Source organism: Homo sapiens, chromosome 9 (assembly GCF_000001405.40).
Source record: "Homo sapiens chromosome 9, GRCh38.p14 Primary Assembly".
NCBI classification, from domain to species: Eukaryota; Metazoa; Chordata; class Mammalia; order Primates; family Hominidae; genus Homo; species Homo sapiens.
Window position 1 is genome coordinate 41,818,549 of NC_000009.12, and position 69,931 is coordinate 41,888,479.

A 69,931-nucleotide genomic window follows, 5' to 3' on the forward strand; every position below is an offset into this window, starting at 1 on the left:
GAACATACCAGCGGGCCAAAAAATAGACCCACATGTACGTAGTGAACTGATCTCTGACACAGAAGCAAGGGCAATTCAAAAGAAAAGGTAGTCTTCTCAACAAATGGTGGTAGAATAACTGGTCATCCAACATGCAAAAATATAAATCTATACACAGACTTTACACCTGTCACAAAAATTAAGTCAAAATGGATCATAGACCTAAATGTAAAGTGCAAAACTATAAAACTTCTAGAAGACAACATAGGAAAATGTCTAGTTGACCTTGATTTTGGTTATGACCTTAGGTACAACATCAAAATGCATGATTCATCAAGAAAAATGGATAAGCAGGACTTCATTAAAATTAAAACTTCCATTCTGTGTAAGACACTGTTAAGACAATAAAAAGACAAACCAAAGATTGGGAGAAAATCTTTGTATAACACATATCCAATAGAAGACTAGTATCCAGAATACGTAAAGAATCCTCAAAATTCAACAAGAAGAAAACAAACAACAAAATGAGTAAAAAATCTGAACAAACATCTCACCCCAGAAGATATGCAGAATGATAAGCATATGAGAAGATGCTCCACATCATATGTCATTGGAGAAATGCAAATTGAGATAACAATGAGATACTACTACACACCAATTAGAATGGCGACATTCAAAATACTGACAACACCAAATGCTGGGGAGGATATGAGTCAACAGGAACTCCCATCCATTGTCGACAGGAATGCAATATAGTATAGCCACTTTAGATGACAGTTTGACAGTATCTTTCTTTCTTTTTTCAGACGGAGTCTTGCTCTATTGCCAGGTTGGAGTGCAGTGGCGCGATCTCAGCTCACTGCAACCTCCGCCTCCTGGATTCAAGCAATTCTCCTGCTTCAGCCTCCCGAGTAGCTGAGACTACAGGTGCGTGCCACCATGCCCAGCTAATTTTTGTATTTTTAGTAGAGATGGGATTTCACCATGGTGGCCAGGATGGTCTCGACATCTTGACCTCGTGATCCACCTGCCTGGGCCTCCCAGAGTGCTGGGATTACAGGCGTGAGCCACCACGCCAGGCCGACAGTACCTTACAAAACTAAACATACTCTTACCACATGTTTCAGCAATTGCAGTCCTTGGTACTTACCCAAAGAGATTGAAAACAAAGATATGTTCAACAAAAACTTGCACACAGATGGTTATAGCAGCTTTGTCCATAATTGCCAAGACTTGGAAGATGACTTTTAATAGCTAAATGGATAAATAACCTGTGGTACATTCAGACAACCAAATATTATGCAGTGATAAATAGAAATGAGCTAGCAGAGACATGTAAAGACATTGAGGAAACTTAGATATAAGTTGTTAAGTGAAAGAAGTCAATCCAAAAAGGCTACATACTTTAGGACCTCTGGGGGAAGGGAGGGATGAATAGGTGGAGCAGAGAGGATTTTTTTGGGTGGTGAAAGTATTCTGTATGATACTGTAATGATGGATATGTGTCATTGTGTGTTTCTCATAACCTATAGAATGTAAAATACAAAGAGTGATCCCTAATGTAAACTACGGTCTTAATAATAGTGTATTAGTATTGGCTCATCAATTGTAACAAATGTACCAGGAGATGTTAATAGTAGGGGAAATTCCTGCAAGAATTGCCCACTCCCACCCTCTCATTTCACAGATGAAGTCCCGTGACCCAGAAGTGCAAAGCCATCTGTTGCCGCTCCCATCCTATTGGAGACATAGCCCTGACTCTTCCTCTGAGTTGGGGTCCAGGGCTCTTTCTCTTCCTCTAAATAGCCACCTCAGCAGAGCCTCCTGGCAAGTAGGATTTAGTCTACACCAGGCTTCCTGCATGCCACTATTTACTTTCCTAATGAAGACAGAAAACGAGGTGTGAAGGCAGCAGCATGTTAGATTTTTCAGTTCTAATGGGAAGAATAAAAAACTCACTATGATGCACTAAAGAGCCATTAGTGAAAACAGTTTTAAGTCTCTACCTCAATTCCCAAGAAAGCTGATGGAGAAAAACGGCAGCTTCAACATTTGCACTTTGACTTGCCTCTCTCCATGGGAACTTCAGATTTCCTTCCTACAGCTAACACAATCCTAAATTTCTAGTGTGGCTTTCAGGGATTACCAAAGACAGAATGTTGAATGCATTGTATGGTTTCTGTCTTCAGTCATAGGAACCATTCTTTGCTCTAGGAGTAGCAATGAGATCCAAATCCAGGAAATATGGCAATATCTTCGATTTACATCATTAGCCCTCAGTATTATTTTTTTTTTTTGAGACTAGAAGCAGAAGGCTGCTTCATGCCTGGCTGCCTATCAAAAGAAGCAATTTTCATAAATCTATAGCTCTGAACAATGAAAACGGTTCCTTTTACCTCTGCTGAATCAGTGTCTGGAGCATCAGGGACAGGGGAAAAGTTCTAACATTAGCTTTTTTCTTCTACCTGCTGCTAATCAGAGTGCAAGCATGAAGTTGTATTCTTCTCAGGGCCAGTAAAGCAGGGAAAGAAATCACTAGTGCTCCTCTCCAGTCTGAAGATCAAATAAACAGCCTTTTTTATCATCCAGCTGCTAGGGGTATGGCTTGAGCTACAGACAGCTCATTAGAAAGAACCACAAAGTTAGAAATTTGGCCTTTGGGGGGAAAATGTCATTCTTCAAATTCCCTGTCTTGTATTCTTTAACTAAGTACATATCCTTTTTAGGGGCCAGATGGGATGGGGAGACCTGTTTTGAACCTTAAGACAATAATAAGAGCTTAGATATTTACTGAAGGAATGAAATGGTTTGTCTGAAAGTTGCCCAGTTTCACAACTGTTGTTCCATAAAACCAAAGAGAACGATGCTTGCCACGTGGGTAAAAGCTGACTTTAGTTGACGTCTCTTCCTTCATTCTTTTTCAGCTCACACATCCTCCCCATTCTCTGAGTTCCCACAAAGACTGTTATTGCTGGGGCTCATAAAATTATACTCCAAAGTATGATGCTTTGGCATCCAGAGTGCTTTGAACTATAGGAGATTGAAGGCCCCAGAAGCCAAGTTTCCCTCTGACCTCCTGCCTCCCTGTCTCCCACCCCCTACTTTTCCCCTGAAGTGAGTCCTGGAAACCAGAATTCTTCTTGCCCAAAGCAAGCCGTGACACCCTGGAAATATCACTCTAACCTTCCTTGCCTTTCCGTGTGGCAGCTGGCCATGAAGAAATTCTCTGACCTACCTTGTTTGATAGCAGATCACAAGACCCTGGTTCCAGAGCGGTCCTGCTTTACACCGAAGGAAAGGAATGTCATACAGAAAGGCCAAGAAGAATCTGAAGAGATGTCCAATCACCTTTTCACGTGGCTGCCCATTCTTCATTGAACCTAAGCATTAAAATAGACAGTTTCCCCTGGGTCTTTGGGTCTTCATTTCTGAAGACTCCATGTCATGTAAAACTTTGATTAAATAAATGTATCATGCATTACTTTTGCTAACCTGTCTTTTGTTATAGGAGTGTCGCCTGTGACCTTTATGATGGGTAAGGAAAGATTTCACATCTTTTCTACCCCTACATTATCATACTGTGAAATTTTATTATATGCTGTCTTGCCCTCATAGAAAGAGAATTTTGGAGTTTGAAAGAATCCTGCTAATCATGAAATCTGGTCCTTTATTTAACAGAAAAATTCCCAGAGACATGAAATGATTAGTACTGTTTCACAGAGAAGCAGAGGGAGAGCCAGACCCTCAGTCAGTCCAGGCTCTGCTGTCTTTGGAGGTGGGGTTTCAGGTCTCCCCAGCAGGGTTGTGAGGTCCCAAAGAACGGGAGGCAGGCCTTGGGCCATAGTGTCCTGCATCCCTCCAGAGCCTGCAGCAGGAGCTGGGCCCAAGGATGCTGCGGAGTGAGTCCACATGACTGACATACACTGCTCTGGAAGCACCATTCCGGCAGACTAGCCCTCTTCTTCCCATATAATCTGGGAAGGTTGTTATAGATAGTCCAGATTTTTCTAGATAATCTTGTAACATATTCACATTCAACATACATACAAAAATTCACACTTGGTATGGGTAGGAGAACTGTGCAGACTTCAGTAGAATTTATTTATTAAAGCTTTCTGTAGACGGTCATTTAAGGCCAGCAAAATGTTTTCGATCTCAGGGGTTAAATGGATTCAAAACAGAAATCAGTAAAGCTGTCATTGCAGATTTCTGTAATAGAGAGGCAAGTATAACAATTGATTAAGAATTCTATCCCTTTATATCTATAGAATATATAAGGCCCCTGGATACCCCTGGACCTCAACGCTCCACATTCCCCATTTCAGAAATCCAGGAGGACGTGTGGCACCGTGAGGGGACCACAGAGACCCTGTCTCTCCTGTCTAGTCTATGCATCTTCACTCGCCCGGCCCTCACTTCACAGAACAGGCATTCTTGCTCCAAAATCCCTCGCTCATTAGCTGCCCCTATCCTGCTGCTTACCCAGATTTTAACCCGTGAGTCACCCCACACCCTCCTGACATCTGCTTTTCTCAGGACATGGAAAATACGGACTTGGAATTTGAGCATTTTCTATGCACAGGAAAACTGAAATTGAGATTCAGGAAAGCTACTTACTGAATTTGATAATTTAGGTGTGGATTAAGATTGTAGGTGTTATCTTGAGAAGGCCCCAAGCAAGTTTCAGATGTACATCTTTTTTGAGAAAATGTGTGAGAGGCTATTTTGCTCTCAGTTCTCTGCTATTGTTAGGACCCCTAGTATTTACCTGCCCGCTTGCACTGTAACTCCAAAGGAAGCTTTCACCTAAAGCTTGGGAGAAATGATCTGCTAATAATCCATCACTGTGGTTCTTATCATGTTTCCCATTGTTTTCTCTTTTATGAGCAGTTCTTCTAATATTAGCATTTTCTTCTTCAAGCGTAACTACCATAACAATATTATCAGACACTTTGGGAACATTTGTGGTGCATGTTTTTGTTGTTGTTTTTTGTTTTTGTTTTTTGTTTTTTGAGACGGAGTCTGGCGTCTCCTCTGTTACCCAGGCTTGAGTGCAGTGGCGCGATCTCGATTCACTGCAAGCTCCGCCTCCTGGGTTCATGCCATTCTCCTGCCTCAGCCTCCCGAGTAGCTGGGACTACAGACGCCCGCCACCCCACCCGACTAATTGTTTGTATTTTTAGTAGAGACGGGGTTTCACTGTGTTAGCCAGGATGGTCTCGATCTCCTGACCTCGTAATCTGCCCGCCTCAGCCTCCCAAAGTGCTGGGATTAGTGAGCAACCGCACCTGGCCTTGTGGTGTGTTTTTATTCAACCCAGAAAGAATTTTGTTGCCAGCATTATTTGTATGTATTAATACTTTACTGAGAAACTGTGTCAGATATAGGGATATGCAAAGTTCCTAATGACAGTAGAAAACTAGAAATATGGGAAAAGTTTGAGCTTGAAATATGAAAATTAGAATGATGTACTTAATTAAATAAAAGAAATATTTGCAGATACGCTTGGACCAAGACTGATAATTAAAACACAGTACAATTTATTTCAACATTAAAATGTTGATTATGTATTTTCTTAGGGGGCAGGTATACATGTTCTTAAATAGTCAGAAACTAAATACACTCTTCAAATGTTGAGAAATAAGTAGTAAAATTTTTTATAAAAAGAAATAGCATGCCCACCTAGATTACTATTAATGAACACTCTTTTAGTTTTTGAATGAAACATTATCTTAGCATGGAAGTTTAAGAAAACAAAGATTTTTTAAAGTCACTATACTATGACATGTCCACAAAAATGTTTAGTAGATAGTTCCTCAGAAGTAATTTTCATAGATGAATAAAATGATGACCGTGCATATTCTTTTCGGTGGTCTTTGTAGATGTGTTAATTCACATGCGGTAAAAGGGAAAAGTTAACAAGTGCAAAGCATGAGAATCCCACATTTTAGTTTATACTGATTCTCATTAATTTATCCAGTGGTAATTCATTCTTCTTTTCCTTTTTATTTTTTTTAGACGGAGTCTCGCTTTGTCGCCCGGGCTGGAGTGCAGTGGCGCGATCTTGGCTCACTGCAAGCACCGCCTCCCGGGTTCATGCCATTCTCCTGCCTCAGTCTCTTGAGTAGCTGAGACTACAGGCGCCCACCATCATGCCCGGCTAATTTTTTGTATTTTTAATAGAGATGGGGTTTCACCGTGTTAGCCAGGATAGTCTCTATCTCCTGTCCTCGTGATTCACCCACCTCGGCCTCCCCAAGTTCTGGGATTACAGGCGTGAGCCACTGCACCCAGCCGGTAATTCATTTTTCATAATTGTTGCTTAGAGATTCTAACCCCAGTTCCCATTACCCATCCTGTCTCACACACAATAAAGTGTCATGTCTGCGTCACTAAATGTCTGCGTTGGAGTGAGTTTGAATTGTCTTTAATGTCAGACTCACTTCAGAGGAGGTGTGGTTTTCTTGCTTTTTTGTTTTTTTTGTTTTTTCACCTCTGTAGGACTTTTCCAAGTGGCTCCGGGTCAGTGAAAAGTTATTAAGAGCAGCTTCTACTTCTGTCCTAATTAAAAATTGTGCAAAACAAAAAAATACATCTTTTTGACACATTTTTTCTGAAGTAACCTCGTATTTTTTTCCTTCAAAAATTGAAATCAAAAGGTAAAATAAGTATACAATTTTAATTTCTGATACTGGCATAGTGTTTGTATCTGACTATCTTCATGGAGCAAAAGTCATGGAGATAAAAGATAAAAACTTCACAATTATTCAGTTATTTTGTTTATTGTTAAGTTTAAATCCTATTTGATTTAGCATTTTATTTTCTATAAATGTTTAAATAAACATTTTATAGAAAAGCCCAATCACTACCACCTCCTCAAATCACTGAGGTTGCCTCTAACCTGAGTGTAAATGGAAAGCAATTATATTATTTATCTGCTTTTACTTACTCATATTTAAGTGCTGGTATTTGTGCTTTAGGTCAAATAATATAAGATTTTCCCATAGAAATGATGGCAACTTAATAATTAAAATTTTAAAGCATCTTACAGGGAAGTATTTTTAGACAATATATCACTTGTTCATACCATGACTTAATCTCTTGGTGATAATTTTTTTTTGAGACGAATTCTCTCTGTCGCCCAGGCTGGAGTGCAGTGGTGCAATCTCAGCTCACTGCAACCTCCACCTCCCAGATTCAAGCGATTCTCCTGTCTCAGCCTCCCGAGTAGCTGGGACTACAGACGCCTGCCACCACGCCTAGCTAATTTTTGTATTTTTTTAGTAGAGACAGGGTTTCACCATATTGGCCAGGCTGGTCTCGAACTCCTGACCTCGTGATCTGCCCATCTCGGTCTCCCAAAGTGCTGAGATTACAGGCGTGAGCCACCGAGCCCGGCCTGATAATTTTATTTAACTTTTAACTTCAGTGTGACATGTACAGGTTTATCACATAGGGAAACTTGTGTCATGGGTGTTTGTTGTACAGACTATTTCATCAGCCAGGTATTAAGCCTAGTACCCATTAGTTATTTTTCCTGAATCTCTCCCTCCTCCCACTCTCCACCCTCTGAGAGGCCCCAGTGTGTGTTGCTCCCCTCTATGTGTCCATGTGTTATCATCATTTAGCTCCCACTTATAAGTGACAACAAGCGGTATTTGGTTTTCGGTTTCTGGGTTAGTTTGCTAAGGATAATGGCCTCCAACTCCATCGATGTTGCTGAAGAGGACATGATCCTCCTCTTTGTTCTGGCTGCATAGTATTCCATGGTGTATATGTACCACATTTTCTTTATTCAGCCTGTATGATAAATATTATTTTTTTTAAAATCTTGAGTTCTAAATTCTCCCAGTCAGTCATAAAGACAAGTATGAATAAATTACTATTTGGTAGTATAATGAAGGTTATAAGGAACATTTTAAAGTAATTCTTCAGAACTGTTTTAGACTATGCTGTTAGGAAATTGTAGTCTCTCTCAAATTTAACAGGCATTTTACCAAGCACATTTTTATAATTTGGAGATGAAGATTTTGTCCAGGAGCAGTAACGTAGACTCTAATAACATGAGAGCAAGCATGAGAACAGTATGTAAAGCCAAAGTCACCATCTCTCCTCCTACCCCCTCTTGGTGATTATTCTTAATTTCAGAGTCAAAAATGACTGCCATCTTTGCAGTTGAGAAGCCTAAAAGACATTCCTGACTCTTCTGTCTTCCTCACATTCATGTCTTCTTAATCAAGTCAATTTTATCTCTAGAATTTATCTGTATTAACCACCATCAACTCCCTGGGCACAGTGACACCATCATGTGGCCAGCTGATCTCGCCCAGCTACTCTTGATGCTGGTATTAGTCTGTTCTCACACTGCTATAAAGAACTACCTGAGACTGGGTAATTTATGAAGAAAAGAGGTTTAATTGACTCACAGTTCCACAGGCTGTACAGAAAGCATAGTTGGAGAGGCCTCAGAAAATTTACAATCATGGCTGAAGGCCAAAGGGAAGCAACCACATCTTCACATGGCTGGCAGAAGGGAGAGAGAGAGCCAAGGGGGAGGTGCTACCCACTTTCACACAACCAGATCTCGTGAGAACTCACTCACTATCATGAAAACAGCAAGGAGAGATCTGCCTCCATAGTCCAATAACCTCCCACCAGGTTCCTCCTCCAATATTGGGGACTACAATTCAACATGAGATTTGGGTGGGAACACAGAGCCAAACCATATCAGACCCCTTCCTGTCTATTATCCCCAATGTATCCACAGTTATCTTTGAGATGGAAGCCTGATCATGTCATCCACAGGTCAAAATGGTGTTAATGGATTCCCATTATCTCAGTGGTGTCAAGGACTTCTGGTTATTCCAATGCCCAGGAGATAAAGTCCAAAGACTCAGCTAGGCCTCTAAAATCCTGTACGGTCTTTCTGTGTCCCCCCAAGTCACCATGCACAGGGCTTCCCACTCTGCTCACTGTGCCACACCAGCCTTCACTCAGGCCCCCAACACTCCTTGCTCTCCTGCCACAGCGATTTCACATAAGCCAGTTCTACTTTCTGAATTGCTCTTCTCACTACAAAAACTCTCACATTAATTTTTTTCATCCTGCAGATCTCAGCTCAAATGTCATTCCTCAGAGAAGCAATCCTGACTCCCTAGAGTAAGTCAGGTTCTGCTATTTTATGCTTCCAATGAATCATATTTCTTTTTAAAATCACTAATCACAGCTTTAATTTTGCCAATATTTGTGCATTTGATTAAAGTAGCTCTCCCTGAATAGACTATATGTTCCTTGAGGTCAAATTTATGTCTAATTTGCTCACCTCTTTACCCCCAACTCCACACCCAGTCCAAAACATTTGTTGGGAGAATAAATAAATAATTGTTGAACACTTTTGTGAGTTGAGACCTTCTTGGTAAAGGGAACATAGGCGTGAGCTGAAGTCAGTGCTCCCAAGGGGCTCTATTCCAATATAGGGAGACTATTTCAAACAAAAACACAAATGTGTTATAGGTCAATTGAGAAGAAAAGGCAGGTCCACAGGTAAGAGAGTAACCCATGGGTAGAAGAAATTCAGCTTTACCTTGACTGGTCATAGAAGGTGTTCCTGAGAAGCTATCTGAGAATTTTACCAGCCAGGTATTAGATATATCCTTTGTAATAAAAGCCATGGTGAGAGAATTTACACAATAGAAATCAGCAAATGCTACAAATCAGGGGTTTCATTCCTTTTGTTTTAGAGAGCCCATTTAGCTTCACACTACAAGCCTCATTCTTTAAAAATCAGTCCTTTATTTTCAGTTACGATTTACATATGTTGGGAGTAAGATGCCAGCACATATCCAAATAGATATGTCCACTATAACTATTTTAGTAATGGTGACAAGAAAATGTATCTTGGTCAACCATGGTTACAGGTAGAACAATTTCTCCCCTTAATATTTATCTAAAAAAAACCTTTTATTAACAGGCTTGATGAGGTTAAAATTTATGTAAAATTAACTGCACACGTATAAAGTATACAATTTAACAAGCATAGGCACATACATACATCCATGAAACCAACACCACTCTCAAGGAGGGCAACTCATCCACCACACTCTCAAGTTTCCTTTGTCCTTTGGCAATGTTTGTTTTTGTAATCACTTTGTACCCACTCCTTCTTAGGCAACTATTTATTTCTTTTCTGTCACTGTAGATTGGTTTGAATTTTCTAGAATTTCATAGAAATACAATTTTTACAGTATGTACTCTTTTTGCCTGCCTTTTTTCACTCACCGTATTTATTTATTTTATTTATTTTTTTGAGATGGAGTCTCGCTCTGTCGCCCAGGCTGGAGTGCAGTGGCATGATCTCGGCTCACTGCAAGCTCTGCCTCCCAGGTTCATGCCATTCTCCTGCCTCAGCCTCCTGAGTAGCTGGACTACAGGTGCCTGCCACCACGCCCGACTAATTTTTTGTATTTTTAGTAAAGACAGGGTTTCACCATGTGTAAGCCAGGATGGTCTCAATCTCCTGACCACGTGGTCTGCCCGCCTTGGCCTCCCAAAGTGATGGGATTACAGGCATAAGCCACCACACCTGGCCACCATATTTATTTTGAAATTAACTCATTTGCATTAATAGTTCATTCCTTTTAAATATTGGATTACTATTCCATTGGACGGTTATACTACAATCATTTATCTATTCAACAGTTGATGAACATCTAGGCTCATTTCTTACTATTAAAAATAAAGCTGCCATAAACATTTGTGTACAAATAGTTCTGTGGACATTTGTATTTATTAGGCTTTTTTATTCTGTAGTATTAATGCTTTGACATCTTGTTGCCTTACTGACTCACTGATATACTTTTTCTTCAATAGGAATGTAACCAAGTGAGTAATTAAGACAAAATGTGAAAACAGTTTAATATTTGTCTAGTCTTACACAAGAATTTTTGTCTCATTTTTCAACTATAAGAAAAAGTACTAAAGATTAATTTATTCAAAAGTTGGAACTTTCTTCCTTATTTTTGCCAAAATATCACACCTGAAGGATTTTGTTGTTGTTATAAATGTTGAGAGGTATGCATTTTTGTATTCCTATGAAATGTCATAGATATGAAATACTACATTCTAGGGAATATTTTAAAACAAAATATGACAGCTTTTCTAGCATTAACTATTAATGGCTATAAAAATTAGCATTATCTTTGTGCTTGGCTGCTCAGCTTTGTGTTGAGATAAACTACATGTTAGGTAGGAATGACAGCCAACTTACAATTAACATTTTTCATATCATATATTTGCTCAAGGGTATATTTTACCAAAAATTATAATGCTTTTAATGTAGGTTTCAATTTTCTTCCAAAATGAACTAAAAGGATTTTTTTTCCTGGTAATCAGAAAAAGAGAATGTGATAAGTTTCATTTATATTGAGTAATAAATTATAGTAGGCAGGTGTTTGCTTGCTATCTGTCCTTCATTGACACATTAGTCAATTGATTCATGCATAGTAAATTATCAGTTAATGTATTCTGGCCCACAACATACTCAAAATGCTTTAGACTGTGAAGATTCTTTCTATATAACCCTAAAAAGCCCTAGTTTAGGAGAAAAGGTACATGCCTTTGGCATGGCACTATATTCATAAAGAGATGTGATTTTTTAAAAAACTCCCTTTTTATGAAATTATTTTCTCTACTAAACTGCTATGAAAATGCTACCATTTTAACTAGAGAAAGAAAATCCACATTTGAGAGAATGGACTATTTTTTATTCAGTTTACTTAAAATCTGCCTAAGATTTCTGAAACTTAGTCAGCTCAAATGACAAATTAAACCTAATACAAAAGGGCAGATTCAAGGGCATGAAGGATGAAGTACATGGGCCTTGAAGTCAGGAAAACCAAGCGTCTAACAGGCTTTTGCCAACAAATTGGGTAACATTAGAATGAGACATGTAGTGTAGTGGTGTGACCATGGTTCTCTGCAGCCTTGACCACCTGGACTCAAGCGATCCTTCTGCCTCAGCCTCTCTAGTAGTTGGAACTATAGGCATGCACCACCATGCCTGGCTAACTTTCTAAAAAATTTTTTGTAGAGACAGGGTCTCGCTTTATTGCCCAGGTTGGTCTTGAACTCCTGGGCTCACACAATCCTTCCACCTCGTCCTCGCAAAGTGTTGGGATTACAGGCGTGAGCCACTGCACCTGGCCTGAGGTAGGTTTTTGTTTGTTTGTTTGTTTTGAGACGGAGTCTCGCTCTGTCGCCCAGGCTGGAGTGCAGTGGCACGATCTCGGCTCACTGCAAGCTCCGCCTCCTGGGTTCATGCCATTCTCCTGCCTCAGCCTCCGGAGTAGCTGGGACTACAGGCTCCCGCCACCACGCCCGGCTAATTTTTTGTATTTTTGGTAGAGACGGGGTTTCACCGTGTTAACCAGGATAGTCTCGATCTCCTGACCTCGTGATCCGCCCGCCTCGGCCTCCCAAAGTGCTGGGATTACAGGCGTGAGCCACTGCGTCCAGCCTGGCCTGAGGTATATTTTTAAAAATAATTGATCACCATAATGTAGAGCCTAATTAACGTGCTGTCTGCTATAATCCATATGGATTGCAGGCATTTCTCTGCTAAAATGTACTAAAGTGAGCCAGAGCAAGCAGCGGCTCCTGCCTGCTGGAGGATCAGTCCCTGCCCTCTGTCTCTATGCCAGGCCTGAGCTAGCTCCTGCTGCTCTCACAGCCAGGTGACAACCCCATTTGCTGGAACCAACATGCAAATAAGTCGCTTTATTCAATCTACCAACTCTGCCACAGAAAATAAAAAGTGTATACTGCGTTCTTTCAGAATATGATTTTCTAAATTAATTCAACAGGAAATAAATAACAGAAACAGTTTACCACAACAAGTAATACCCTATAGTGACATTTGTTGTTGTACAGTCTCTATTATCTCTTAGAACCAAAAATACCCAGATATTGTGACCTAAAATCTAATCTTTCAAGATGCTTCAATAAAAGAATTAGCAATGGTCAAGTAAATGTAGTAACTGCTGCATTTCTACATTATTTTTGGAGATTTTAAATGTTTACCAGGTTAAGGGTTCAAAGAAGACTTTTGTTTCAAATTAGCGTTTACCAGATGTAATTGACTGTGGACACGTTTTTACATAAAATTTATTAGCACACACATGGTAGAATTAGTTCAGAAGAAAAGCACATCTGTCAGTAAATGTTCAGTACAAGCAGGCCAAATATGAAATATCTCATTTTATATCCAAACCTCTAGAATCAGTTAAAATCTGGAACTTGCTCATTTAGTCGCTTTAATAACCTTTCTAAAGAATTGCATCTATCACCTGGTGACTTTTGAAATCATTTTATACATTTTATATTTTAAAAATATGAGACCATTTATTGTTTTTACCTACAGACCATGACATTCAAGGTTGCCTATGGCTGATCACCCACCCACTCCATCCCCACCATTAACTGTCCTGGCCTCTTTGTCACTCTGTATTCTATATATTGGAGATCTATATCCATTATTTCAGTTTCCTGAACCCACTGAGTTCTTCCATCCATTGCCATTTCCTCTGCTTGGAATGTGTTAATTCCCTCTCTCTTTACAGGACGGGTTTCTATAAAGCCATCCATAAACCAGCATCATAAGACAGAATTTGAATTTTCAGTGTGACATCAGCAAGATGGTGAAATAGGCATTTTCAGCACTCATCTCCTCACAGAAAAATCAATTTGAACAACCATCCATGAATGAAAATACCTTTGCAAGAGCTAAGGAATCCAGGTCAGAGATTATAGCACCTGGACAGAGTACAGAAATAAGAAAAGGCACATTGAATAAGGTAAGGAGGACAGTATTGCATTACCAGTGTGACGTCTACCCCAAGCTTACACATCACAGTAGAGAGAGAGATACCTTTTGCATGGGGAAAGGAAAGTGAAGTGAGTGCCTGACTCTCACATGGATTTTGGCACCAGACTCCTACCAGTGAATCTTGGCACAAAGCAGGTCCCATTGTTCCAGGCTACAGATCCACCTTCATGGTCTCAGGCACCAGACCTGTTCCCATGAAATCAGGTACCAGTGTGCCCTAATACCAGTGTGCCTAATGCCAGACTGATCCCTGTGGTCTCAATATGTGGCTCATTTTCATAGACTTAGCTTCCAGGCTCACCCCAACACCAATTCAGCTTCCAGGTTCGCCCCAGCACCAGGTCAACCTTTGCATCCCCAAGCTGCAGGCCAATACCTGCACCAGGTTAGCCTCTGTGGCCCCAAGATCTAGACCAGCCCTTGTGGCCTCCAGGCCCCAGGCCAGCTCACATGACCTCAGGCAACAGGCCCATCCAGAGCCATGCTGGCACCCACACCTTCAAGCTCCAGGATGGCCCCTGCAGCTCCAGGCTCCAACATAAGGCCAACCCCTATGGACCCAATTCCAGGCCTGTTTTCATGGTCTTAGGTACTAGGCTTTTCCCAATGGAATCAGATATGAGGCCTGTCTCAGTTGACCCTAGGGCCAGGCTGCTGCCATAGATTCTATGCTGAACCCAGCCTCATAAACTCAGGTTCTGGGCCCGCCCGGTACCAGAATATCCCCTATGAACTCAGGCTCAAGGCCCTTCCCGGTGCCAGATTGGCCTTATGGACTCAGGCTCCAGGCCTATCCCTGAAGACCAAGTCTACTCTCGTGGGCTCTGGTACCAGGCCAGTCACCTCAGACCCAGGAGCCAGTCCACACCCACAGACCCAGAATCCAGACCCACCCATGTAGACCCATGCTCATAGTCCACTGAGTGGACTGGGGCTATAGGCCTGCCCCCACAGGCCAAGGCACCAGGCCAACCCTTGCAGACTCAAGAGCCAGGCCCACATGCCCACTGACCCAGGCACCAGGCCAGCCCCCTAAAATAATCCCACCCATGGACCATTCCAGTTGGCCTTCCCAGAATCTCTGGACAAGCTGACTGGTAAAAGGATTTCCCACTGAAGTGTCTGTAAAGACTGTAAGAGGTGCCTACTTCTTCAAATATGAATACACCAAGGCAAAGCCACAAGGAACATAAATAATCAGGGAAACATGACATCACAAAAATAATGTAATACCCATAACCAATCTAAAGAAATGGAGATCTATGAACTTCCTGAAGAAGAATTCAAACTAATTGGCTTGAAGAAGCTCAATGAACTACACAAGAAGACACAGCCAACCAAACAAAATCAGGAAAACAATGTGTGAATAAAATGAAAAGTGTGACAGAGAGAAAACATAAAAAATAACCAAACAGAAATTCTGAAGCTGAAGAACATAATGACTGAACTGAAAAATTTCAGAGATCTTCAACAGCAAACTTGATAAAGCAGCAGAAAGAGGCAGTGACCTCAAACACTGCTTATTTGAAATTAACCAGTCAGAGGAACAAAAGAAAAAAAGAATGAAAAGAGTGAAGAAGACCGACAGGATTTATGGGCCACCATCAAGCAAACCTAATATGCATTAAGAAAGTCCTAGAAGGAACAGAGAAAGAGAAAGAGGAAAAAGCCTTCTTTAAGAAAATAACAGAAAATTTCCCAAATCTGGAGAAGTAAATGAAAATCCAGGCCAATGAGTTCAAAGAATTTCAAATAGATTAAACATAAAGAGATCATCACCAAGACACTGTATAATCAAGTTGAAAACTTTTCCTCTAACATCAGGAACAAGACAAGGATGCCCACTCTTACCACTTTTATTCAACATACAAATGGGTATCCTAGTCAACAAGAAAAAGAAATAAAAGGTATCCAGTTTGGAAAGAAAGAAGTTAAATTGTCTCTCTTTGCAGATGACATGATCGAATATATAAAAATCCCTAACACATACTTAGAAATAAATTTAATAGATAACTTTAAAAATTAAAAAAATAAATTTAATCAATAAGGTAAAAGGTATATACACTGAAAACTATAAAATATTGATGGAAGAAATAAGACACAAATAAATGAAAATACCCTGTGATAATGGATTGAAAGAATTAATATTGTCAAAATGTTCATACTACTCACCATGATCTACAGATTCAATGAAATATTTATCTAACTTCCAATGGCATTTTTCACAGAAATAGAAATAACAATGTTAAAACTTATATGGAGGCCAGGCGCAGTGGCTCACGCCTGTAATCCCAGCACTTTGGGAGGCCGAGGCAGGTGGGTCACCTGAGGTCGGGAGTTCGAGACCATCCTGCCCAACATGAAGAAACCCTGTCTCTACTAACAAAAAAATACAAAATCAGCCGGGCATAGTGGCGCATGCCTGTAATCCCAGCTACTCAGGAGACTGAGGCAGGAGAATTGCTTGAACCTAGGAGGCTGAGGTTGTGGTGAGCAGAGGTTGCGCCATTGCACTCCAGCCTGGGCAACAAGAGCGAAACTCCATCTCAAAAAAAAACCCAAAAACCTATACGGAACCACAAAAGATCCCAAATAAAGCAATTTTAAGCAAGAAGAACAAAACTGAATGAATTATATTACCTAATTTTATAATATATTACAGAGTTATAGCAATCAAACATGATGGTATTGGCATTCATCAGAGGTATAGACCATTTAACAGAACAGAGAGCTCAGAAATAAATCCATACAATTACAGTAAATTGATCTTTAACAAAGGTGCTAAGAACCCAGAATGGAAAACATAGTCTCTTTAGCAAAAGGTGTAGGAAAAACTGGATATCTACAGGCAGAAGAATGAGATTGGACCCTTGTCTCACACCACATGCAAAAATCAACTCAAAATGGATTAAAAACTTAAACACCTAACAATGTAAAAATACTGGGGGAAAACCTTCTTAACATTATTCTGTGGAATAAATTTTTGGATACGACTCCAAAAGCAAAGGCAACAAAAGCAAAAATAGACAAATGGGATTACATCAAACCAAAAAACTTCTTCATAGCAAAGGCAATAATCAACAAAGTGAAGAAACAATTTATAGAATGGGAGAAAATATTGTGAGCCATACATTTGGTGAGGGGTCAGTATCCAACATATATACTAAAATCAAACAACTCAATTTCAAGAAAACAAATAACCCAGTTTTAAAAATGGGCAAGGGACTTAAGTAGACATTTCTCCAAAGGATATATCTATTTGGCCAACAAATGTATGAAAAAATTTTATAATATATTTGTATTATATCAATATCAATATATTGATATATCAAAATCACTAGTCATCAGAAAAAAATGTAAATCAAACCACAGCGAGGTGTAATTTCATAATCTAGAATGGGTATTATAAAAAAGATTAAAGATAAGTGTTGATGAAGGTGTGGAGAAATGGGAACCCTTGTACACTGTTGGTGAGAATGTAACTTAGTACCCCCATTATGGAAAACAGTGTAGGTTTCTGTGATGACTGGTTCTTCCAAAACAGGTTTCTCAAAAAATTAAAAATAAGCTACCATATCATTAAGCAATACCACTAGTGGTTATATATCCAATGGAAAAGAAATCACTATCTCGAAGAGATATCTGCACTCCCATATTCAATACAACATTATTCATAATAGTTAAAATATGGAAACAACCTGAGTGTCTGTCGACAAGTCACTGGATAAATAAAATGTAGTATATGTGTACCATGGAATATGATTCAGTCTTGGAAAAGAAGGAAATCCTCTCATTTGTGACAATGGATGAATCTGGAGGACATTATAGTGAGTGAACTAAACCAGGCACAGAAACGCAAATACTGAATGATCTTACTTATAGATGCAATCTAAAAAGGAAAAAAAAAAAGTGAAACCTACAGATGTAGACAGTAGGATGATAGTTACCAGGGGACAGAAGATGGGAAAAACGGGGAGATGTTGGCTAAAGGGTACAAAGTTTCTGTTATACAGGATAAATAATTTCTGGAGATTTTATTTACAGCATGGTGACTATAGTTAATACTGTATTATATACTTGGAATCTGCTGAAAGCAGCTCTCAGATGTTCTCACCACACACACACACACACGCACACCACACACACAAATGGTGACTATTTGAGGTGATGCATATGTTCATTAGCTTGGTAGTGGTATCATTTCACAATGTATATGTGTATCAAAACATCAGATTGTATACCTTTTTTGATGTTTGTTTTGTTTTGAAACAGAGTCTCACTTTTGTTGCCCAGGCTGGAGTGCAGTGGTGAGATCTCGGCTCACTGCAACCTCCCCCTCCTGGGTTCAAGCAATTCTGCCTCAGCCTCCTGAGTAGCTGGGATTACAGACACCCACCACCACGACCAGCTAATTTTTGTATTTTTAGTAGAGATGGGGTTTCACCATGCTGGCCAGGCTGGTCTCGAACTCCTGACCTGGGGTGATTCGCCAGCCTTGGCCCCCCAAAGTGCTGGGATTACAGGCATGAGCCACTGCGCCAGGCCTGTATACCTTAAATAAACACAATTTTGTTTACATGCCCCCGGCTCTGCTTTCTTGGACACAAGCTGCCTGACTCTAGGAAGATGCCAACACCCTGTCCATAGTCTCACTACAACCATTTCCTTACAGCACTGAAAATCATTTACACTTGCTTGTTTACCAGGTTGTTTCCTTGTTATTGTCTCTCCTTCACTGGATAAATAACTTTTTTTTTTTTTTGAGATGGACTCTTGCTTTTGTCACCCAGGCTGGAGTGCAATGGCACAATCTTGGCTCACTGCAACTTCTGCCTCCCGGGTTCAAGAGGTTCTCATGTCTCAGCCTCCCAAATAGCTGGGATTACAGGCGCCTGCTACCACATCCGGCCAATTTTTTGTATTTTTAGTAGAGACAGGGTTTCATCATGTTGGCCAGGCTGGTCTTGAACTCCTGACCTGAAGTGATCTGCCCACCTTGGCCTCCCAAAGTGCTAGGGACTGTAGGTGTGAGCCATCGTGCCTGGCCAGATAGCAGATATAATAGCCCCATGTCTGTTTCTTCACTGCTCCATCAAAGTACCCAGCATAGTGTCTGGCACACAGTTGGACACTGGGTGAAGATTTATTGAATGGGGAGTGAATTCTGTAGGGGAATTAGGAATTGAACCAGGAGTGCCTTTTGGAGATACTTAACCTCCAGTGTTTGAGGCTAAGAATGATCTGAGAAAACTGAAGCATGGACTAAAAAGCAGTGCTGAATGAAGCTAAGAAAAAACATAATGTGGTTGTCAATCTCCTGAATCTTCTGTTTATTAGGCCAAGCATCCTGTGGGTAGAAGTTCAGCCTTTCAGAACCCAAAAGTCACTCACTGGACTCAGGCATGACTAAAGATTCCATCATATGAAAAGCAAGGGAAGATAACCCAACTCTTCTGTAGACTCAGTCCCTTCATCCACAGCATGAAGCGATTGAATGAGGAGACCTATGATGTCATCTGGCCTCGACAGGCTATGATGAAATAACTTTAAATTGGGAAATTCTCTGATTTGAAAAGGGGATTTTCTGCTCTGACATAAGCCTGCCAGACACTTTTGTTTAAGTTGGGACACTTTCCTCATGCCAAATGCCTGCCATGTAGGTATTACACCATTGTAATAGACAGAGCTGCATGCCGACATCCTAGAGAAACAGGTCATGCTGAAGCTGGCCTACCTCAAGAGGTTCTACTGTGACTGTCACAGTAGATATGGGCATGGGACCTGGACAGGGAAAAAGAGCAGCTGAATAATGTTAACAGTGGTGGTAACTAGGGTAGGATGCAATAGTCCACACTAGTTATTTGTATAAATTTTATATTACAATTTTAAATCAATACCTTTCCTCCTCTGCACCTACAACTTGACAATGACTGATTTTTTAATGTTTCTAGAATTTGGCCTTTTCCAGAATCCCTTATCATTAAAATCATACAGTATATCATCTTTTCAGACTGGCTTCTTTCACTGAGCAGTGTGCATTTAAGGTTTTGCCATGTATTTTCATGGCTTGATGATTAACTTTTTTATTGCTGACTAATATTTCAGTGTGTACATACCAAATTTGTTTACCCTTACACAATTTGAATGATGATTGGTTCCTTCCAATTTTTGGCAATTATGAATCAAGCTGCAATAAGCATTTATATGCAGCTTTTGTGTGGACATGTATTTTCAACCCATTTAGGTAAATACCTAGGAGTGAAATCGTTGAATCATTTGGCAAGACTCAAACTGTGTTCCAAAGTGGTTGCATCATTTTGCATTCCCACCAGGAATGAATGACAGCTTCTGGTGCTCCATATCCTTGTCAGAAATTGGTATTGTCAGGTTTTTTTTATTATACCCATTCTAATAGGTGTATAGCTTCTCAATACTGTTTTAATTTGTAATTAACTAATGACATTTGATGTTGAGCAACTTATAAATGTTTATTTGCCACATGTATAACATCTTTGGTGAGATATCTATTCAGATCTTCTGTTTCCTTTTTTTAATGAACATATGGTTCATTTTCTTCAGGCTGTTGATATGATGGGTTGCATTAAATGATTTTCAAATGTTGAGTCAAACTTGTAAAGCAGTATATTTCCCTGACCCTTTCATGGGTAGGAACTGGAGTGCATGAGTGCCTGCAGGGGCGAACTCCATTCACTTGCTGCTCCACCCCTCGCCGGAGGGGGAGTGCAGGTGTAGGTGTAGGAGCTGGGGCAAGTGCTTTTGGGCACCAGCAAGAGTAAACTCTGTACTGACTCTGTGGCAGCATCTAGGGGAGGGTCCCCGTGACCCCTGAACCCCCAGAGAAAGTGTTACAGTGCCCTTTTAGCTTTGCCATTCATGGAGGGCTAAAGTGTTAACAGCTCAGTGCAGGGTCAGTGTGACACCCTTTTGCACCCACACTCAGGGCACCTGAGTTCTTGTCTGACATCCAGGAGGAATGAGGTTGCACAGAGAAATTGAAGATGGTAAATGTGGGGGATTTTATTGCCATTGAAAGTGGCTCTCAATAGGAAGGGGAGCTGAAAAGGGGTCAGAGCAGGAAGGTAATCTTCCCCTGGAGTCTGGCTGTCCCCAGCCGACTCTTCTCCAAAGCTACACCATCAAGCTGCTTCTCTCTAATGTCCCTCTGAAGTCAAGCTGCTTCTCTCCGATGTCTAGCCGTAGTCTCCAATGTCCAGCTGCATCTCCTCTTTCTGCCGGCTGAGCTCTGGGGTTTTTATAGGCACAGGATGGGAGGTGGAGCCATGGGTGGTTTAGGAAAAGGCAACATTCGAGGGGGAAAACAGGGATGTAAGTTTTCACTTTGGGCCGTGGTCCAGAGGCTTTTTGGCTTGAGGGTGGGGCCCTCATGGGGGTCCCCCATGAGGGCCCCACCCTCTTCTGCCCAGAATTTCCCTGCATCCTGTCCCTATCACTTGTATACTCAGAATAAATCTCCCTTAGTCATGGTGTATAATTCTTTTCACACAGTGTTGGATTCAGTTTGCTATTTTTTTTCCAGCTTTATTGAAGTGTAACAGACAAATACGAATTTACATATACTCAAGGTACATAGTGATTTGGTATATGTACACATGGTAAAATAATTACCATAGTCAACATAATTAACATAACCATCATTTCATATAGTTACCATTGTGTGTGTGTGTGCTGTTTCCTAAATTTTTGTGTGTGTGTTTTAGTTTTTAGACTTCTTAAAATCTTATTTTTAATGTATAAATAACAGTTGCATATATGTGTGGGATACAATGTGATGTTCTGATATATGTTTACATTGTGAAATGAATAAGTCATGTTTAATTAACAAATTCATCAAGGCAATAGAATATTGCAGGAGAGGAGACAGACTGAGCTTAACCCTGAATACAGCATGGGCAGGTGGGAATTTGTAGCTATGGAGCAGTGTGGGAGTCAGTGGATAAAAAGTTACTAAGAGGAAGGAAATATTAGGGGTGAGGGGGATTCTGGTTAAATCTGCCGAAGCCAGATGGGGGTGATCAGACCTCACCTGGGGGACAGTGGAAGATGCAGACCCTGATTTCATATGGAGGATGATCAGATATCCAGCATGGGGGTGCTTGCTAAATTGACTTAGCGGGGATTTTTGCTCAAACTGGATTTTACAAAGACATACATAGATGGGCCTAGGAGAAGGTTCAGGATGCTGACTCACTAAGGTTTCACCAAGCAATCTTTGTCAATACCAACAAACAAACCCCAAACCCAAGAGGCTTAAAACTTAAAGTTTATTTACCGTTTTGATTATTACACATTCTGCAATCATCAGCATAGAATATTAAGTTAGGGATCGCTAAGGGCTTTATGACTTGTTTCTAAACTGTGACCATCAAGTCCCTCCAAATCTCCAATAAATCTGATAAATTCATGAATCAAAGCTATTCTTTGCTGAGAAAAAAATGGTACAGTAAAATGTACAAGTTTGATAGAAAAAGCAGATTTTGATTTAAATTAGAGAAGAAACTTTTAAAAAATTAAATATGCTTTCAGTTTTACCCAAGGAAACCACACAGGTTACTGCTGCATGCAGAGTGCCAGGCACATGATCCAAAGCTACTGAGATAGCAACCACGTTGTTTCATTTATTTTAAAATATGTATAATCTGAAAGAGGGGTAGATGCTTCCAGAAAAAGAAAGGCTTGTCTTGTTCCAGTGAAAATAATAGAGATTTTATTAAAATAAATATTTTACCTGAATGACTTGGACAATTTGCAAAATTTGTGTTCGAGGGTGATTAAGTGGGTTGCTTTTCTGACCAACTTTCTTTATTTAATGCCGACTGTAAGATCAATTATTTGCTATTCATGAACGACCAAAAATAAAACACTCTTATTGAAAATATTGGAATGTAAAATGCTTCCTCTTGGTTCGATAATGGAGGATGGGGAGGCTTTCATTTTGCTACTTAAATGAAGCTTGATTCATTTATCTTTATTTTCAGCCTTCATGACTCAATTATAATTACAATCATGTATAATTTTGAATATTCATACAATGAATTTTTTTTTTTTTTGAGGCAGAGTATCGCTCTGCCACCAGGCTAGGGTGCAGTGGTGCAATCTCGGCTCACCACAACCTCCACTGCCTGGGTTCAAGATATTCTCCTGCCTCAGCCTCCCGAGTATGACTACAGGCGCATGCCACCATGCCCAGCTAATTTTTGTATTTTTAGTAGAGACAGGTTTCACCATGTTGGCCAGGATGGTCTCCATCTCTTGACCTCGTGATCTGCCCACCTTGGCCTCTCAAAGTGCTGGGATTAGAGGCGTGAGCCACCGCGCCTGGCCCTACAATACAAATTTTTAATTGCTGACTTTATTGGCTGTTGCCAGAACATCACTGAATCGATGTGTCAGAGTTTCTCACCCTCAGCACTAGTGACATTTTAGGCTGGATAATTCTGTGTTGTGGGGGCCTGTCCTGTGCATTATAGGATGTTTAACAGCATCTCTGGTCTCTCTCCATGAGATGCCAGCAGCATCCACCCAGCCCCACTTATAATAACTGAAAATGCCTCCAGATATTGCAAAATGTCCTCTGAGGGGCAAAATCATACCCTGATTGAGAACCATGGGCCCGATGTTATCATTGAGAAACTAACAAAGCCTTAATCAGCTTATTAAAAATACATATTTATTAGCTAATATTGAGAAAGAGTGTTCCTCCACTACATATTGTCTGTTTAGTAACAATACATATTCTAATCCTCTTTATAAAATATTTACCAAGGGTGCTGTATGAAAGAACATTAGACATTTAAAAACGAAAATGGAATGCTCATTTGACCTAGTCTGTGCCCCGTGAGCCTAAGGTAAAATGGGGTTTTTTTTTTTTTTTTTTTTGAGACGGAGTCTCGCTCTGTCGCCCAGGCTGGAGTGCAGTGGCGTGATCTCAGCTCACTGCAAACTCCGCCTCCCGGGTTCACGCCATTCTCCTGCCTCAGCCTCCCGAGTAGCTGGGAATACAGGCGCCTGCCAGGAAGCCCGGCTAATTTTTTGTATTTTAGTAGAGACGGGGTTTCACCGTGTTAGCCAGGATGGTCTCGATCTCCTGACCTCGTGATCCGCCCACCTCGGCCTCCCAAAGTGCTGGGATTACAGACGTGAGTCACCGCGGTCGGCGTAAAATGCGGTTTCTAACCATGCAAGTGACTGAAGCAAAGCAGAGGCGGGGGAGTGCGCTCAGAGTGGGGGCAGGGATGCTCTGGCCACAGATGGGAGTGAGAGGAATCCTCTTCCTACAGGTTCCCCTCTCACCCTCCTGTCTCTACATCCTCCACTCACACTAACTGATCCAATCACATCACTCTTTTTTTTTTTTTTTTTTGAGACAAAGTCTCACACTGTCGCCCAGGCTGGAGTGCAGTGACGCGATCTCGACTCACTCCTGCCTCAGCCTCCCAAGTAGCTGGGACTACAGGCGCCCGCCACAAAGCCCGGCTAACTTCTTTTATATTTTTAATAGAGACAGGGTTTCACCATGTTAGCCAGGATGGTCTCGATCTCCTGACCTTGTGATCCGCCCTCCTCAGCCTCCCAAAGTGCTGGGATTACAGGCGTGAGCCACCGTGCCCAGCCCATCTCCCCAGAATTTTTCACCTGTGCCTTACTTTAAAAAAATGTTTCCCCTAAATGCATTGCAAATAAAACTAGAGCAGGAATTTTTAATCTATCTTACTCACTTTTATAAAACTTCTTGCTAGAATATTGTGTGCCTGGGCGCATACAAGACGCTGGATATGTGTTAAAAGAATGAATGAATGAATGAATGACTCAAATATTATCTCAAACTTCACTGGGTACTTTGAGTTTTTACAATAAAGTTCTCATTCACTCTTCCCAGTCATGGTAGGCAGTTCCTCTCCTCAGTGGATGGCTGCCATTATCTAGAAAATGGGCAGGTGCTATCAATCTGGGTACAATTTAATTTAGGTTAACCAGGATTACCTACTACATGATTTTTGAAGGTTCATTGCAAATAATGCAGTTATCCAAGGCAAAACACTAAATATTTCTAGGCCCATTTGATTCCTTAAATATTTTTGCCTCTCGGTAGCTAATGTTCATTTCTGGGATTGGATTTAAATACTGGTCTGAATTCAAGTTTCTTATTTTAATTAAAATCACTTATTTTTAAAATATGCTTTATGGGCCTGGCACGGTGGCTCCTGCCTGTAATCCCAGCACTTTGGGAGGCCGAGGCAGGCGGATCACGAGGTCAGGAGATCGAGACCATCTTGGCTAACATGGTGAAACCCCGTCTCTACCAAAAATAGAAAAATTAGCTGGGTGTGGTGGCGGGTACCTGTAATCCCAGCTACTCTGGAGGCTGAGGCAGGAGAATGGCGTGAACCCGGGAAGCAGAGCGCACAGTGAGCCGAGATCGCGCCACTGCACTCCAGCCTGGACGACAGAGCGAGACTCTGTCTCAAAAAAAAAAAAAAAAAAAAAAAAAAAAAAAAATATATATATATATATATATATATATATATATATATATATATATATACTTTATGAAATTTGACACATAGGAGATAAAAATCTATGCAAATTTTATTAAATATCAATTTGTAAGAAAAATTTACTATATATTTCTGGTATAAATTTATATTTCTCCCAAATCTCATGCTTTTGGCTTGAAAATATTTTATTTTCTTTACCAGCACAAAGATTAGTACTCTCATTGAAGAAATAGTGAGTGAGTATATTAGTTCATTCTCTCATTGCTATCAAGAAATACCTGAGACTGGGTAATTTATTTTATAAATTTATTTATTTATTTATTTATTTATTTGAGACTTGCTCTGTTGCCCAGGCTGGAGTGCAGTGGCATGATCTTGGCTCACTGCAACCTCTGCCTCCCAGGTTCAAGCAATTCTTCTGCCTCAGCCTCCTGAGTAGCTGGGATTACAGGTGCACACCTGGGATTACAGGTGGCACCTTCATGCCAGGCTAATTCTTGTATTTTTAGTAGAGGTGGGGTTTCACCATGTTGGCCAGGCTGGTCTTGGACTCCTGACCTCAAGTGAGGAATGCCACTGCCTCCCAAAATGTTGGAATTACAGCTGTGAGCCAGTGCACCCTGCTGAGACTGGGTAATTTGTAAAGAAAAGAGGTTTGATTGGCTCATGGTTCCACAGACTGTACAGGAAGCATGATGCTGGCATCTGCTCAGTTTCTGCAGAGGCTTCAGGAAATTTACAATCATGGCAGAAGGCAAAGCAGTAGCCAGATGTCTCTCATGGCAGGAGCAGGACCAATGTGGAGGGAGGTGCCACACACTTTTCAACAATCAGATCTCCTTAGAACTCACTATCACTAGAAGATTACCAAGGGGATGGTTCTAAACCATTCATGAGAAACCGCCCCTATGATCCAGTCACCTCCCACCAGGCCCCACCTCCAGTACTGGGGATTACAATTTGACATGAGATTTGGGCAGAGGCACAGATTCAAACCATATCAGTGAGCATTGGTATAATGCCTTCTTCAAATTCAGATCTAATTCCTTAAAACTCTAAGCATCTCAAAACATTTTGCTTTTCAGCCCAAGGATTCAAGGCAGTTTATCACCATAATTGCTAAAAAGCAAAAATAAAAACAAAATGAAAGGCCTACCATGTCTCAAACACCTCCACCTTGTTTACAGTCATGTAGAAGATGACAATGGAGAAAACTTAGGAGTCCACAAGAATTTCAAAATAAAATTACTAAAAAAATGATTATGGTTAAGCAATTATTTTTCAAAATATTTTACTTTGCTATGTTAATCTGTCCAAATTATAGTTATCAATTTAAGTATCATTCTCTTTTTAGAAAATCTAAATCAACACAGAGGAAGAATTTGGTGGATAGGATTATAATCCCCAAGGATTTTGGACAGGCCATGGAGATAACCCACCAGGTCTGAGTAATACGTGTATTTACTGATAGATGCCTCCATCTATACTTGTGTGCATTTGCATGTGCACATGAGGTGTTTTTTGTTTTTGTTTTTGTTTTTACAGAGTCTGGCTCTGTCGCCAGGCTGGAGTTCAGTGGTGCAATCTCAGCTCACTGCAACCTCCACCTCCCAGGTTCAAATGATTCTCAAGCCTCAGCCTTCTGAGTAGCTGGGACTATAGGCATGCGCCACCACGCCCAGCTAATTTTTGTACTTTTAGTAGAGACATGGTTTCACCATGTTGACGAGGATGGTCTCGATCTCTTGACCTCATGATCCGCCCACCTTGGCTTCCCAAAGTGCTGGAATTACAGGCGTGAGTCACCGTGCCCGGCCACACGTGAGTTTTTTATGTGCATGCGTGTGTATGCATGTTAGGAGTTAAATTTTATTTTTGTTTTGAGCTTCAATATATTGTCATCTAAACTCCAGTAATTTCTACTTTTCTAAGTATTTTTTGAGAACTAAAATGAAAATAGTTTCTTTGTTTTTAAATGGAAATCTTTCACTGGTTAGAGTTTAGTTTGTTTAGTTTCTTTTAGGTTTAGGCTAATGTCTGTCATGTCCTATGGCCTATGAACATTTGCCACTATCCTAATGATCTATTCCACGGGTAAACAAACATTTCTGACCTTAACAATTGTCAATCCAAAAATATGGAAATAATGTATTGTTCTTGTGTTCAATAATGCTACAAACCTGCATAGTTTCCTGTCATAATGTTCAACAGTTTTTGAGGCCAACATACTCTCTCCCTCTCTGTGCTAAACAGTCTTGAGATTAAGCACACTGTCCTATTTTTGATGAACAACACCGAGAACAAGTCAAAAAAAAAAACTGCTTGTTGCAGGGAATAACTGCTCCTGGAAAAAAAAAAGGCTGAACCAATTCAACAACTTACTTATTGGACTAAGAGCTGATTTATTAAGGTTTGCTTTAAGACTTAGCTAGCTCCTGCAGTCCACAGCTGTTATATCAGAAACTCTGATTAGTCCCAACTTGTTCTGCTCCTTGTAAGACCCTGGGTGAATTTTTTTTTTTTTTTGAGACAGCGTCGCTGTGTCGCCCAGGCTGGAGTGCAATGGTGTGATCTTGGCTCATTGCAAGCTCCGCCTCCCGGGTTCACGCCATTCTCCTGCCTCAGCCTCCCGAGTAGCTGAGACTACAGGCGCCCACCACCACATCCGGCTAATTTTTTTTATTTTTAGTAGAGATGGGGTTTCACGGTGTTAGCCAGGATGGTCTTGATCTCCTGACCTTGTGATCCGCCCGCCTCGGCCTCCCAAAGTGCTGGGATTACAGGCATGAGCCATCGCACCCAGCCTAGACCCTGGGTGATTTTAACATTCCGCTGAGTGTCTGAAACCCTATGAACACTCTGCCCAATATTCTATTTTGAGACATGCTATTATACTGAGACTTTGAGCAGACTATATTCTTTCTTATTCTCATTTACAGTAAGAGAGCCAGGCATGGAATTAGCCAGGCGTGGTGGTGCACACCTGTAATCCCAGCTACTTGGAAGGCTGAGGCAGAAGAATCGCTTGAACCTGGGAGGCGGAACTTGCAGTGAGCCGAGATCGTGCCACTGCACTCCAGCTTGGGTGACAGAGCAAGACTCTGCCTCAGATAAATAAAAAAATAATAAATTACCCAGACTTAGGTGTGTCTGGATAGCAATGTGAGAATGGACTAATACACTCACTGTTTCTTCAATGAGAGTACTAGTAAGTCTAGTAAATGTAGTTTGCCTGACTAACAAGCTCTAGTATTTTTTTAGGGAGTTAAATGTCATTTCTAAGGAGGTCAAAGGATATATAAGAGATAACAAGTTTTAAAGTCAGAAGTGCATTTAAATTTGTGCTTAGAATTTATCTTGCATTTATCCTATTTCAGGAAATATTACCACATATGAAGTGTGGATATTTATGCGTACTTAGCAGTGGGCTTGAGAATATCACACACAATATTATACATAGGCTACCATAGAATCTGCAATTATTATAATACCCGAATGCCTCCTACAGCCCTTCTACCTCTTGAAGACCTTTAAGAATTTGCTTTTTCCACTGAAAATTAGAAAGAACAACATAGCTGAAGGCAGTCCTTGTTCTATTGGGTCATTTGTTGGGATTGTGCTTATCCTGCAACTTTGGGGAAGGGAGGCATTTCAACATGAAATGAGGCTGCTTGTAAGTCAGAAAAAGAGTGAAGGAAAATTGAATTTAGCTCTTGCCAGCATTGCTTGAGGTATTTGGATGATATAAATTTTTTTTTAAAGGCCACAATGCTTTTAGAATTTTCTTTGCTTGTGATTAGTCATTGTTGGCCTCTTTATGCTTCTCCCAGAATCATTACAATGCCATGCTTCCCCCACTCTTTTCTAAGGGCTCTAAAGCCTGGATTTATTTTTTCTCACCCAAGAGGCACAACCAAATGATGTTTAAGCATCCGCAACCCAGCCAATGTGTGAGGCCATTTCCTCCAAAATACATTCTCCTTTCTTACCTGCCCTCTCTGATTCCTTGTCCAGCCTGGCCTCTTATATGGACCCTGATCTTTTATCCTCAATATCTTTTCTTATCCCACGCCCACTGTCTACTTTAGTTTCAATTTCAGCCACTCGTTAGTTTCTTGGTAAACAAAGTGAATAAACGCCCTTGAAGTCCTGCCACTTACTGACTCCTTTGGAAACCCAACTCACCATTAAATTGCAGCGTCTTAAATTGTACTCTCTTTGCATACTGATTTATCCTCTGGTACTCAGCTAATTCACGGCTCTGAGTCTCGTGTACCTCATTTTCACATGCTCAGGTCAGGGTAGAGATGGCTTTTGTGAGGCCTTGAGTGGGAGGTGTGAGAGTTTGTCCTCTAAACATGCATTTTGACTCTTTTCGTGTTCGTTTTTGCCATCGAGGACATCAACAGGGGCCCGCTGCTCTTACTCTACATGTCTTTGGGGTATCACGTCTACAATACCTACCACATTAATCAGAGGACTTTGGAGGGCCCTCTGTTTTGGCTGTCAGGAGGGGCCGAGAACCTTCCCAATTATACATGTGAGAGGCAGAGCAAATCCATAGCAGCGATTGAAGGAACTATATCAGCATTTGTTTTTCAGTTGGAGATGTTGATGGAAATCTACAAACTACCACAGGTGAGACAGGATGGGGTGGGTCAGAGATGACATTGAATGTCCTTTGCTGTTATTACAAGGCATGTCAACAAAAGGTGGCTCAGAACAGTCTTTGATGCCCCCAAAGGTGACAGAAAGTCCTTGCACTGCCAGTGTTTATTTAGGGTAAGAAGGAGGCAGAATGAGATGGGCAGCAGTGAGGCATCCCTGGCTGGCACAGCCAGGCCAGCTCTGGGAACTCTATATCTGAACACTTACTTTCCAGATTAATTTTTCCCAGAGGGAAGATGATACATTAAAAAAAAATCAACAAGTAAATCTTCCCCTTTCCAAAAGAGAATGTAGTATCTTCAGCTTCAAAATGGTGAAATAATAATTGCTTTATTCTTTACTATCATGCTGTTATTATCTAACTGCTATATCTCCAAATAATTTTTTTTTTTTTTTGAGACAGAGTTTCGCTCTTGTTGCCCAGGCTGGAGTGCGATGGTGCAATCTCGGCTCACAGCAACCTCTGCCTCCCGGGTTCAAGTGATTCTCCTTCCCTAGCCTCCTGAGTATCTGGGATTACAGGCGTGCGCCACCACGCCTGGCTAATTTTTGTATTTTTAGTAGAGACGGGGTTTCTTCATGTTGGTCAGGCTGGTCTCGAACTCCCAACCTCGGGTAGTCCGCCCACCTCAGCCTCCTGAAGTGCTGGGATCACAGGCGTGAGCCACTGCACCCGGCTTTGCGAAGAATTTTTGACCATCCTCTGACTCTCTCCAGAATCGTATCCTTGACTAATAGTCAAAATTGGAATTTTTATAGCCCTGTAAACCCACAGATTAGCTTATAGGGAGATTTGGTAAACTGAGATTTTGGGGAGGGGAAGGGAGGCTGGCAGAGAAGAAACTTTGTTTACAATTTTATTACCCTGGATAATATTAACCAATTTTGTATGTTTCTTAGAAATTTTATTACAGCTTACCTGTTTGCCAATGGCTATATGAAACCTTGCTCTTCAAATGGTCTACAAATCAGGACTTTTGTCTTCAGGATGGTTTTCTCATGAATGAGTTGAGTACAATTTTAACTCTTGTTAAGAAAAACTCTGAGCATTTTGCCTTTACACACGTTCATCAATTTCTCTAGTAATTTACTTGCTAGCTTTGAATTTCTTCTAGGAGTAGAAAGTGAAGTGCCTGATGTATTGTGTTTGATTGTGCCCTTCTCCCTCAAATCACTTCTGAATATAAATGGATATTGTTTTTCCTTTTCCTCTAAGATTAGTTATGTCCATTTGATCCTTTGCCTAATGATGAAGGACAGTTTCCATCTCTGTATCAGATGGTCCCAAGGAATCATCTTTGCCTCTTGGCATGGTGAAGCTGTTGCAGCATTTTAGCTAGATCTGGTAGGGCTGCTTGTCTCGGATGACATAAAAGGTGGGCATTTTCGGCCAGGCACGGTGGCTCACGCCTGTAATCCCAGCTCTTTGGAGGGCCAAGGCTGGTGGATCACCTGAAGTCGGGAGTTGGAGACCAGCCTGACCAACATGGAGAAACCCCGTCTCTACTAAAAATAGAAAAATTAGCTGGGTATGGCAGTGCATGCCTGTAATCCCAGCTACTCAGGAGGCTGAGGCGGGAGAATCGCTTTAACCCGGGAGGCAGAGGTTGCTGTGAGCCGAGATTGCACCTCTGCACTCCAGCCTGGGCGACACAGCTAGACTCCGTCTCAAAAAAAAAAGAAAAAAAAAAAGTGGGCATTTTTTCTAGGAACTGAGAGAAGTGGCCAGGGAAGGCATCTATTCAGGCTTTACAAAGAAACTGTCTTGGAGGGTGTTCTGCCATCAGCAGGCAGGATAACATTGGCCAAGACTGAAGATCCATCAACAAATGTGACTGCTGTCTGTGGTGACACAGACCCCCTAATCCTCCTGACGTTCTGGGATGGAATACTTTGAAAACGTGGAAAGCGTGTGTTACCACCTCCCAGTGGGACTTTATCACACATGGGGGAAGTTTCATACTTAATCCATTCCATGGGACTCTCACTTTTTCAAAGCAGAACAGTGAGATGCCTGGCTTCCAGCATTTTGTTCAGACAGCCCTTCCGCACACCCAGAACACATTTTCCATAATAAACCGTGGCTTTTTTCCTTGGATTGCTTCCTTTCTGATTCTGGCTGTGAAACCCTAGGAGGTTGCCCACGAAATGCTTTCTTGGGTCCTGTGCCTTTGCGTTGCTTTGACTGGATTGCATCTGATTTCATTAAGACCATCTATGATGCTGCGTGTGCAGCCAATGCCCTATGCTAAGTGCTGCTTTTAGAAATACAGTGGGATATGAGGAAAATGTAGATGCAGTGCTGTTTCATCCCTGGCAGGTAATGATTTCCGCTAGGGCATTGTCGGCCCTGGAGCCCATCGATTCTTGAAACATATAGTCATAAATGAGATTTTCTCAAAACCTGCATAATAACGCAGGCAAAACACATTGAAATTTTACATTCTGAATATAAATTCTGAAAATGAATATGTCTACTTGCTTTTACAATGAGAAACCATATATAGTCCGGAGAGTTTTCAGTTTTGATATGTGTGTGTGTGTGTGTGTATGTGTGTGTATAGATGATCGTCACATAGATATCTCTGGCTAGAAGAAACTTTGTCATATTTGTTCTAAGATTAAATGTTTGTCCCGTATTTCCAATACTCATTTTCAATCTGATTTAAATTTTTTGATCTATGATATTAACTGTCTAGAAATGACTGGGGAAAAGAAATTAGTTTTGAGCCCTTACTTTGTGTTCAGCATAAATGGTGATTATATTTTTTCTTTTAATTCAAAATAACATTAAGAGATATGAATTGCTATTTCTATTTTATGTATGAGAAAAACTCATATTCAGAGACACTCGGTAAAATTCTTACACACTGCCTGTAAATGGATCATCAAAAATTTGAAAGTGGCCAGGTACAGTGGCTCACTCCTGTAATCCCAACACTTTGGTAGGCTGAGGGGGGGCTGATCACCTGAGGTCAGGAGTTTGAGACCAGCCTGACCAATATGGTGAAACCCTGTCTCTACTAAAAATACAAAAATTAGCTGGGTGTGGTGGCGGGTGCCTATAGTCCCAGCTACATGGGAGGCTGAGACAGGAGAATCGCTTGAACCCAGGAGGCAGAGGTTGCAGTAAGCCAAGATCGCGCCACTATACTCCAGCCTGGGCAACAGAATGAGACTCCATCTCAAAAAAAAATAATAATAATAAAAATCGAAACCACAATTGTCTTTATTTTCATCAAAGTATAAAGTTGAATTTGAGCTTTTAGTCTTCAAGGATCAGGGAGGAACAATGCTTCAGTTAACGTTTCATAGCATAATGCATTTTTTTTATTACTCCCTGATGCATCCCTTTTAGCTTTACTCTCTTAAGGACCACGGAATTTATGACCAGTGCTGATGATCAGGTACCCAGATTAGAATAGGAACTCTGTTGCATAGTATGATATTCTGAATTATTGTAATTTGCTTGATGGTCTCCAACATCAAGGGAAGCTAGGAGAATGTGTTTTCCACGTGGTCAAGATTTTACTATACACGAGGAAAGGATCAAATGGGCCATTGTTGTTTTCAGAGGTTAGTCACAATTTCAAAGATAGCTTTTTACTGAATATGGATACCAGAATAGAGTTGATTCATGCAGGTAATTTCACCTGATTTGAACCCTCTACGTAGTTGATATGTACACACGCCTATACATATGTATGTTGATACGTATCCCACCTATACACGCTTCTACCTTTTAATATTTCTTATTCATTGCTTACCAAAGAACAAACATTAAATTGCATAATAAAATGACAATGATGGTAATAATGGTACTGAATAATCATTAACTATGTGCCAAGCATTGTTTTAGTGGTTTTATGTATGTCTGTTATATTACTCAGAACACTGCTATGAGTCAGATCCCTTTCATATTTGTTTTAGATAAGAAAAGGGGTGCAAAGGAACGTTAAGTAACTTATTCACCATTATACTCTTAGTGATGAGTCACAATTTTAACCAAAGGAGTTCCTGTCAAAATCCATGGTTTTAACCACAATACTGTATTGGTCCTCAGATTTTTATATCTTATTAAATAATATATTTCTTTCTAAATTTATTTTATTATTTTATCACTACACATGTAACAAAAATGCATTAAATAATATATTTCTAAAATTAAATGTTTTGTTTTTATTTCTACATAAAAATATTTTTGATATTCTGAATTTCTATTATCTTCCTCATTGTTATAATTAAGATTGTCTTGGTTTTTATAGTCAATGATACTAACTCTAAACAGTAAGTTTTGTGTCTTTATTTCAAATCCTTATGTTATTTTATAGGAGCTCAATTTTCATCTTTGTGCATATCATACCCCTTTCAAATGGAATAATTCTTATATTTCACCTTGATGCTTTCTGTATATTTCTGGTAATAACTTTACTTGTACTGTTAGGTTACTCAGACATTCTTTTTTTTTTTTGAGACGGAACGGAGTCTCGCTCTGTCGCCCAGGCTGGAGTCCAGTGATGCCATCTCAGCTCACTGCAAGCTCTGCTTCCCAGGTTCATGCCATTCTCCTGCCTCACCCTCCCGAGTAGCTGGGGTTACAGGTGCCCACCACCATGCCCTGCTAATTTTTTTTGTATTTTTAGTAGAGACGGGGTTTCACCGTGTTAGCCAGGATGGTCTCGATCTCCTGACCTCGTGATCCGCCCACCTCAGCCTCCCAAAGTGCTGGGATTACAGGCGTGAGCCACCACTCCCGGCCACAGGTTACTCAGACATTCTTTTATGAATTACAAGTTAGTTTGGTGTCTACTAAAATGCGTATGATTTTCTGTAATGATTTGTTAGTATAGATTATTAAATTTATATATATGTATATATGTATACCTATTAACTTATCCTTGCTTTCCTAGGATAAACTGAAATTGATCATAATTTTTAATAGACATTATTTTTTAGAGTAGTTTCACGTTTTAAAAAATTTGAAGGGAAAGTACAAAGAGTATATATACCTCCCTTCTTCCCCGTTTCTCTATAATTTGTATTTTCTATAACACTTTGCGTTAGGGTGATGCATGTGTTACAATTGATGAACCAACATTGATACACTATTATTAACTGAAATCCATACTTTAGGGTTCAGTCTGTGTTATAGAATTTTATGGGTGTTGACAAATTTATAATGTCATGTATCCACTATTGCAGTATCAGACAAAATATTATGGCTGCCTTCAAAGTCCCTTATGCTCCACCTATCCATCCCTCCTTCCTTCTCCACCAGGATGCTTTCTTTAATATTTTGTGGTACACAGGGTATTTATATCCATATTCCTAACTGGAAATGTTCTCTAATTTTACTTTACCATTCTACGATTTGTTTTGTTATCAATGGTATGCTAGCTTCTCAAATCGAGGAGTCTTTTTCTAATTTATTAAAAGATGAAAATTTACTATTTCTTGAACACTGTTATTTGGGTATAAGATCACATGGCTCTGGTGTGTATCTTGTGGCTCTATTTTTAACAACTAACTCTATTTTAAATTATTATTGTGATATGGGTTGGATTTGTGTCCCTGCCCAAATCTCAGGTGGAATTGGAGGAGGGGTCTGGTGGGAGGTAATTGGATCATGGGGGTGGATTTCCCCCTTGCTGTTCTGTGAGAGTGGGTGAGTTCTCATGAGATCTCATGGTTTAAACGTGTGTGGCACTTCCCTGTTCTCTCTCTCTCTCCTGCCACCACGTGAAGAAGATCCTTGCTTCCCCTTCACCTTCTGCCATGATTGTAGGTTTCCTGAGGCCTCCCTGTCATGCTTCCTGTTAAGCCTGTGGAAGTGTGAGTTAATTAAATCTCTTTTTTTTTTTTTGTAAGTTATCCACTCTCAAGTAGTTTTTTTTTTTTTTTCTTTTGAGACGGCGTCTCGCTCTGTCACCCAGGCTGGAGTGCAGTGGCGTGATCTCGGCTCACTGCAAACTCCGCCTCCCGGGTTCACGCCATTCTCCTGCCTCAGCCTCCCGAGTAGCTGGGACTACAGGTGCCCGACACCACGCCCGGCCAATTTTTTATATTTTTAGTAGAGACGAGGTTTCACCGTGTTAGCCATGATGGTCTCGATCAGGATCCTGACCTTGTGATCTGCCCGCCTCGGCCTCCCAAAGTGCTGGGATTACAGGCGTGAGCCACCGCACCCAGCCTCAACTAGTTCTTTATAGCGGTGTGAAAATGGACTAATACATATTGTTTATTTTAACTTTGTATTTCTCCTTCAGCTGATGTATAAGTTCTAAGTTATAGGTTTTGTGTTTAAATTTTTTATTTCTTCTTGATCCATTAGTTATTTATACATATATTTAAAATGTAAAAAAATTAGGATTTTGATTTTGTTGATTGATTACTAATTTAATTGTATTGTAGACAAGAGTCTTGCTCTTTAGCCAGTGAATGCTCAATTTTAATGAACTGTCCATGTGTACTTGTGAAAAATGAGTAGTCACTGACTTGGAGGTTCAGAGTTCTGTGCATGTTTATTATATCAGTCTTATTCATTATGTTCCTTAAATTACTTGTATTCTTCTTTACATTATGTCTAATTAAACTCTTTATTCATGAGGGAGATACATTGATATCTACCATCATGGATAGATTTGTCAAATTTGTCAATTTCTCCTTGTTATTCCACTGCACAGTTTGTGTTTGAATTGGACTATATGCATATAAAGGCAGATGCTCAATCCTTATATCCTGTTGAGTTCAACTCATGAAATAAAAAGTAACCAGTATAATTTAGCCATTTTTATTCTACTTTATATGTAACTTGATATTTATCACATATATTATTTCTTTGTATTTTTATATGATCTGTCTAAAATGTACAAAAAATTTCCATGTTACTAATTTTTCAGATATTACTGTTAAGTGGTAGCATGCTGCCATGACATAGCTGAATTTCCACACTGCCCTAACTCTGCTTATCTTTAAAAAACACGACACTTGCTCTAGGAAGTTCCCTTTGTAACCAGACCCACTGACACTTGTTAGAACCAGGATAGCTAAAGCCTCAGGCTTCATTATAATCTCATTTCCATGCTAAATGGCACTCCTGGCCAGGCACGGTTGTACATCCCTGTAATCCAAGCCCTTTGGGAGGCCAATGTAGGAGGATTGCTTGAGCACAAGAATTTGAGACCAGCCTGGTCAACAGAATAAGACCTGGTCTCCACAAAAAAAAAAAAAAAAAAAAAAAAAAAAAAAAAATTTAAAATTACCCAAGTGTGGTGTCACACACCTATAGTCTCAGCTACTCAGAAGGCTAAAGGGGGTGGATCACTTAGGCCCGGGAGTTCAAGGCTGCAGCGAGCCATGATTGCACCACTGCACTCAAGCCTGGGCAACAGAGCAAGGCCCCATCTCTTAAAATAGAAAAGAAATCCTAGCACTTTGGAAGGCTGAGGCGGGCAGATTGCCTGAGTTCAGGAGTTCGAGACCAGCCTGGGTAACACAGTGAAACCACATCTCTACTAAAAATACAAAAAATATAGCCAGGCGTGGCAGCGTGCGCCTGTAGTCCCAGCTACTTGGGAGGCTGAGGCAGGAGAATTGCTTGAACCCGGGAAGCGGAGGTTGCAGTGAGCCCAGGTCGTGCCACTGCACTCCAACCTTGGTGACAGAGTGAGACTCCATCACCAAGAAAAAAAGGAAAGAAAAAAAAAAAGACACTTCCACTGGTGTCATGACACTTGACAATCATCATGACGCTGACCAGAAATCATAAAAGTTCAAAAAGGAAGGTGGCACTAGGAGTTCTGTGAAGTTGCTGCTCATTCCTGGAAAATGCATGAATATTCTTCCCCTTGCTTTTAATGTCCAATCCCTTCATTAGAGAAACCCTGTATTTTATTTTAACCTCCTCACCTCTCATTAGTCGAGAAGTGATTTGTGAGCCATGCTTCTGCTTCTCAAGTCCACGGCCATCAAGTAAAGCTTGCACTGCTTGGTGCTCACCTTCAGTTTTGTGTATTGCCTTTGCAGCACCGAACAAGTAAAGACCCCATTTTTGGAGGAAGTGGCTTTGTTTGATAGCATTGCTATGGCTATTAACATGCATATTAGCTCATCCCATAATTCTAATGTTTATATTTATATTTTTTATTTTTTTAAGAATCTTGCTGATTGATTTTGTTCATCTCCCAATTCCTGCTCACAATTTGACACCCTATTTGTTTCCTTAAAGAGTTTAAGCCTATACATATTTTGATCCTATATCTGAAAATTATAAAGTCTAAAATGCCTTCTGGTTGCATTTTGTTGTTTGTTGTTTATGTTGACTCTTCATTGTGTGGTTTACATGTTCATTTGGTCTTAGTGTCTGTATAACTTCATGGTGAGTAATAAATATTTCGAGGATCAGTCCCTCTTACAGGATTGCCTGTGTTTCATCCAAGCACCTGCGTTGTTAATAATCAGAAGACATTTAATTTATGCACTTAAAGTTTTCCTTGACTATACAAATACATTTAAAATTAAATCCCAAACCAGTATGAAGACAAGTTTTTGAATAAAAATTTCTCAGAAGAGACATTTTTCTCTTTTGCCACCCAGACTCCAAACTGAGGCTGAGAACTTATCTCCTTTCACTGGCAAGAAGATTTTTTTGTTTTCTTTTTCTTAGATCATTTCCCCATGAAAGTAGGCCTTCAGGCTGGGCACGGTGGCTCACGCCTGTAATCCCAGCACTTTGGGAGGCCGAGGCAGGTGGATCATGAAGTCAGGAGATCGAGACCATCATGGCTAACATGGTGAAACCCCGTCTCTACTAAAGAGATTACATTGTCTTAGATCAGGACGGCCAAGTGGAAGTGACAAGAAGTGATTAGAATTAGGAAGTATTTTGATGGGAGAGTGAAGAGGATTCGCTGATGTATTAGTTGTGTTTTTTTGTGAAGTAAAAAATCATGAGTAATGCCCAGATTCTGGACCAGTGCAACTTAATGTCTCATGGTCAATCTAATGGGAGTTTGAGGGGGTGTTTTTTTTTAATTTTGAAAAAAGCAGTATGCCTTGGTCATTGCAGTATTTCTAGAATTCAACTAAGGGTCTGGCTCGCCAGTTAAAGCTTTCTTGTGTAAACGAATAAATTTCTTGTATAAATGAACAAATTTAAGGCTTAGCCTGCCAAATAGATATTTGGAATGTCTTAAAGATTGTAATGGTCTCATCATCAGATAAAAAATAGGAGTAGCATGCACATCTATGTAAAAGATTAAAAAAAATCTTTCTTCATATAAATGACAAGGGGGATAAATACTGCTAAACTGGAATGAGTTAATTTGTAAAATCTTATAATTTCATGAAGTATGGAGAATAGGTGGACAATGTGCTTTAAGATGACTAATGTTATCATTGTTTAGTCCTGTGGAAAAAGGAAGCATTTCAGAACTTGAGACAATAAGCTTTTGACTTTTTAAAATCAGACTCCAATGAATGTGCAAAATGCCCAGACAACCAGTATTCAGTGAGAGCGATCACTGCCTCACAGAGTTGTGACCTTCCTGGACTTTGAAGATGCACTGGGGACAGCACTGGCCAGCATAGCTCTCTGTTTCTCTGTCCTCACTGCCATTGATATGGTTTCGCTGTGTCCCCACCCTAATCTCATCTTGAATTATAGCTCCCATAATTCCCACATGTTGTGAGAGGGAGCTGGTGGGAGATAATTGAATCATGGGCGCAGTTGCTCCCATACTGTTCTAAGTCTCACAAGATCTGATAATTTTATTAAAAGGCTTCCCCTTTCGCTTGGCTCTCGTGCTCCCTTGCAGGCCGCCATGGTAAGACGTACCTTTCACCTTCAGCCGTGATTGTGAGGCCTCCCCAGCCACGTGGAACTGTGTGTCCATTAAGGCTCTCTTCCTTTATAAATTACCCAGTCTCTGATATATCTTTATCAGCAGTGTGAAAATGGACTAATACAGCCATGGTTCTTATGATCTTTGTGAAGCACATACACACACTCATAGTCAAGACTCTCAGCGACATCTCTCTGTCTGTTTTCTTCTGCTCCTTGCTCTTCACTGGCTGTACAAACACAGTCACTTGTAACCTCTGACAGACAACATTTGGAATCATTTTTACTGTGGTTGTTTCAACTGCGTTAGCTAAAACTATCACTGTGCTTATAGCCTGTAAGGCTACAGCATCAGAGAGAAAGCCAAAGTGGTTTTGGGGACCGGGAGTATTTAGCACAGTTATTTTCATCTGTTTCCTTATCCAAGTAACTCTCTGGAATTTGGCATGGGATCAAAGAGTGCCATCAGGACTCTCAATGATGAGGTATTCTTTGCCTTCCACTCTGTTCTGGGATTCTTGACCTTTTTGGCACTGGGGAGCTTCATCTTGGCTTTCCTGGCCAGGAGCCTGCCTGACACCTTCAATGAAGCCAAGTTCTTGATGTTCAGCATGCTGATGTTATGTACTGTTTGAATTACCTTCCATACTGTGTAACATAGCACCAAAGGGAAGGTCATGGTTGCCTTGGAAATATTCTCCACCTTGACTTCCAGTGCTGAGTGCTAGGTGGTATCTTTGCTCCCAGAGGCCGTATTATTCTAATAAAACCAGATAAGAATACTCTTGGAGAGTTAAGGAAAAAAGCAAGTTCTTACATGTATAAATATTTAATTTCTGGCCTTAGAAAAATAAAAAAGAGGAATGTAAAAAATAACTGCTATTTGCATGCAGATGAGACAGTCACATTTAAGTAATATTTCAGACTGGTTTATAATCTCTTAACTCTGCCATCATATTCAAATAGTGTGAAATTCACAGTACCTTCAATCATCAAGTTTGTGAATATAAATATTAACTTCGATGTGTGTTTTCTGAAGGTTAAATTTATTATTAAATGCTGTAAGTTGTCCATTATATGCACAGTAACCCTTTTTATCTCTATCTTTAGCTACCATTTTGTCTTAGACACACATCTTAAGCAGAAAGTATTGAGGCAGTCCTCCACTCAACATCTCATTTAATTTTATGACTTTTTTCTAATTGGCGGGACAGATGGCATAAAGATTTATAATTTGTATTTGAACTTTATTATATTTTTCTGTTTTCTTCTGACAAATATATGTAAAATTATAAAAATTTACCTGCAATTTATATATCTAAATTGCGGGAGGTAGGAGTCTAATATTACTTTTATCAAACAAACCAGACATTTGTCCCTAAATAATAATAGACTACACTTGTCTTATTGATTTTAAATGCAACTGTATTGTACTCTACATTTTTGTGTTGTCAAAAATAACTCCATGTCAGTTTAGTTATCAACAAGCAATTTTAATATATGTGGGAGAACAATCAATAGATTATCATCAGAGATAAAAATTGGATTTATAAAACAAAAGGGCAAAGGCATTTAAAAAAAGTCTGAAAAATGAGTTTAGTTTTCTTTATCCTGAGTATACTGACTGACAAGAGGGACACTAAGGGGTCAGTCTCTGGGATAGTCAACAGAGAAAACTTTCAGTTATTTCTAGATTATCTGAAAAGGCTCGACAGTTCCGCTAGGACAAACTGTGTCCAGGCATTACGTGCCACTCTCCTTCTATTGCCACTCTGAACACAATTAAATCAGACTGCATCATATCCCTTTAAAATAGATCTTATATCCCTGTTTTCTTTGGTTAAAATCCAGCTCCTAGATGAACAGATTTTTCCTATAGAGGTTTTTTTTTTTTCTTCAACACTGTATTATGAGTTGAATGTCAGGTCAGGGTTACGGCTGTGAAGCAAGATATAAGAATCAAGATAGGCTGGGTGCGGTGGCTCAAGCCTGTAATCCCAGCACTTTGGGAGGCGGAGGCAGGTGGATCACGAGGTCGGGAGATCCAGACCATCCTTGCTAACACTGTGAAACTCCGTCTCTACTAAAAATACAAAAAAAATTAGCTGGGCGCGGGGGCAGGCGCCTATAGTCCCAGCTACTCGGGAGGATGAGGCAGGAGAACGGCGTGAACCCGGGAGGCGGAGCTTGCAGTGAGCCGAGATGGCGCCAATGCACAGCCTGGGGCGACAGAGTGAGTCTCCGTCTCAAAAAAAAAAAAAAAAAATCAAGATAATGAGAAGGTTAAAAAAGATAAAAAGTTTGGGAATAATCCCAAGTATTTTAAGAAATATTTGGAGCTCACTTAGCATCTAAGTTTTTCTTGGGTTTAGCTTAACGAGAAAAATAACTCCTAAGATCAATTAAATCAATTTTACTTACCTAATGTTTATTCAGATTCCAGATATTTCAGGTATGGTGAAGATTTTCTCTTGGAAGGACATTAAATTGCCAATTATCTATTATTTAGGACTATCCTAGTCAACACGTTGCTGCTATTCTGTTGAGTTTCTAAAACCTGAAGTGCTTTGTTTACTGCGTAGTCCATAGTCAAGGATAAATTATGGATCACGTATGTTAGTTGGGAAACAACTTGGATAAGGTAGAAACACCTACACACACAAACATACACATACACACATACACACAAACACACACACACACATACACACACTGACACTGTGTCCGGAATTGGTGGGTTCTTGGTCTCACTGACTTCAAGAATGAAGCCGCGGACCCTCGCCGTGAGTGTTACAGCTTTTAAGGTGGCGCATCTGGAGTCTGTCTCTTCTGATGTTCAGATGTGTTCAGAGTTTCTTCCTTCTAGTGGGTTCGTGGTCTCGCTGGCTCAGGAGTGAAGTTGCAGACCTTCACGGTGAGTGTTACAGCTCTTAAGGTGGCGCGTCCGGAGTTCGTTCCTCCTGGTGGGTTGGTGGTCCCACTGGGCTCAGGACTGAAGCTGCAAATCTTCGCGGTGAGTGTTACAGCTCATAAAAGCAGCGTGCACCCAAAGAATGAGCAGTAGCAAGATTTATTGCAAAGGGCAAAAGAACAAACCTTCCACACTGTAGAAGGGGACCCCAGCGGGTTGCCAATGCTGGCTCGGGCAGCCTGCTTTTATTCTCTTATCTGGCCCCACCCACATGCTGCTGATTGGTAGAGCCGAGTGACCTGTTTTAACAGGGCGCTGATTGGTGCGTTTACAATCCCTGAGCTAGATACGAAGGTTCTCCACCTCCCCATCAGATTAGTTAGATATAGAGTTTCCACACACAGGTTCTCCAAGGCCCCACCAGAGCAGCTAGATACATACAGAGTGTCGATTGGTGCATTCACAAACCTTGAGCTAAACACAGGGTGCTGATTGGTGTATTTACAATCCCTGAGCTAGATATAAAGACTCTGCACGTCCTCACCAGAGCAGCTAGATACAGAGTGTCAATTGGTGCATTCATAAACCTTGAGCTAAACACAGGGTGCTGATTGGTGTGTTTACAAACCTTGAGCTAGATACAGAGTGCTGATTGGTGTATTTACAATCCTTGAGCTAGACATAAAGGTTCTCCACGTCCTCACCAGAGCAGCTAGATACAGAGTGTCGATTGGTGCACTCACAAACCTTGAGCTAAACACAGGGTGCTGATTGGTGTATTTACAATCCCTGAGCTAGAGATAAAGACTCTCCACGTCCTCACCAGAGCAGCTAGATACAGAGTGTCGATTGGTGCACTCACAAACCTTGAGCTAAACACAGGGTGCTGATTGGTGTATTTACAATCCCTGAGCTAGACATAAAGACTCTCCACCTCCCCACCAGACTCAGGAGCCCAGCTGGCTTCACCTAGTGGATCCCACACCGGGGCTGCAGGTGGAGCTGCCTGCCAGTCCCGCGCCGTGCACTTGCACTCCTCAGCCCTAGGGTGGTCGATGGGACTGGGCTCCGTGGAGCAGGGGGCGGTGCTCGTCAGGGAGGCTCGGGCTGCACAGGAGCCCATGGAGTGGGTGGGAGGCTCAGGCATGGTGGGCTGCAGGTCCCAAGCCCTGCCCTGTGGGAAGGCAGCTAAGGCCCGGCGAGAAATTGAGCGCAGCACCGGTGGGCCGGCACTGCTGGGGGACCCAGTACACCCTCCGCAGCCGCTGGCTCAGGTGCTAAGTCCCTCATTGCCCGGGGCCAGCAGGGCTGGCCGGCTGCTCCCAGTGTGGGGCCCGCCAAGCCCATGCCCACCCAGAACTCCAGCTGGCCCGCCAGCGCCACACGCAGCCCCGGTTCCCGCTCGTGCCTCCCCCTCCACACCTCCCTGCAAGCTGAAGGAGAGGGCTCCAGCCTTGGCCAGCCCAGAAAGGGGCTCCCACAGTGCAGTGGGGGCTGAAGGGCTCCTCAAATGCCGCCAAAGTGGGAGCCCAGGCAGGGGAGGTGCCGAGAACAAGCGAGGGCTCTGAAGACTGCCAGCACGCTATCACCTCTCAACACCTACACACAAACACTCACACCTACACACACAAGCACACACATACACACACAAAATGGAACGCATATGTATACATGTACATATATATGATAAATTCTGATGTCTTGAGTCCCTCTTTATAAACTACCACATTGATTCAATAAAATATGAGCAACTGAATGGTTTGTTTCAGTAAATGGAAAGGCCAGAACACGATGTCCAAAACAATGTTTATGTTTGAATATGATTATAGAAAATCATGATTTCTTCATAATAATAATTCCAAGAGTATGTCTTGTGGAGACACAAGTATGTTTTTCATAGTCACTATTATTTATCAAATGTCACCTGAATTTAATTAATTTTTGTATTCAGAATAAAATCCCAGAGTTTAGAAAAAACATGCAATGATTTCTGTGTAGCTTTATGAGAAAATAATTGGTCATAATTTATCATTAATTCCATATGCCATTATCTTTCTCATGAGGCTCTAAAAAAATATCAGCAACTGCAGCTAATTTTGAGGACCTGCATTTTAGCCATAACGTCTAGATGCTTTAGCATTAGTAATATTCTGGAAAGTTGCAATGAGTTCACAGGGTTTATCAGAATGAAATTAGTCAAGAAAATGAGAAAAATGACTGGGATTTCAATTTGCATAGCCTAATACCTTGAACTAAGACAAAATGAAGAAAGTGAGAAAAAGAGGGGTGTCCAGGTGATAAAATAGAATCAAAATGAGGGCATGTTTTTCTGATCATGAAGTTTTACCTGAAATATCTTGAGTGAAAGCTTCATATGACTGAATGTACTTTTAATGTCATCTTCCTGATCTATAGACTTTTGAAGGAATATCTCTACTGGAAGTTGTCTGCTTCTGGAGGCTTTTTAATAGGCCTCTAGGTCAGATTTAACATGGGTCTGGATGTCCAGATTATAGGACCCTAAACACTTTTATCCTTAGAATCATGTCTTCTCTAGTGTTTTTCATAGAGCTTAAACAGATTCTTTGTGATTAAAAAATTAATCAAAATGGCTTTTTGTAGCATAGTTCTAATGCTAAGTGTGTTTCTTCCAATAAACTCATTCTCTTGGAGGGATACGTCCAATCATATCCCTCTTGGAAATACATTTTGTATTAATTGTGCACATGACTCTGCACATATATTAATTTTGTAAATACTTGACAGGATACAAATTCAATGATATGGAATCTGTCAGAGCAGGATTCAAGCCAAGAGTCACGTACCTTCTTGTAACATTTAGAAAATGAGAGTTTATGAGCATTTTGGGACAAGATCACATTAACATTTTATCTAGGAGTAAAACTTTAGCTCAAACAAAAGCTTTAATTAAAATGAAAAGTTTCTTCTTTGGTAAATGACTTTTAAAACTTTACACTTTGGTAACTGATCTTTGGTTATGCTAAGTACAAATAAGTTATTTCCAAGAAATTTTCTTTGTGATTTTCTTGAAATTTGAATAAGTATTTTGGATTAATAAAATCAGTTTGAGCAATTGGTTTTACCAGTTGGTGGAAAAACCAATAAGGGCTTCTACTTTTATACAGTAGTCATCTAGAAAGTTCTCTGTGGTTTTTAATATATCAACTAAATTATAGCCTATCATTTTAATAACCAAGATTCATTTTGAATATTGTGTTGCCCTCAAAGTCATTAATCATTTTCAGTGTTTGATTGAAGTACCCAGCGAAATTAGAGAACTCCTTTGTTATCATAGCTTGTTAGATTCATAAAAAGTCTCAGAGGAATATCTACTCTACTTGTGGTAGCTAAGCCTTAAAGCTATAGCAGGGTTGTATGCTTACACTAGACCTATCAGTTTAACCATTTGAGAAGAACTAAGCATTGGTAAAATGGCAGATTCTATAATAGATATCCAAAAATTATAGCCTATACTGTAAAATATATACCTGGATCACATTAATATTACATCAAGGTTCTGTAGAGGAACATTAGTCCCAAAAGTGCATGATTAAAGTTTCAATAGTTGGTAGACACAAATAATAGTCACCTATATTAACAAGGAAATGTAGTGTCTGAGATTTTACCCCATTTATAAGCTAATAAGTTAGTCTGTTACTGTTTCATGAATAGGGGGAAGACACAACAGTCCTGGATCAGAGACAAACATTTCATTACTCACGGCATTGCTAGCATGAGTGTCATGTTGTATCAGTCAACTTTGTCCCCCAAATCTCACAAGGATAAAGCAGAGGAATCCAAGTCAATGGTGAACATGCTATAATAAATTTGTATTGCAGCAAAGAAACACTGAGCTTGGGGGATGTACTGCTTTTACATTAAGCAGTAGACAAGTCTGCTTAACGTTCCAAAGGGAAACATTTTTTCACCTCTCAAGGTTGCTGCTAGAAATACAACCTAGAGAAATGGTATGGAAAAAGAGCATTCAGAACCTCACATTTAAATTTTTTTCCCTTTTGGCACAGGTATTTATTCTTATTTGTCTACATCTACATATCAAATTTTCTACTGTGATAAATAAACATAACATGAAATGTTACCATTTTAAGGACTTTAAGTGTATAATTCAGTGGCAAGCACACTTGCATTGTTGTGCCATCATCACCACTATCCATCTCCAGAATTTTTTTCATCTTGCAGAACTGAAACTCTGTACCCATTAACACTAATTATCAATTCCTTACTCCCCCCAGCCCCAGGCAATGACCATTTTACTTTCTGTTTCTATGAATTTGATTACTCTGAGTACTTCATGTCAGTAGAATCATAAAATATACCTCCATTTGTGTCTACCTTATTTTACTTAGTGTAAGGTCTTTCAAATTTATCTATATTGTAGCATGTGGCAGAATTTCCTTTCTTTTTAAGGGTGAATTATATTTTATTCTATGTCTATGCCGCATTTTATCTCTTTATCTGCCAATGGATATTTGGGTTGTTTCTACTTTTGGCTACTGTGAATAATGCTAATATGGATGTTGATGTACAAATATCTGTTTGAGTCCTTGCTTGCAATTAATTTTGGAGGAATCGCTGGGTCATATGGTAATTCTGTGTTTGATTCCTTGGGAAATCACCATACTCTGGTCCACAGCAACTCTATCATTTTGCATTCCCACCAGTAATCATAAAGGCCCTAGTTTCTCTACCTCTTCATCAGCATTCATTATTTTCTGTTCATTTGATATTAATTATCCTAATAGGTGTGAAGTAAGGAGACTTGCATTCTTGACATACCCAGCAAGAACCTTCAGAACTACGCAAGGCTCATGGTAGACTGCTTCCCTCAATCAGTAGCTAGATTTAGTTAATAGCAGAGTTTAAAGGTTTTCTGGGGAAGTAGCCAACAAAAGATTATATAAGCAATGATGTTGTTTTCCTAGAAGTGCCATGTGTTGTTCTATACTAATGACACTCTTGTCAAAGACCCTATACAGAGTGAGCTGAGGGAAGTCTGCTAAGACTTTATCAGCTGGGCTACCACTATACCTAAACAAAGTGAATAAACCTTAGTCACAAGGTCAAGAGAAATGTTAATGTAGGCAATGAGCTTGTGATCAATTTTTAAACCATAAAGCAAAATGTTATCTCTATGCACAAATAATGGAGAAGGTTTATTTTCATTAGAAATGCCAGCCAATGTGGACCCTACTGTCACTACCCTGGTGAAGTGTTTTGGCTGGCACTCCCCATCAGAGTCTTGTTGCCAGTGGACTGGGAACACCTTGGCTCCTCCAAGCACCTCCTGCAACAGGTGCTTAACCTGGAGGGGCCAGAGAACAAAGCTGGAGGCCTAGTACCACCTTCCAGGGTAAGAGTACACAGCCCAGGAGTGCTGAGCTGAGCTTTGGCCCCCTGAAAATTTCCAGAGATGAAACCAGTTCACTTAACTCACTTTATACCATAGTCAACCCCCAAGGGAATCAAAGAATATACAAGTGAAAATCCCCATCCAAAGGACAGCAACTTCAAACATTAAAGGAACATCAGCCCACACAGAAGAGAAAGAACCAGTACAGGAACTCTGACAGCTCAAAAAAACAGAATGTCTTCTTGCCTCCAAATGACCCAGCAGTGGTTCTTAATCAGGCTGAAATGACAGTCATGGAATTCAGCATTGGGATAGGAACAAAGATTACCAAGTTTCAGGAGTAAGTTGAAACACAAAGGAATCTAAGGAATTTATTTAAATGATGCGAGAAGTAAACGACAAAATCACCATTCTGAGAATGAAACCCATCTGATAGAGCTGAAAAACTCACTACAAGAATTGCATAATACAATCAGAAATGTTAACAGCAGAATAGACCAAGCTGAGGAAAGAATCTCAGAACTTGAAGACCAGATCTTTGAATCAACTCAATCAGGCAAAAATGAACAAAAAAGCATAAACACAACTTCAGAGAAATATGGGATTATGTAAAGAGACCAATTCTGTGGCTCATTGGCATCCCTGAAAGAGAGGAAGAGAGAGCAAGCAAGTTGGAAAACATATTTGATGATAACTGTCCATGAAAATTTCCCCAACTTTGCTAAAGAGCTCAACATTCAAATTCGGGAAATGCAAAGAACCCCTTGAGATACTACACAAGATGTCCAAGAAGTGCCCCCAAGACACATATTTATTAGATTCTCCAAGGTCAACCTGAAAGAAAAAATAATAAAGACAACTAGAGAGAAGGGGTAGGTCACTTAAAAAGGAAGCCCATCAGGCTAACAGCAGACCTTTCAGCAGGAACTATACAAGCCAGAAGAGATAGGGGGCCTATATTCAGCATTCTTAAAAAAAAGAAATTCTAATCAAGAATTTCATATCCAGCCAAAGTAAGCTTTATAATCAAAGGAGGAATAAGATCCTTTTCAGACAAACAAATGCTAAGGGAATTCACTACCATCAGACTTACCTTACAAGAGATCCTTAAGGGTGTGCTAAACATGGGAACAGAAGACTATTACCAGCAACCACAAAAACACACTTAAGTACATAGACCACCGACATAAAGCAACTATGTAATCCAGTCTGCATAACAACCAACTACCAACATGATGACAGGATCAAATCCGCACATATCAATATTAACCTTAAATGTAAAAGGGCTAAAGGCCACACTTAAAAGGCACAGAGTGGCAATTGAATAAAGCAAGACCCAATGACATGCAGTTTTCAAGAGACCCATCTCACATGCAATGACACCCATAGGCTCAAAGTAAAAGAATAAAGAAAAATCTATCAAGCAAATATAAAGCAAAAACAAGCAAGGTTGCTATTCTAATTTCAGATAAAACAGAGTTTATACCAATAACAACCAAAAAGAAGACAAAGAAAGGCATCACATAATGATAAAGAGTTCAATTCAACAAGAAGACTTAACAATCCTAAATATAAACGCACCCAATACTGAGCACTCAGATTGATAAAACAAATTCTTAGAGACCTACGAAAAAACTTAGATAACCACACAATAATAGTGGGAGACTTCAACACCTCATTGACAGTATTAAACAGATCATCAAGGCAGAAAACAAAGATATTCATGACCTGAACTCAACACTTGATCAAATGGACCTAACAGACATTTCCAGAATGCTCCACTCAACAGCAGACTATATATATTTTTTCATCTGCACATGGCCCTTACTAAAAAACTTCCCGCATGATTAACCATAAAACAATTCTCAACAAATTAAAAAAAAACCAAAATCATACCAACCACACTCTTGGACCACAGTGCAATAAAAGTAAAAATCAATATGAAGACAATATCTTAAAACCATAAAATTACATGAAAATTAAACAATCTGCTCCTGAATGACTTTTGGGTAAACAATGAAACGAAGACAGAAGTCAAGAAACTCCTTGAAACTAACGAAAACAAAGATACAATATTCCAGAATCTCTGTGAATCAGCTAAAGTAATTTTTTTTTTTTTGAGACGGAGTCTCGCTGGAGTGCAGTGGCGCCATCTCTTCTCACTGCAAGCTCCACCTCCTGGGTTCATGCCATTATCCTGCCTCAGCCTCCCGAATCGCTGGGACCACAGGCACCCGCCACCACACCCGGCTAATTTTTTTGTATTTTTGTATTCACCATGTTAGCCAGGATGGTCTCGATCTCCTGACCTTGTGATCTGCCTGCCTCGGCCTCCCAAAGTGCTGGGATTACGGGTTTGAGCCACCGCGCCTGGCCCCAGCTAAAGTAATGTTAAGAGGAAAGTTTATAGTGCTGAATGCCCACATTAAAAAGTTAGTAAGATCTCAGATTAAAACCTAACATCACACCTAGTGGAACTAGAAAAATAAGAGCAAACCAATACCAAAGCTAGTAGAAGAAAAGAAATGAGCAAAATCAGGTCTGAAATGAATGAAATTCAGATGTGAATAAAATCATACAAAGATCAATGCAACCAACAGTTGGTTACTTGAAATAATAAATAAGATTGATAGCCCCATAGCTAGAATAATAAAGAAAAAAGGGAAAAGATTCAAATAAACACAGTCAGAAATGACAAAGAGGGCATTACCACTGACTCCACAGAAATACAAACAACTCTCAGAGACTACTGCAAACACCTGTATGCACATAAACTAGAAAACCTAAAAGAAATGGATAAATTCCTGAAATCATGCAGCCTCCCAAGATTGAGCCAGGATGAAATTGAACCCTGAAAGACCAATAACAAGGTCCAAAATTGAATCAGTGATAAAAAGTCTGCCAACCAGAAAAATCCCTGGATCAGACAAATTCACAGCCAAATTCAGGCAGATGTACAAAGAAGACTGGTACCATTCCTGCTGAAATTACTCCCAAAAATTGAGAAGGAAGAACTTCTCTCTAACTCATTTATTAGGCCAGCATCATTCTGACACTGAAACCTGGCAGAGACACAACAAAAAAAGAAAACTTCAGGCCAATATCCATGTTGAACTACAGATGCAAAAATCCTCAACAAAATTCTAGCAAATCAAGTCCAGCAGCACATCAAAAAGCTAATCTACCACAATCAAGCAGCCTTTATTTCTTGGGTACAACGCTGGTTCAACATATGCAAATCAATAAATGTGATTCATCACATAAACAGAACTGAAAACAGAAACTGTATGATCATCTCAACAGACACAGAAAAGGCTTTTGATAAAATTCAACAGTCCGTCATGTTAAAAACCCTCAACAAACTAGATATTGAAGAAACATAACTCAAAATTTAAGAGCTATCTATGACAAACCTACAGCCAACATCATACTGAACAAGCAAAAGGTGGAGGCATTTCCCTTGAGAACTGAAAGAAGACAAGGTGGCCCACTCACATCACACCTATTCTGCACAGTCCTGGAAGTCTTAGCCAAAGCAATTAAATAGGATTAATTAAATAGCATTCAAATAGGAAGACAGGAAGTCAAACTATCTCTCTTTGCAGATGATATGATTTTACACCTAGAAAAACCCATAGTCTCTGCCCAATAGCTCATTGATCTGATATACAACTTCAGCAAAATTTCAGGATACAAAATCATTCCACAAAAATCTGTAGCATTTCTACATACCAACAACATCCAAGGTGAGAGGCAAATCAAGATTGCAATCACATTTACAATACTCACACCAAAAATTACCTAGGAATACAGCTAACCAGGGAGGTGAAAGATCTCTATAACAAGAATTAAAAACGTTGCTGAAAAAAATCAGAGAGGACACAAATATGAAAACATTCCATGCTAATGGATAGGAAGAATCACCTTTGTTAGAATGGCCATACTGCCCAAGGCAATTTACAGATTAATTACTATTTCTATCAAGCTTCCAAAGGCATTCTTCAGGGAACTAGGAAAAACTATTCTAAAATTCATATGGAACCAAAAAAGAGCCCAAGGCAATCCTAAGCAGAAAGAAAAAAGCCGGGGGCATCACATTTCCCAACTTCAAATGATACTATCAAGCTAAAGTAACAAAAACAACTTGACACTGGTACAGAAACAGACACATATACCAACGTAGCAGAATAGAAAACCCAGAAATAAAGCCACACATGTAAAACTATCTGATCTTCAACAAAGTTGACAAAAGCAAGAAGTGTGGAAAAGACTCCCTATTCAATAAATTGTTCTGGGATAATTGGCTACCCATATGCAGAAGATTGAAACTGGACTCCTTCCTTACCCTATATAAAAAAATCAACTCAAGATGAATTAAAGACTTACATGTAAAACCTAAAACTATGAAAACCCCAGAAGAAAACCTAGGAACTACCATTCTGGACATAGGCCTGACAAAGATTTCATGATTAAGATGCCAAAAACCATTGTAACAAAAACAAAAATTGACAAATGGGACCTAATTAAACTAAAGAGTTTCTGAACAGAAAAAGAAACTAACATCAGAATAAACAGGCAACCTGCAGAATGAGAGAAAATATTTGCAAACTGTGAACCTAACAAAGGTCTAATACCGAGAATCTATAAGGATCTTAAACAAATGTACAAGCCAAAACCAAACAACTCCATTAAATAGTGGGCAAAAGACGTGAACAGACACTTTTCTGAAGAAGACATACACATGGCCAACAAGCATATGAAGAAAACGCTCTACATCAGTAATCATTAGAGAAATACAAAACCACGATGAGATGCCGTCTCACGTCAGTCAGAATGGCTATTACTAAAAAGTCAGAAAATAACAGATGCTGGCAAGGTCGTGCAGGAAAGGAACACTTACATACTGCTGGTGGGAATGTAAATTAGTTCAGCCACTGTAGAAAACAGTTTGACAATTTATCAAAGAACTTAAAACAGAGCTACCATTCTATCCAGCAATCCCATTACTGGGTATGTACCTCAAGAACTGTAAGTCATTCTGTCATAAAGATACACACTCATCTATGTTCACTGCAGCACTATTCACAATAGCAAAGACATGGAAACAACCTAAATGACCAACAGCAGTTGAAAACATGGTACATATACACCATGGAATACTACGCAGCCATAAAAAAGAATGAAATCATGTTCTTTGCAGCAACATGAATGCAGCTAGAGGCCATTATCCTAAGTGAATTAACACAGCAACAGAAAACCAAATACCAAATGTTATCACTTATAAGTGGAAGCTAAACATTGATTATGCATGGACACACAGCAGGGGACAAGACATAGCAGGACCTATTTGAGGGCGGAAGGTGAAAGTAGGGTGAGGATTGAGAAACTACTTATCAGGTACTATGTTTATTGCTCCAGTGATGAAATAATATGCACATCAAACCCCCATGACACACAATTTCCCCATGTATCAAACCTGCATATATACCCCCTGAACCTAAAATAAAAGTTGGAAGAATTAGAAAAAAAAAAAGGAGTGCCTAACTTGGGGGTTGTTGTAATGTTCGCTTAACAAACACACAGTCTTTTGGGCATCTAAATCACAGCACAGAGGCTCTGGGGCATGGGATCTAGTGACCTCATACAGTGGTTGAGATAATCAGAATATAGACAGTATCAAACATATCTAATTACTTTACAAATTTCTTCTTGAATAATGTGAGTAGAGCATTATCCAGTAGCTATCTGAGAAACCCCAAAGACCTTTAGATACGAACAACATTTAACAGCTTTATTCCCATAAATTCATAACTTAAATTTATAAAACAAAAACAACAACAAAAAAAAGAAGAATGGGAGACAGGAAGAAAAAGAAGAGAAGAGAAAAGAAGAAAAGAAAACAAAAGAAAAGGAAAAAGGAAGACCCAGAATTTTAGAGAAAACTAGGAATTACAGCAAAAGTTAGACATTAGTTTTGGATACCTATTATAGGTGATGATACTTTAAACAAACAAAGCAAGAGGAAGTCTTAGAAGTGAGAAACCTTTGCCATAAATGATTGAAGATCCTGACCAAAACACACAACTTATATTTGAAGACCAAAATTTTGAAATGATTTTTATAAGCTGTTAATCTTGATATAATTATATATATACATATACATGTGTGTGTGTGTATGTTAAACATACTCAAATAGGTGATAAATTTAAACTTTTTAACTCTAATTTTGAAATAATTACCTTTACTAACATATTAAATAATGGATAAATATATTATCTTTAACTTACCAACTTAATAACCTGCACACTTTTTAAATCAGACAACATATATTCATTATCAAGTGTACATATTCTCTTTTCCCTGTACATATTCCTCTTGAGGGATGATATATCCGAAATAGTGCCTCACTGTGGAAATAGTTTCTGCCTTCTGAAACACAACTTGAGGATATAACAGAATTTCCAGCAGGGAGGTATAGTTTGAAAAGATTCCAGAAACGATTCTGATACCACACTCACTGTTGCGAATCAATGACAATATGTCACTTCCATTTGAGAAATTAAATAGTAAATGATGTTTATTACTCCCTAGATTTTAATGTAAAGTTTAATAGTTCAGTTTAGTTTTATACATATTTTGTCCTAAGCAGTTTACAGATCAATATTTTTAAAAGTTTCTACTTTTTATTAATTTCATTAAAGTCCTTTTGATAAAGTTAGACTTCCTGGAACCCTTATGTTTGGCAATGAATTTCCAGATTGATTCAGGTTTATAAGGACAAATACACGTGACACTACAGAAGTGTGAGGGAGTAGGACTTACATGCCTTTTCTAGGGCCTCAGTTGATCAGAAGTGGACAGCAGCTGTTCCATCAAAAACTCAAACGGGGTTGTGGGGATTTGCAACCTCAACCTCTTTCCCAGAGCATATTAGGAGGACACAGATAAAAGGATTCAATAAACGCATTGGCAAATTAAAATGTGAAAAGTCACCACTGTGGGGTATTATTTGCTATGTAGCTAATCCCTCTGGGGACTCTCTGAGACAGCCCATGGAACGTGTCTCAGAATCTTCCTGTCCACTGATTGCTATCCTGCATTTGTTGGATGTAACCTCCAGGGACATTGTCCCCTCTTCCTGCCACACACATGTAATTCTGGGTTGTTTTTGCATGTGTCCAATCTTCTATGCAAAACTCTTCCCTGGGAAGAGTGACAAGGCAGACTCTTGAGATGGAAATCTGTCAACCTTACTAGAACTTTCTGTTGAACTCAGGAACACTGGGGAACACTGAGGCATCAATATCATATGCTTTGACATAGTTTTAATACTCTTTCCATTTTAGGTTTTTTTTTTTGTCTTAAATCTGAATGCAGTCATGTTCTTCAAGTTTTATCCTATAGAAAGAACTGCCTTCCTATGAAACCACAGGGATTAAAGACATAAAGCTGCAGATTTCATTGCGGTAGAAAACCCTACTTTCCTGCCTGTTGGCAGAACACTTATTAGGAGTTTGCAGAAGCAAAGTGCAATTATTCTCCATGATGCCAGGACCTACATTATTCATTAACGTAGAACAAAACTCAGATATATTATTAAGTGTCCCAGATTATTCATTTGTGAGCAGACTACCAATTGTCTTTCCAAATGAATTTTCTTTGTTCTCAGTACTTTTGATCATATTCAAAATCTCAAAGCTTTTAAAATTTTCAAAATGGGCTCTCAAAATAGAAAATGTGATCTAGTGAAGCTGACTGTACTTACAGTTTGTTATGAGCCGAACGCTGTGTCCCTCTAAAACTCCTAAGTTGAAACCCTAGCCACTAATATGATGGTATTTGGCGATGGGGCCTCTGACAGGTCATGAGGTTTAGGTTAGATCCTGGAAGGAGGCCCTCATGAGGAGATTAGTGTCCTTATAGGATGAGGAGCCAGAGATCTTCTTATCGCTTGCCATCCCCCACACACTCAGGGAAGGCCACGTGACGCCCAATGGGAAGGAGGCTGACCACAAGCGAGGGGCCAGGCCTGATCATGAACTAGCACCTTGATTGTAGGCTTCTCTGCCTCCAGAACTGTGAGATATAAATGTCTGTGGTTTAAGCCATCCAATCTATGCTATTTTTTCTTTTTCTTTTTCTTTTTCTTTTTTTTTTTGAGACATAGTTCTGCTCTGTCATCCAGGCTGGAGTGCAGTGGTGCGATCTCAGCTCACTGTAAGCTCCGCCTCCCAGGTTCACGCCATTCTCCTGCCTCAGCCTCCTGAGTAGCTGGGACTACAGGTGCCCGCCACCACGCCCGGCTAATTTTTTTTGTATTTTTTTTAGTAGAGACCGGGTTTCACCGTGTTAGCCAGGATGGTCTTGATCTCCTGACCTCGTGATCTGCCCGCCAGGGCCTCCAAAAGTGCTGGGATTACATGTGTGAGCCACCGCGCCCGGCCACCGCGCCCGGCCCAATCTATGCTATTTTATTACAGCAGCCTGAGCTGACTGGCTGTTATTATTGGTAGTTACTGATAGTTATCTACTTGCATGTCCAAAGGAAACAACGCAGCTACCAATTTTTTGGTGATATTCTTCAAATGCTAGCAGGAGACTTGATTGATTCTGGAATGTGTAATGAGCTTGACAGAGGTACCACTAAGAATCCTTTTATCTGTTTACAATTCACAATCCTGCGACGCCACTTGCAGAGAAAAATGCTGATCAGGGTTTCCTGGATGAGATGTTGCTTCTCAGGGTAGCCATATCATCACACTATTAGAGACTACAGACCCCTAGAACTTGGCCTTTTGATATATAGGACCAGGAGAAGGGGTTGAAGTACATGAAGGTTTTCTAAGAGCATAGGATCAATGGGTCAATTTTCATTTGAAAAGGGCTGAGAGGTCAGCTTGTAGAAAATAAAGACCAAGAGGGAGAAGCAGCAAAGAGCTACATATTAGTAGGAGGTCAGCTTAATAGCTAAGAGGGAGCAACCTCAGGGCCTTATGGCAATTAAAGATATTGAATATCAAGGAATTAGAAGGATTTAAAGAATTATGACTGAGAGTCTTCTATTGTATTCACTTTGACAGAGTTCATAATTCTTATGGACTTTTTACTTGCCTTTGTTGGCTGGGTTTCATTTTTTAAAATTGCAGTTCTACAGAGATACTTAGCCATGAGGCAAGACAATTATATTTGTGCTACTCAATTAAATTGTGTTACATCTTAATGTCAGAGTCTATTCTCTATAAATTCTACCAGTAATTTTAGATTTTATGGTCTGCTTCCTAGCATTAGGATGAACCCCTATGGCAACCCTATTCTTATCCATTGGTGCAAAATGATAACTTAATTGTATAATATATCAAAAAAGTGTTTTGTAGTATTTCACTAGTTCTTTGCTTTTGTCTCATAATTGGCTAATTGAAATTGGGATTAAATAACTTTAATTTTCACATGGCTACAGTTGTAAACAGAGTCATTTTTTCCCATAATACATCAACATTTGGCAAATAATTTCATCTCCTGGGTCTTATGCCAGAATTTTCAGAACATCCTTAAAAACTGTGAATGAAATGACTTGGCAATTGAATGCTGAATGAAAAAGAAATACTTAAAACAATTTAGTCTACTTTTAATCATTTTCATTAAAAAAACTTTGTTAATCATAAAGTAAGTTTCCCAGTTTATGCTATTAATTCTCCATTGTTTTCAGATAAAGCACTTGTAAACTGTTGAACATTTTTATGAAGTGTTATATCACAAATTGGGGCTATTGCATAAATGTTATGTTATTCTAGCCCACCTAAAATATAACTTCTTTCTGCACTCTACTCTTCTTCAAGTTGTCTTATAATATCCAAAATTTGCACCATCATTTTTTCACTCAGGAAAATACTTTTGGACAATTAAATTATATGTATTTAATACAGCATTAAATGATTTATGATATTTCTTAATATCTGAATATTTTTGCTTAACCACTGAGCTTATTCGGCATAAATTATGTCAAGCATTAAGAAAATAATAAGTTATCCTATAGAGAAATTTAATGTGTTTAGAACTATTATTATTATTATTTTTTGAGACGGAGTCTCCCTCTGTCGCCCAGGCTGGAATGCAGTGGCGCGATCTCCACTCACTGCAAGCTCCGCCTCCTGGGTTCACGCCATTCTTCTGCCTCAGCCTCCCAAGTAGCTGAGACTACAGGTGCCCACCACCACACCCGGCTAATTTTTTGTATTTTTAGTAGAGACAGGGTTTCACAGTGTTAGCCAGGATGGTCTTGATCTCCTGACCTCATGATCCACCCGCCTCGGCCTCCTAAAGTGCTGGGATTACAGGCGTGAGCCACCGTACCTGGCCGTATTTAGAATTATTTTTGTGGAATAATACTCTATAGATTCCCTTGGCTGTCATTATCCCAATAACCAAAAATAATATCTCTATCACAGGCAATAGTGCATATTGGCTAAGAGATTGGGCGCTGGAGTCAGACAAGAGCCAGACTGCCTGAGTTCAAATTCCAGCTCAGTCATTTATTAAGTGAATGTGTAACCACACAAAACCAGTCTGGTTCTTCAACTTTTATGTAAAAAAGTTATGAATAGTTTTTCAGTTGCCATGGACTCCCAGGCTGAAGTTCCCATAACCTGAACATGCCCAAATGAACCAAACTTGCAATGATGGGCGGGACTTAAGTGCTCAGCCCAAGAAGTGGGACTGGATTAAAAAGGGGACACTGCATGGCAAGATCCAGGATCCAATCAAATGGAGCCCTTGTGGTACCCCATGGCAGGATTCAGTCAGATCATGCCTCCCAGCATCATCTCATCACAAGACCCAATCAGATAACACTTCATTACCCTATTCCTATAAAACCCAACTCAGCCCCCAGCTCAGGGAGACAGATTTGAGCATTTTCTCCTGTCTCTTGACAGTCAACCAGCAATACAGCTTCTCTTTTCTCAAGCCTGTGCCATGGTATTGGCCTCTATGCACATCGGGTAGCAAGCCCATTGATTGTTTGATTACAAATGACCCTAGGGAAGTTATTTAAACTAATTCTGCTTCAGTCTGTTCATTTATAAAATGGGAATATTAGGAACTCACTTCACAAAGTTGCTGTGAGGATTTACTGACTTAATCTATGCAAATCATTTAAGACAATTCCTGAGATTTTATGATTACCATATAAATATATCCAAAGACTATTATTTCCAATTATATTTGTTCCAAAGGGTAGATTTCTTCCTCTTATCTTCCACATTTCTATTAGATATTTGCCAAAAATGGAGACATATTAATGTTTTATTAATGCATGTATTTATCTATTTACTGAATGCTATTTAAATGTGGTACACCACTGTCTAGATGTTAGCAATTTAGAGAAAGTAAAATCCAGTCCCTTTCCACAAGGGGACTATCATAATGGGTATAATTTGAAGACAAGGAGGAGCCTAGTCGAAGATGGCAAATCAGAAAACTTTACTTTGGTGGTAGCAGAATTTAAAACATCCTTCATCTTAGTTGAGATGATAAATTATTAGTCTCAGCTCTTCTTTAAAATAACTATATATAATTAATAATAAGCTGAAATTAGCAGTTATATTTCAAATATTCCATATACCTTCATTTATACGAATTTCACCTCAAAACTGGGGTTTGGTGTTATTATTTTAGATTGCAAATGGCATTAAGAATCCAATGCTGTGTTAAGTATAGCATCTGCCAGATAAAAATATTAGGACAAGGCCGGGCACGTTGGCTCACGCCTGTAATCCCATCACTTTGGGAGGCCGAGGCTGGTGGATCACGAGGTCAGGAGATCGAGGCCATCCTGGCTAACATGGTGAAATCCCATCTCTACTATAAATACAAAAAATTAGCTGGGCGTGGCATCGGGCACCTGTAGTCCCAGCTACTTGGGAGGCTGAGGCAGGAGAATGGCATGAACCCGGGAGGCAGAGCTTGCAGTGAGCCAGGATCAGGCCACTGCACTCCAGCCTGGGTGACAGAACGAGACTCCGTCTCAAAAAAAAAAAAAAAAAATTAGGACAAAAGAAGTTCATTAGTCTTAAGAACTAATTCAGAATATTTATTATATATTCTACAGACTATGGACCTATTTATTAATATATTTTTATAATATAATGTAAAGTGTCCTACATAAAGCGCTCATTTTGACAAAGATATTTCTTTTCTCCACGTGTTCAATTTGCCAGACAAGCAACATACTGTGTAAGATGTAAGAAAAAGTCCCACATTTTCAAAATTATGGTAATTAAAAAAGTTATTGGATGAAAGAGTCTATCCTTTACCAAATAAAGGCAAAGACATGAAGTGTTTCTGTTAATTTCCCCATTGTCTAAATTTATAGTCTTTAATTCCTTATTTTAATAATATTATTTTATTTCTAAGTCATGTTGATTGAATAACATTCAGGTTTTAATGATTTCAATTATTTTAGAACTGACTACTCAAATATTTAAAATTAATTATTATGAATGATTAATACTAAGACTTTCAATAATCTGAATAATCACACATAGAAGGTCATTAATTATAACACAAAGAAATGTACTTCTGAGCAATATCTAAAATATTGCCTAAGACTTTAAGTTTATTTTTATTATCTTATATAATTGATGACAACTAGAATGATTTTTCTTTTTGGATTACTGGCAGGACATAGCTGTGTAGTGATCTCAGTAATGATTATATACAATAACCCTTAAAATTACCAAGCACATATGTAGAACTTCTTACATATTTTAAATTACACCTACTTACTGGGAATGACATACTTTCACCAAATCTCATAATCATATGCTAAACAAATCTCAAAGGAAATTTGGAGGGCTTCTGATTCATTATCTCTTTCTGGGTTACATTCCTCCTAAATCATGTTATTTCCTTTATTCCTGTAAAATGAGTTAATGTAATAGTGAACAACAACTTCCTGGCCAGGTAATTCTTTCTTATGTTTAGTCCAAATTCCTCCCCATAAAACATATGTACGTCTAATTTTTCCTCTGTCCATGGAAACTGAGAACAGTTGCCTAGAATAGACATTACTCTCACGAATAAGACACATTTTACTGCATGTTACAAGACATTTTTGAAAGTTTGAAATTATGAAGTCTCTACTTAGGGCTTAAGTCATTAAGGGACACAAACACTAATAAAATTATTTTCCATAAACTCTTCTCATTTTCTATCATATGTTATTTAAAGTGTTATCCAAAAAAAAAAAAAAAAAAAAAGAGAGAGAAGAAGAAGAAGCCTAACAAACGCGCCAAAGTTAAATCAGTATCTTTGCCAATTTTCTAACTGTAGAAGTTTGGAGCCTTAGGCCAGTGCTGGACCTGGCTGCTGGGTCATCCACACGCACCTGGAAGGGAACAGGAATACACTCACAGGAATACACTCTGCAGTGCACACGAGCTCCGCTTTCCGACAGTTCACTGAAGACATGCACCCGTCACATCATCACATCAGTCATCAAATTGAGACAACCATGCTGATGAAAAAGAACAATGATCTGTAGGATGGTTTTATGAAAGAGCCAGATTTGGAAGGCTAACGAAGGGTGCCTCAAGACAGTGTCTCTTAAGCTGAGATCAGAAGGAAGAGGAGGCTTTAATTAGTATAAAAGAGGTGAATGGAGCAGGGTAGGATAGAGAGTTTTAAAGAGAAAAGTCAGCAGAGCCACGTCCTTATGGTGAGAGGGAGCGGGGAACAAGGAAGACTTAAAACAAGGTACATAAAAGAACTAGAACAGGAGCACAGTCTTCTGTGTTCTTTGGCTTCATTGGCTAAGAATAGCTAAAGTGGTTACTCTGAGTTGGGGGATGTATAGATGCTCCTAATAGCCAAGAGTTTAATTGTACATTGGAAATCAGAAACTATAAAAAGATGTTGGCCGGGCGCAGTGGCTCACGCCTGTGGTCCCAGCACTTTGGGAGGCTGAGGCGGGTGGATAACGAGGTCAGGAGTTTGAGGCCAGCCTGGCCAATACAGATATCCCAGCTACTTGGGAGGCTGAGGCAGGAGAGTTGCTTGAACCTGGGAGGTGGAGATTGCAGTGAGCCAAGATCACGCCACTGCACTCCAGCCTGGGTGACAGAGCGAGACTCCATTTCAAAAAAAAAAGATGTTTATCTTCCTTACTCAGATACCATATAAAAAAGCTGGGATTTTGCTAAATTCAAAAAGAAATTACATACACCCTATATTACAAATACTAAAAACTAGTCATCAGCTAGCCATCTATTGTTGCAACATGTCTTTGAATAATATATGTGTTTTCATTATATTTCTAAATTAGGCAATTTGTTTTGTTATTTCAAATCACTGGGTTTCGTGTTTCAATTGCTTAACTAATCAACCCAGAAGATCCATTGTGGAGTCCATTTTTCACAGCAAATCTAAATTCTTTTTCCACACAACCATTCTTGTCCATCCTGATGCAATTCCTCTAGACATAATCACAGCGGAGAAGTGCAGAGCACACCCTGCCAAGGGGCATCTACTGAAGAGATACTGACAATGGCAATTTAAAGATACTTGTTATTTCCAAAGTTGAGAGAAAGAGCCTTGTAAAAATGTGTATCTCTTTGCTGTAAGGATGCTTATTTAGAATTAACTACAGTAGTTGTCTATTTATCCAGCATGTTGATTTCAAAGCCCAGTTCTTTTTATTGAACTACTTTGGAATTAAAAATTTTTATAATATTTACATATAGGATTAGGTTTCTAAGCCAATTCCATCTAACTGCTAGTAAATTTATTTTGTATATAGCACAAAGAATTGAATTCAATCCCAAATTCTCTCCAGCATACTAACCAAATTTAAATAAACATATGTGATGAGCTAGCAATGGTATTTCTGAATTTTCATATTTTTATTTTCCTTGGCTTACATTTTCCATATATCAAAGTCTCTTTTGAAAATTAAACTATATAATATAACCTCAATTTTAAAACATCAATGATAAGCTGGATTTAATCAACTCAGAACCCAGTGAGGAAAAACATGTTTTACTTGCTTTTATTTTTAATCAAACAGAAGTTGTATTTTGTTGTCATTGCAACATATCAGCGAATAAGCAATCTTGGAGAGCTAGGAGCAAGTTTAAATGTGTACATCTATGGGCAAAAGAACAGCTTAAACTACTGTGAGGCGGTCATTTTTCCTCCAGTGTTTCTTACGCCAGTGTGGAGGCAGCTGGAGACCTGGGAAAGATAGCAAAGACATCTTTCTTTCTTTTCTTTCTTTCTTTCTTTTCTTTCTTTCTTTCTTTTTTTGAGACGGAGTCTCGCTCTGTCGCCCAGGCTGGAGTGCAGTGGCGTGATCCTGGCTCACTGCAAGCTCCGCCTCCAGGGTTCACGCCATTCTCCTGCCTCAGCCTCCCGAGTAGCTGGGACTACAGGCGCCCATCACCCCGCCCGGCTAATTTTTTTTTTTTTTTTTGTATTTTTAGTAGAGACGGGGTTTCACCATGTTAGCCAGGATGGTCTCGATCTCCTGACCTAGTGATCCGCTCGCCTCGGCCTCCCAAAGTGCTGGGATTACAGGTGTGACCCACCACGCCCGGCCGCAAAGACATTTTTCTTGTGACAGTTTTAAACTTGGTATATTTCAAAATAGCACAGATGTTTTTGAAACACTTGCAGTAGAAATAGTGATGTTGTATTGGTTAAAGAAAAAGGCCTATTTTTTTTTTTTTTTGAGACGGAGTCTCGCTCTGTCGCCCAGGCTGGACTGCAGTGGCGCGATCTCTGCTCACTGCAAGCTCCGCCTCCGGGGTTCACGCCATTCTCCTGCCTCAGCCTCCCGAGTAGCTGGGACTACAGGAGCCCGCCACCACGCCAGGCTGATTATTATTTTTTTTTTTTTTTTGTATTTTTAGTAGAGACAGTGTTTCACCGTGTTAGCCAGGATGGTCTCGATATCCTGACCTCGTGATCCACCTGCCTCGGCCTCCCAAAGTGGTGGGATTACAAGCTTGAGCCACCGCGCCCGGCCGAAAAAGGCCTATTTTATGTCTGTTATTTCCATCTTTATGTCCACGTGTATTCTTTGTTTAGGTCCCACTTGTAAGTGGGAACATGCAGTATTTAATTTTCTGAGTTACTTCACTTAGAATAATGGCTTTCAGCTCCATCCATGTTGCTGAAAAGGACATGATTTTATTCTTTTTATGGCTGCATAGTATTCCATAGTGTATATTTACCACAAGTTTTCTTTATCCAAGCAACACTTAGATTGATTCCATGACTTTGCTATTGTGAATAGTGCCGCAATAAACATACAAGTGTGGGCGTCTTTTTAATATAATGATTTCTTTTCCTTTGGGTAGATGCCCAGTAGTGGGACTGCTGGGTCGAATGGTAGTTCCATTTTTAGTTCTTAGAGAAATCTCCATACTGTTTTCCTTAGAGTTTTTACTAATTTATAGTTCCACCAACAGTGTATAAGAGTTCCTTTGTCTCCACATCCTTGTCAACATCTGTTGTTTATGACTTTTTAGTAATAGCCATCTTGACTAGTGTAATATGATATCTCATTTTGGTTTTGATTTGCATTTCTCCGATGATTCGTGATACTGAGCATTTTTTTAATAAAGAACTCAAACAACTCAGTAAGAAAAAAATCCCATTAAAAACTGGGCAAAGGACATGAACAGATGTTTCTCAAAAGAAGACATATAAGCATAAAATAAAAAGAAGACATATAAGACATAAAATGCTTAACATCACTAACCAATTTGGGTTTTGGTTAATTGGATTTAGTGAGGGTCTGAAGGTACAGGTAGACATGGAGAAATGTTGAATAATATCATTTAGTGCAAAAACTATTTGGAAAGAACATAAGAATTGATGAATTTTTTTGCAATAGATCTGTCTAAATTCCTTGGAAAATTACAAGTGGTGAAGATTAATACATGTGCTATTATTGTTGTTTTTCATTAACTGTTTGCTATGGAATCATTGAAGAAAGTGATAGACATGTTAGAATGACAGATTTCTTTAGAGTGGTATATACTCATATTTCTTTAGGGTGGGCAAATTAAAATCACTGATCTGATTGTGGCATATATAACTAAGGTCTTGCATCCTTTTGGACTGAAATATTCTCCTTCTAACTGAGAAGTATGTGAAGAGAGAAAGCATTCATTGCATATTCATCTGAGCAGCTTTCTAGAACTGATCCAGTCAGACTAGAAAAATTCTACCAAGCTCAAAAATCATCACACAAAAAACAACCACTTAGAGTCTCTGGAAACTGTCCTAACAGAAAATGTTTTTGAAATGGCATTATATTCTGTTGGACCTAATTAAATCCTTTTCTCTCTTCGCATAGTAAGGACCCATAGTCCCTCCCTGGTGACACTTCCTACTTCAGCTTTCTTTCCCTTGTTCTCAGTTTTAGGTGCACCCTACCTCAAGTTCTTACTGCTTCTGCTCGTGGGACTATAACAAACACTACTTCTTTTACCTCAGTAGGACATCACAGCCCATTGCTTCCATGCATCCCAGGAGCTGGGAGAGACTTGGGCCTCTTCTGTCTGCTATTTTTTTTTTAATACTGCTAATCTCAGGCTATGGTCTGAGAATCAAACAGCAAACATTTTTGCACTTCTATTTTCTAATAAACTATCTGGATTCCTCCTAAAAGTTGGAAGTGAGGTAGAGTTGACATCTAATTTCACAGCCATGTTGATACAAATGAAGCAAATCTTTACAATATTTCAATATGTATAATTCCAAGGCACAATGAGCAAGGTATAGAGTATGTCCCCTGTGTCTAGCTGTTTCTCCAGGCTTCTCCAGAATGATGGATGAAAATGTAATTGGCAAGTCAAATGTCTACTGTGGAAGCCTACAGGAAAAGGGATGTGAAATGCTTGACGTGATGAGGGATGCAGAGTGTTCAGCACTTATTTACTGAGCAGCTCATCACCTGATTGTATAGTATACAATATATGAGAATTTATAGAACAGTGAACGTATAAACACATAGAACAAATAAACATATACAACATATAAACACTGTTTTTAACATTTATTACATACATAGAACATATAAGAATTTATAGAACAATGAAAATACCACATTTTGACATTTGTATTGTACTGTGAAAGATTTATATGTATTTGTATAAAAAATAAATAAAGGTGATAATCTCTTGTGATTTCCCCAAAATACAGCATCCTTTTCATCTTTTTCCATTATGTAAATATGGTATGATAGAAATATAATATGCTGTGAAGTGATAGACATCATGACATATCAAAATGTATTATATATACACATATATATACATGTACATATTTATTGAAGTATAATTTATATACAAAATATACAAATTCCAAATATGAAATTCAGAGTTTTGACAAATGTCCACACCAATGTAACCATAGTCGATCAAGACATAGAACATTTCCATCACTCCAGAAACTTCCCTTGTGTTTCTCTGCAGTCAACTCCCATCCCACCTCAACCCAGGTAACTACTGATACAATTTCTACTGCTATATCTTAGTTTCGCTTGTTCTAGGACTTCAGAATGTACCCTATAGTGTCTAGATTTATTCATTCAACACAAGGTTTTTTAGATTCAGCCATGTTTGTTGCAGTTACCAGTAGTTTTGTCCATTTTATAGCTGAAGAGTATTTCATTATTAATACCACACAAATTGTTTGTCCATTTTCTTGTTGAAGGTCTTTTAGGCAGTTTACAGTTTGGGGATATTATAAGTAAAGATGCTATAAACGTTCTTGTGTAAGTCTTATAATGGGCATAAGTTTTCATTTCTTTTCAACCTAGGATTGGAATTGTTGGGTCATAGGTTTCATGTATGCTTAATTATATAAAACAATGTTAAACAATTTTTCCTAAGTGGTTGTAGCATTTTACATTCCAACAATAATGTATGAGAATTATAATTGCTCCATATTCTCAACAACACGTGGTACTGACAATATTTTTAATCATAACCATTTTAGTGGGAAGAATAACTCACTGTGGTTTTAATTTGCATTTCCTTAATGACAAAACGATATTGAACATTTTTGTGTGCTTTTTGTCCACTGGTGTAGCACTTTTCATCATTTTTTCTTATATTCATTATTTTCATTTTATTTTTGCTAATTATTGAGTTGTTAAGAGTTCTTTATGAACTATATTCTGAAAAAAATTTACAGCATTCAAATAAAGTGTTGCAAATATTTTCTCCCAGTCTGTAGCTTGACTCTTATTCTCTTAACAATGTATTTTAAAAGGAGAGTTGTTAATTTTAAGGTCAAATTTATCAGATTTTTATATTATATCTTGCTATTTGCTTTCTATTTGTCCCATTTGTTCTTTGTCCTCTTTCTCATCTTTTTTGTCTACTTTCAAGCATTTGAAAATTTATTCTATTTCATCGCTGCATTGTATATTATTGTGTAATATTGTAATATTATCACTGTTTTTGTTACTCTAGCATTTGCTTTAGGGATTACACCATACAGATGTTTTAACTTAAAGATAACTTGTAATAGCCAACTTTTAATAGGCATTATACAACTTTACACACAGTCTAAGAACCTTACAAACTATATTTCCATTTAGTCTCTCTAGGTTATTGTTGTCATATATTTTACTTTTACTCATGCTGCAGAACTCACATGACACTGCTATTATTTCTAAACAGCCAATTATCTTTAAAAGATATTTAAGTAATAAGGGCAGGTATTGTATATTTACTTATGGTGTTACTATTGCCAGTGCTCTTCATTTCTTTGTGTGGATCCATGTTTCTATCTGCACAAAGATATTATTCTTTATTTTCCTTCTTCCTGAAAGGCTTTTACACTGTTCTCATAGTCCAGGTTTGCTGATAATATATTACTTTTAACTTTTCTATGTCTGAAAAATATCTTTGTTTCATCCTTTCTTGAAAGACGGTTTTGCTGGGTATAGAAACCTAGGAGAGACAGTTTTCTGCTTTTGGTTGGAAGATGTTTCACTGGAAGCATGAAAGATGTTTCTCCACTGCCCTTCCCCTTGCATTGCTTCCAAAAAGAAGTCTGGTATCATCCTTGTTTTTCTTCTCTGTATAAGATTTGTCTTTTTCTCTTTACCACACTGAGTTTTGATCCATTTGCTTAGGATGTGTTGTGATATGGTTTTCTTAATAGCACCCCTACTTGGGGATGTTGAGCTGGGTCTGTGGGTTTATAGTTTGCATCAAATGTGGAAAATGCTTACCTATTAATTTTTAAAAATATTTTTTTCTATCCATCCACTCTCTTTTCTCCTTTGAGAACTCCAAATACACACAGATTAGGCAACTGAAGTTGTCCCACAGATCACCGATACTCTGATTATTCTTTGTTTTTTTTCTGTCTCTGTTTCATTTTGGATGCTTTCTACTGCTATATATATTCAAGTTTATTAATATTTTCTTCTGAAAACTCTCATCTGCCATTAATTACATCCATTGTATTTTTTAATCTCATACATTAACATTGTCATCTCTCGAAGTTTAATTTAAGCCTTTTCTTGTCACATCCTAATCTTTGAAAATACGGAATATAGTCATAATATTTTTCATTAGTAATTCTAACATCTGTGTATGTGCTGGGTCATTTTAGATTGATTTTTATCCTCATTATAGGTCCTATTTTTCTGCCTCTTCACACACTTGGTAATTTTTTATTGTATACCAGACATTGTGATTTTACCTCGTTGGGTGTTGGATTTTTTTTTGATGGAGTCTGGCTCTGTTGCCCAGGCTGGAGTGCAATGGCACAATCTCGGCCCACTGCAAACACCGCCTCCTGGGTTCACGCCATTCTCCTGCCCCAGCCTCCCGAGTAGCTGGGACTTCAGGCGCCCACCACCACGCCCGGCTAATTTTTGTATGTTTAGTAGAGATGGGGTTTCCACCTTGTTAGCAGGATGGTCTCCATCTCCCGACCTCGTGATCTGCCTGCCTCGACCTCCCAAAGTGCTGGGATTACAGGCATGAGCCACCGTGCCCGGCCTGGTGTTGGATAGTTTTATGTTACTGGAAATACATGTGAACTTTGCTCAGAGATGCCAATTAGTTATTGGAAACGGTTTGATCTTTTTTTCCAAATCTTTGAAAATTTGTTTAGTGGGGCCGCCATAGTAATACGTGGTCTAGGACTTGCCAGGACTGAGGCAAGACCCCTATGAATAGTCTACCTAATGCCCTATTAATTATGGGGATTTCTGGTATAGCCCATGGCAACCACCTCTATTCATGGTTGTATGTGAACATGCACTCTCAGTGAGAGTGATATTGTCCCCAAAATGACAGAAATTAGATTTTTTTGGGGGGATGGGAGAAGTGAAGAGAAGAAAAATATTCTTTTTGTGTAAAGCCCAGATATACATATAGTACTAAAGAGATATGCAGTGCATGTGCGATATTAAAATTTCAGGCCCGGCGCAGTGGCTTACGCCTGTGATACCAGCGCTTTAGGAGGCTGAGGTGGGCAGATCATGAGATCCAGAGATCGAGACCATCCTGGCTAACATGGTGAAACCTTGCCTCCACTAAAAATACAAAAAAAAAAAAAAAAAAAAATTAGCTGGGCGTGTTGGTTTGTGCCTGTAGTCCCAGCTACTCGGGAGGCTGAGGCAGGAGAATGGCATGAAACCTGGAGGCGGAGCTTGCAGTGAGCCAGGATCGCGCCACTGCACTCCAGC

At 39.4% G+C, this 69,931-nt stretch overlaps 1 pseudogene; it reads left to right on the forward strand.

The window, feature by feature from the left end:
* Positions 29,770-40,799, forward strand: VN2R6P (vomeronasal 2 receptor 6 pseudogene; annotated as a pseudogene).